At 42.5% G+C, this 71,890-nt stretch overlaps 3 protein-coding genes across 3 annotated transcripts in view; 2 read left to right on the forward strand and 1 right to left on the reverse strand.

Annotated features, from left to right (window-relative positions):
• PRRG2 (proline rich and Gla domain 2) overlaps nt 1-1,344 on the forward strand; it is a gene marked incomplete at its 3' end in the record, with an annotated part of 26,102 nt that extends 24,758 nt beyond the window's left edge. Inside the window, exons 5-6 of the mRNA XM_083376798.1 lie at nt 129-255; nt 1,197-1,344. Coding sequence (XP_083232924.1) covers nt 129-255; nt 1,197-1,344 — 275 coding nt within the window. The remainder of the gene's footprint in view (nt 1-128; nt 256-1,196) is intronic.
• A 17,326-nt stretch (nt 1,345-18,670) lies between these two features.
• On the forward strand, nt 18,671-56,773 carry PRR12 (proline rich 12). Its single transcript, XM_083377858.1, has 14 exons — nt 18,671-18,929; nt 28,010-28,122; nt 29,066-29,227; nt 31,203-34,693; nt 37,797-38,400; nt 39,502-39,860; nt 40,847-40,963; nt 41,421-41,554; nt 42,165-42,625; nt 43,903-44,028; nt 45,202-45,299; nt 47,090-47,218; nt 51,322-51,417; nt 53,079-56,773. The coding sequence occupies exons 1-14, from the start codon at nt 18,844-18,846 to the stop codon at nt 53,217-53,219; spliced, it is 6,117 nt and encodes a 2,038-aa protein (XP_083233984.1). The 5' UTR covers nt 18,671-18,843; the 3' UTR covers nt 53,220-56,773.
• Nucleotides 56,774-66,725: 9,952 nt separating this feature from the next.
• The window catches only part of RRAS (RAS related), an 11,334-nt gene continuing 6,169 nt past the window's right edge, over nt 66,726-71,890 (reverse strand). Inside the window, exons 5-6 of the mRNA XM_083376098.1 lie at nt 69,785-69,903; nt 66,726-68,055 (exon numbers count right to left, since the gene is read on the reverse strand). Coding sequence (XP_083232224.1) covers nt 67,968-68,055; nt 69,785-69,903 — 207 coding nt within the window. The 3' untranslated portion in view covers nt 66,726-67,967. The remainder of the gene's footprint in view (nt 68,056-69,784; nt 69,904-71,890) is intronic.

Consider the following 71,890-nt stretch of genomic DNA (forward strand, 5'->3'; position numbering starts at 1 on the left):
TCCAGGTTCATTCCAATACCTTGTGATCCAGACCTTGTTCCCCAGTTCCAAGAGTCAAGACCTAATATAGCATGGATGTTAGAGTTAGGATCTCCTGTTGTTTTAAGCCTGTCTACCTGTTTTCATAGGAAATCCTGGAATAGATGTGGCAGGCCTGGTGGCTGGCCTAATTGCAGCTTTGGTGTCTATTGTCATGTTTATAATTGTGGCCATGTATTGTATCAAATATCGTGCTAAAGAGAGAAATCGATCCAGGTATGTGTCAAGATCCACAGTGAGATGTTTTGTGCCCAGCTATGTAGGGAGGGACGCGGTGGCTCAGTGGGTTAGGACGCTGAGCTTGTCAATCAGATGGTTGGCAGTTTGGCAGGTTGAATCCCAAGTGCTGCATAACAGAGTGAGCGCCTGTTACCCGTCCCAGCTTCTGCCAACCTAGCAGTTCAAAAGCACGTAAAAATGCAAGTAGAAAAATAGGGACCACTACGGTGGGAAGGTAACAGCGTTCCGTGCACCTTTGGCATCTAGTCATGCCAGCCACATGACCACGGAGACATCCTCGGACAAGCGCTGGCTCTTCGGCTTTGAAACGGAGATGAGCACCGGCCCCTAGAGTCGGAAACGACTAGCACGCATGTGCGGGGGAACCTTTACCTTTACCTTTATGTAATAAAGGGAGTGAAAAGGGGAAATAATTCTAGCACTTTGTCACCAAGAAAACATGAGGTCAAAAGCATTCAATTCAAGATTAACAGTTGCATCAGTGAAAAAACCAACATATTATGGGGATTTATATTAGCCTTCTGCAAACTGCTAACTTCTAGAGGAATTAAATTAAAAATCTGATAATTTTTAGCTGTGTGCATATTTTCCAAAGTCTTTTTGAAGTTGATGTTTTTACACAGTTCTTAAAAATACATTGCTGAACTACACTTTCCATTATCCCTATTCTGCATACATCTTTCATGGGTATTATGTGAAATGATTTTTTTGAAATTGATAGTTTTTTCAACTTTTTTCCTGTAATGTGATTTATTGGACTAAAGTTCCCTTAATTTCCAAACACCCTGTCAAAAAGCCTTTCAAAAAGCTGATGAAAAGTTTGCTAATTTTTTGTTTTGATTAAGTGAGGCTTACAGAGAAAAAGCCTGTGCATTGTTTTAGCTTTTTTGACTCCTGTCTCCATTTCCTTTTTGAAGAACACAGGAAAATTTGAATTCAGGGATTCCCCTTGCCAACTTTGATGATGAGCCCAAGCCGGAATCTGCACCTGGGCTTCCTTCGTATGAGCAAGCAATGGCAGCTCCAGGAGTACACGACGCGCCACCCCCACCGTACAACAGGTAGAATTATCATTGGGATCCTACCTATCTCAAAATTTTAACATTATCTAGGGATTGGGAACTGGATATAGAGGGAGAGCAAGGTTTGTGAATCAGGCTGCCTAAAGAGAATGTGAAATGAAGATCAAGATCCTATCCTTCCCTGGAAAACTTTTTTCAACAAAGGAGCATTGGATCATGCAGAAAGCCTTATTCCCATGGAAAATCTGCGTGAACCTGCAACAGACCATTGTTCTCAAGAGGAAAGGCAGTACTGGAGTTGACAGGAAGTTCAGAATCACCAACAGAGCTCATGTTAGCCACCAATGTGGGGGTGGGAAACTGCAGACGTTGAACTTCCAGGAATCTTCATCCCTACCTCTGCTGGCTGGAGCTGATGGGAGTTGTAATTTAGCAGCATCAAAAATGCATGTGAATAGGGGTGAAGGCACAGGTTTTCTTTCCCTTCTCTGTCTGAACTGGCAGAAGAAAATGTTATATCATTCTCCTCAGGATAGATTAGATTCATTCACTCTACTTCAGTCAGAAAGAGAATAGTTTTAAAATTACCAATTCCCCCCCCCCCACTCCCAAGTCCAGGCAACGTGTGTGTAAAACCATCCGTCTCTTCTAGATTTCTGCTCATTAGCAATTCTGCTTTGATCCATTAACATGTAGCTTCTTGCTCCAGTTTCAGTTCTGCAGTATTTGTGAGTCATGGATTCTGTCCAGAGTCCCACAAACCTAAAGCACAGAAGAATTTGCTATTTTTCAGCACCAAAAAACTTTTCAGAATTTACCACCTAGGATCATTGGAGAAATCCATATACACTACTCAGAGCTCCTTGCAAGTAGAAAACAAATGTGATGTGATTAAAAGTGACATGAATGCCAGGCAGTTACCACAGTATGAAATGGCAGCACAAAATGTAACTTTCATCTTTCATTGGTTCTGGCTGCTAAACTGAAAGTTGAAAAAATTGTATGGCTGTGGATATACACAAGCATACACGAAAAGAACATTGTATTGCATATAATATTGCACAGGTTGACTCAGCCTTCCATCCTTCCGAGGACCCAGATTGTTGGGGGCAATTAAGCTGACTTTGTAATAATGCCGCTTGGGTGTGTGTGTGAAAGCCCTAATAAGCAGGCATATACATAGAATGAAAGCTACTGCTAAGCTTGTAAGCCGCCCTGAGTCTTCGGAGAAGGGCGGGATATAAATGGAATTAAAATAAAAAAATAAAAAATAAATATTGTAAATACTACATAACTTCAAGTAGTATTTGCTGCTACCACCAGTACCAGATCAGCTCAGGGTCAGCAACACTGGAGGCACTAGAGCCAGATAAGGAGTAGATGTAAAGCAAAATGAAGTTAACAGGAAGACCTTAGCACAATAGTAATCCACCCAGATATTCAATCTTTAATGGTCCTGAAATGAAGTGCAGAAGTGTTAAGCAGATTTAATTAGAGTAGTTCAATCTTTTCCAATCATGTGTCCTTCAAATGTGTTGCTCTATAACCTTTAGAACTTCCATGCAGCATACATGTTGTGGTAAGTACAATATAAATAGTAGTTATGAAGAAGAAGGGAATAATTAATAATTCTTAATTCTTAAATTTGGATCTTTCTCTCCAGGAACATGACTACTGTTGAAATCTGATATATATGAGGCTGGCACTATATTAAGAATATGCTGTAGCAGAGTACTGCCGGTATTGAAAGGGAGCCAATGATCCCTGTAGGCTAGTTCAACATGCCTGACATTGATTGATGACTTTATTGCAGTCAAAGGGTATATCTTGCTCAAAAGGAACAGATGAGTGAAAAAGAAAGGGAGAGAGAAGTTGTGTATGTACCACTTCTGAAGCCTCCAGATAAATCCATGAATCTGAGATTGGAAGCTATGATGAAAGCCTGTAGATGATGGTAGGAAGAGACAAGTTCTATCAAGGTAGCAATACAGAACAGGCTGCCAAGCCAACAGAAAGCACACATTATATTTTTCTGAAACAGTTACAAAACTTTCACAGAGACAGTTATTGTATTAATACGGAATTTTGAACATCCTCAACATCTGGAAGCCTGCTAACTCTGGAATATCTCAGTAAAATCCTGACTTCCTGGTCTCTCTGCCTCTCAGAAAATAAAAGGACGGGGGCAGGGGGGAAGAAACTTACACCCTCAATTTAGTTCTGATCAGTGGGGAATGTTGATGAAGAGACAGTGTTACAAACATTGGGAAGGATGATGGCTATGTTGTAATTTTGGAATTTGTGGTAGGAATGGATGTGTATAGTTGGATATGTACTTGACCTTTAGGAATGACAATCTTAAAAAAACTCAAAAAAAAGTTGCAAAGGAAATAGAGTTCAGCAAGAATTGGAATATCATTGAAGGTGAATTGTAAATTGTTCCACTGAGAAGGAAAAATGGAATCTGGCTTCACAAGTTCATTGAAGAGTGAGAGCTTATTTTATTTTATTTTATTTTATTTTATTTTATTTTATTTTATTTTATTTTATTTTATTTTATTTATTTTATTATTTTATTTTATTTTATTTTATTTTATTATTTTATTTTATTTTATTTTATTTATTTTATTTTATTTTATTATTTTATTTATTTTATTTTATTTTATTTTATTTTATTATTTTATTTTATTTTATTTTATTGTATTTTATTGTATTTTGTTTTATTTTATTTATTTTATTATTTTTTTTATTTTTTTACAAAAGATTATAGAGGTGATTGCTCCAAGAAGTTAGTTATCACAACCTGTAAGGATGAGATAGAAAAGTAAGGTTCAGAATGAAATAAGGCTTGTGAAGGATACTAAAAGCACCAGAAAGAGCTTTTTGTTTATATTTGGATTAAGAAGAAAACAGAAGGAAGGTCCAGAGAGGCCAGCTCCTTATGAAAGGTCAGGTGATAATGGAGATGATGCAAAAAGAAAGTATTAATCTTGACTCTACTTTCATCCATAAAGAGTTGTGACAAAGCTGGAATGGGAAGCTGACACCACAGGATATAATCAGATTACAAATCCATTCATGAAAGGCTGCAAATGTGGGCAAATACCTACAAGTGAGATACATATATCCAACCAATTGAAATAAATGTAAAGTGTAATTGTAGATAAACAAAAGTAAAAGGGCAAGGATTGAATGAAACATTGGCTTGGCCAAGGATTTAGATGTGTCAGTAGGTCATAAGATTAAGATGAGCCAGCTGTATGATACAGCTGTTAAAAACAGCATGAACAATTTCATGCTATTTAGCACTGGCTGAACTTTATCTAGTATTGTGTTTAAACTTGGGTACCACATTTTTTGGAAGGTCATCAAGGAATTAGATCATACCCAGAGGATGGTGAGTCAGGTGGTAAAAATCCTGGAAGTCCTTCTGTGTAAAGATTTGTTGGAAGAACTGTGTTGAATCTTCAAATATTAAAATTAAATATGATAGCAATAGTCGATAGACTGTCATGAAGAAGATGAAACAGGCTTGTCCTCTGCTATTTCAGAAACAATCCCCAAACACTGCAGAACATTATAGGCAAGCAGAATTTGACTTAACATTTGCAAAACCTCTGCAGTGGTAAATACTATTCAGCAGTAGTTCAATGTGTCACTGGTGAGCTATTTCACTGGATTAATTCAAGTACGGGCTAAAACTGTCCAGATTTATTTCATATGCTTAGTAGAGCACTGGAGTAGCTGAAAATCCTTTATTTCTTTATACCAGAGGTGGGGAACGATGGCCCCCTTATGACTTGTGGACTTCAACTCATGGCTCAGGAATTCTGGTGGTTGAAGTTCACAAGTCATAAAAGGGCCATCATTCCCCACCCCTGCTTTATAACATGGAACCCCCTACTTAAATTGCTGGCATACTGTAGCATCTACAGTGGTTTATTTGCATTTTCTTGCAAGTAAATAAGGTTGTTGAGTTTCTCAACAATCCAATGAAGGTTAGCCCAGTGGAAACAGAACATATTTTCTCTTAAGGAGATACTATATGTTATAATAATTTGTGCTAAGTTTCATCCTTGGCTGCAAAGAAAAGAAGTGAAAAGTAGAACTTGTCCCTTAGTGTTAAAACTTGCATTTTAACACTACAATTTCCCATCATTCTTAATATAGAGGAGGATGGCAGTTCTTCCCAAAACATGATCTTAATCTTTCCCTTATTCACTTTCTCAGGAATATTTTAATCCAGCTAGTTTTTCTTCATTCACTTGTTTCCATGGATGAGTTTTTCTTCAATTACCATATCTTTCTTTTTCTTCAGGAATAGTATCAATTTGACTCGGCCAACCTGAGTTTTCAACAGCAGGATAAACATTCTTGAAATACCTATTGGTCTCCTTCATCTATACAAAAGACACCATGCACACTTCTGCATCATAGCCAAAGCAAGGACTTTGAAGCAGACAATTAATGCATACTGGATATGAATCTGCAGTATGAAGAGGCTGTATGTGAGAGTCAGGTGTGCAGAAAAGGATATTGCAGAATGTTTTGGTTGAAAAATTTAAATATAAAATTGCAAATGTGCATGTTAGATCTGTTATCACTAGATAATGTGAAAGTGAATTGCTAATTTGCACAGATTTCCTCCCATTTTTCCTCTTCCATTCATCTTATTATGAATGAGTTTTTGTAACTGTCTTTTCTATCAACATGTGATTTGCAAGGATTATATTGAGGATAAATGAAAATTGCTTTTATTTGAAGATAACAATGATTGATTGTGATAGACTAATTCATATAATAGGAACTCTAAGCTGGAGTAAGAAATCTTATAGCCCAAGATAGAGATTCAGTTTGGGGAAAGTGCTCTGGATTTTGCAGGCTCAAACATTTATTCAGGTGCAGAAAGAATAGGGATATTACAAGTTGTCTCCTGTAATTGGCATGCAGTATAAAAACAGGAATGGCTAGCTTAGAATATTCATTGGTAAAAATGCATTTTGCCCCTGCTAGTTCCAAAGAATAGTATTTGTTACGGCCACTGACTAAATTCATGATCCAGAGAATGTACTTTTCCAGTTCTAAGAAGAGAATATACAAGAAGCTGACTTATATCAGATCAGGTTATTTGACCATCTGGTCCAGTGTTATTGCTTGACTCACATCTGCTGTCCAGAAGCCTTAGCAGTGAAAGGCTTCTCCCATCACATCTGTCTGATCCATTTAAAATTTGGTCTGGATTAAGTTTGATTTTATTTTTATACAAAGTGGGTTCCCATCTCCAAGCTCTGTTCCCCTCCTAACCTAAAGACAGACACGCCCACCCATGCTTCCAAACTGGTCCTGAGAATCTTATTAGGGAAGGCAGATTAGCAATGCAAATTGGACAGTAGCACAGGTATTTCGAGACAGGTAAGAAATTTAGCCAGAGATCGAGAACAAATAAAGTAAAATCAACCACAGAAAATAGTGGCACCTCCTCAGTGATGGTGAAAGAGTGAGAACAAAACATGCTTATAAAAACTTTTAAGAGCTATATTGCAAAGCTGTCTGTGGCACAAGATGAGAATGAAGTGAGAATGATGGTGTGGTTGGACAAAACACATTTATAAGCACAGATGTTAAATTCTGTCCTGCCTTTCCACTTACTTGTCATGAAATATGTTTGCTTGGCTTTGAGCACAATAGAGAGAACTCTTCATCATAGTTATAAGGAAGGGGCAGTAGTTTGCTGAGTGTTGCTAAACAATAATGTGGCCTATTAAATGAATAGTCTGTAAATCTTTTAACATGATTTCTATGGAAAATAAAATTTTAAAAGCTATTTTTTCATACGTCTGTGATGTGTAGCCGGTTTTTTGCAGGCATTGAGCGAGACGGAAGGTTCAAAACAGCACCAGACTTCATTGAAGGTCAAACATAACAGAAGCAACAAGGGAGCTGCTGCGCAGCTATCTATATGGTTGGCCAATAGGCAGCGACCAATAGGTTTGAAGCAGAGGTTTCCCACCCAAAGACCTACTTAGCTGGCTGGAGACAACCAGTCTTGGCTGGCTAGCAACTGTTACAAGCATACACGTGAACTAGCACTTAGCAGTTGAATTCAAGCAATTAGCAAGCAGTGCAACATAAGCAAACACACATATAAGAAAAGGCCAATACATTACACCCCTTCCCCCTGGACGGAACACACATTCATTTAGTTACAAAATCTTGAAGATATTTGGGGGGGGTCTTCGGGCTCATTCAGAGTGTCAGGGGGTTGCCGGAATCCCCCGGTCTACTGGTTCGTCTGCCGTACTGGGTAGACCCAGCCTTTGTGGTTCGGTGGAGTTAAAACAACTCGAGTCCCTTTGGCCGGCCTGTCCCGGTCGGCCCAGCCCAAAGTCTAATGGTGCCGCTAACTCGGCATGGCTGCTGGTGGGCGTCAGGTGACTTCCCAGCCCCTGCGGTCCGGTCAGGGGGAGTGCTTTTACAGACCCATCCCTGTTCTCTTCCACGGAAAAAGTCTCAGAGTGTCTGAACTGCTCTGCTGTAGACTCCAGGTTTGATTCCCCTGGACGTTCTGAGCCAATGACTGCTCCATTAGTCGCTGGCACAACTGGTCTACATGTCAGTGAATGACTCACCCATCTTCCAGGACCACCTTGTAGGAGAGTGGTCCTGACACTTTAACAACTTCTGCTGCCACCCACAACTGCCCTTGCCCGTAGTTCCGAGTCCAAACCCGGTCCCTCACCTGTAATTGCCTCAGTGTCTTTGGGCATGCCATGTTGGAGGCCACTCTGTTGGGGTGCAGTCTGTCCAATTTTGTTATTAGTCTCTTGCCCCAATGCAGTTCTGCGGGGCTCTTGCCTGTAGCCATACAAGGCGTTGTATGCTGGCATAACAACAAAGTCAGTCAGCCTTTGGTGCCAGTCCCCTGTGGTAATGCATTTAAGGAACTCTTTGGTTGTGTAAACCATCCGTTCTGCTTGCCCGTTTGACGACAGGAGAAAAGGAGCTGATGTGGCATGCCTAATGAGATTGGCCCTGAGAAAGGCCTGGAATTCTGATGCGGTGAACTGGGCTCCATTGTCGGAGACTAAGACGTCCGGAAGCCCATGCATTGCAAACAGTGACTGCAACACCTGGATGGTCCTTGCAGTAGTCATATTGGGAACTGGAACCACCTCCAACCACTTAGAGTGGCTATCGACCACTATTAAAAACAACTGTCCCTGAAAGGGCTCAACAAAATCTATGTGGATTCTTGACCACGGTGTGTGCGTTTCCTCCCATTGGTGGACAGGGTCCTGTGGCATCTCTGGTCTGGACTGTTGACACGTGTAACACCCATGTACTTGGGCCTTAATAGCTTTATCTAGCCCTGGCCACCAGAGGTAGCTCCTCGCCAGTGCCTTCATCCAGATGATGCCTGGATGGCCTTCGTGCAGAGACTGGAGAACTCTGGGCCTGAGTAAACTGGGGACTACGACCCTGCTACCCCAAAGGATGCACCCCTTGTGAGCTGAAAGCTCATTTTTCCGACTGAAAAAACTCTGGAGCTTAGGGGCCCTGCTATTTTCCAGCCATCCTGTGTGAATCCAAGCCAACACGCAACTTAGGATTTTGTTGGCTGCTGTTTCTGCAGCGACATCTCCTGCATGTAGGGGAAACTCTGGCAAGTCTTGAATTGCTAAAATGCGTGCAGCTGGAGCCGGATCGGGCTCCACATACGGCAAGGGCAATCTATTAAGGCCATCTGCATGGTCCATTTCTTTGCCGGGTTTGTGAACCAGCCTTTAGTCATAGGCTGAAAGGAAGCTAGATCACCTCAACATTCGTGGCAACAGAATTTGAGGTGTCTGCTTGTCCGTTGTGAACAAGCCTAGCAAGGGCTTGTGGTCAGTAAAGACTATGAACTGCCTCCCATATAAATAGTCATGGAACTTCTTAACCCCAGCCACGATGGCCAAGGCCTCTTTGTCAATTTGCACATAATTGCGCTCCGCTGAGGACAAGGTCCTCAAGTAATAGGCAATGGGTGACTGTTTCCCATCCGCCGACAAGTGATTCAGCACAGCTCCAACCTTGTATGGAGATGCATCACACACGATGCAAACTGGCAGCTTTTCGTTAAAGTGTGTGAGCACCGAGTTCGAGGACAACAATGCCTTGATTGCCTGAAAACTCCTTTCGTGGAGCTTGGTCCACTGCCATGGGGAATTTTTGTCTAAGAGCCAGTGTAGCATCTCTGCCTCTGCAGCCTTGTTGTGGAGGAATGAATGATAACAATTCAGGAGGCCCAAGAAGGCTTGAAGCTCTCCCTTGGACATAGGGCTTGGTGCCAACTGAATCGCTTTCAACTTTGACTCTGCAGTGTGGATGCCCTTGGTGTCAATTTAAAAACCAAGGAATTCTGTGGACGGAACCCCAATCTTACATTTGTCTCTCCTTAATCTAAGTCCCGCGGTGTGGAACCGCTGAAGGACAGCTCTAAGCCACTCAGCCAGAACTTCTGTGGACTCCCCGGCGATGAGTACATCATCAAAGTAGGGGCAGACCCCCAGAATGCCCTTGAGCGTGCACTCCATGATCCCCTGAAAAATCCCTAGGGCTACACCTACCCCGAACTGAAGGCACTTTACCTTGAAGGCCCCCCTGTGCGTAACAATTGTTTGGGCAGCTGCCGTGGCCTCGTCCACCAGCAGCTGTTGGTAGGCCTGCTCTAAATCTAATTTAGTGAACATGCGACCTCCTTGCAACAACGCCAGAATATCACTGATGACTGGGACGGGGTACGCGTGCTGCTGTAGTGCCCGGTTAATGGTACACTTGTAGTCAGCACATATTTGTACCTCTCCATTGACTTTGAGTGCCATTACAATAGGGCTCTCCCACTCCCCACTGTCGACGAGCTGCAAAACCTCAACAAGCTTGTCCAGCTCTGCATCAATTTTATGCTTTAACGCAAATGGCACATGGTGGGGCTTGACCCGAATTGGCGCAACTGGGGATTAAGTTTAAAAGCTATCGGAGGACCCTTGTACTCTCCCAAACTTGGGCCGAAAACATCTGCGAGTTCCTTGCAGACAGAAGATAAATCTGTTGTTTGAGTCCAGTGAACACCAGTGACCTGGATGCCAAATGCACCAAATCAATCGAGCCCTATGAGGCTCATATGTTGGCCATCTACCACAATAACATCTAGCAGGCCTGAAAACCCCTTGAACTTCAATGCAAGTGTGGCCTCGCCCTTGACCGCCACTCTGGAATTCCGGAAGTCAGTAAGTAAGTAGGATATTAGATGGTCGTAGTTTGACCCATCTGTTACTACGGCTTCAAATGTGCTGAAAATTTCCTATGGAGATGATGGACACAGCGGTGCCTGTGTCCAGTTCCATTTTATATGGAACTCCTTGAAGTTCGACCTGCAATCGCAACTTCTGTTTAAGAGGTTGGTGGGCACCAGTGCAAAAAATGCTCTGGCGGCTGGAGCAGAAACCTACTCGGTGTTGCCCCAGGGCCCCAGTACCTCTCCTGAAAGTCTCGTCCAGCTGGCGGTCCCTCTGGCGACTTCGACAGACGGCGGCAATGCGGCCTGGTTTTCCACACACCCAGCACGTGGCTGTCCTGAAATGGCAATCCACGCGTTGATGGTGGCCTCCGCAGCCCAAACACCTTGGGACCTATAAAGCCCTAAATGGCTTGGGTCCAGATTATTTGAGGGAACACCTGCTGCCGGCATCAACTCTCCATTGTCCTGTGTGCTCCTGCAGGGAGGGCCTTCTTAGGGTACCGCCGGTGAAGGACTGCCGGCGGGTGACTCCCAGAGAGAGGGCCTTCTCTATGGGTGTGCCTGCCCTTTGGAACCAACTTCCTATGGAATTTAGGATTGCCCCTGACCTTTGTTCGTTCTGCCGGGACCTTAAAACTTGGCTCTTTGGACTGTCTGGCCTAGACTGAGGGGTTTTTAATTGGGTTTTAAAGTTTTAATTTTTGGGCTTAAATTTAATTACTTGTTTTAAATTTATTTTAAGTTTTGTATTGTATGGTTTTAATTGCCCTGTAAACCGCCCTGAGTCCTATGGGAATAGGGCGGTATAGAAGTCAAAATACCGTAATAAATAAAATAAATAAATAAACAGAACTGCCTTGTCAGCCGGCCTCGTTTCTCTTTCGTGATGCCACTGAATCTTGTCAACTTTGTGATCAGAGTCGGTGTCTTCCACTCATTCAGTGTCCTTGTGGTGGACAGTTTCTGTAAATGGCACGCTTTTGGAGGGCCGCAATGCCTTCACGGCCCCTCCGGTGGCTTCATCTGCCATAACCTCCTTTAAGGCTTCTTGAAGTGAGAGAGTCTCCTTCACAAAGAGTTTTTGTTGGAGCTCTCTGTTCCTGAGTCCACAGACTAAGCGATCTCTTAGTTGCTCCTCTAGGTCGGAGAAATTGCAGAGTTGCGAAACTTGATGAAGCACTGCAATGAATTCTGTCACTGACTTGCCGGCTTGTTGTTCACATTGTTCAAAGGCGTGCCTCCATGCTATCACTGATAGCTTAGGCTCAAAATGGTGCAGTTTCTTCTTGAGGTCAGCATACATGACAGTTTCTAGAAGCGCTGGGGTGACCAAATTCTCAGCGATATCAAAGGTGGCTTGGCCGCACATGCAGAGGAGGGTCGTGCCCTTCAGCCCTTCTTTGCTGACTTGATTCGCACACAAGTAGTTCTCCACATTCTCCAAATGTAGGACAACCATCTCTCTGGGTGCGTCACGTTGAAGTCTTCCAGCTTTCCGACCTTCGCCATGGTGCGTAGTCTTTGTGGCTCATGTCTCGCGTTGCCTTGTGCTGCTGGCTTCTGCGTAGGCCCTGGGACTGATCCTCAGGACGGGGTGGTCTCCAGCGTGGCTTGCTAGGCAGGCCGAGGGGTGGGGGAATGCTGTTCCCTACCAGGCTCTGTGCTGGTCTAACCTCCTAGTGACTTCAGGCTCTTATGATGAAGCAGCACATCCCACCTTCGTCACCAGAGTTGTATAGCCGGTTCTTTGCAGGCATTGAGTGAGACAGAAGGTTCAAAACAGCAACAGGCTTATTGAAGGTCAAACAACAGAAGCAACCATTACAAGCAGGGCTTTTTTTCTCATAGAACGCTCAGAACGGAATTCCGGCACCTTTTTTGGCGTGACATGTGTGAGTTCCGGTACCTTTTTCTTTTACAAAAAAAGCACTGATTACAAGTATACACGTGAACTAGCACTTAGCAGTTGAATTCAAGCAATTAGCAAGCAGTGTAACATAAGCACACACTTACACATATAAGTAAAGGCCAATAAATTAGTCTGAGTGCCCTTCTCATCAGAAGACATTGTGGTTCAGGATTTGCTTTGAACCAATGTCATGTATTCATCTGAAAATAATAGCCACAGGATTCCACATGATACTAAATTGCCAAGATTCAACAGGCGTACTGCTCTAGCAATTGCCCGATTTGCTAATCATCTATGTAAAGGGGGCAGCGAAGGTATCTGGTTTTAGTCTTTCAATTTCTTTCCACAAAACATTATTTTGTGAATTTAGATTATGATCTTAGCAGCTGTTATTATGGAATTTTCATCCCAAAGTGTGGATTTCTGAAGTACGTGTACAGGAAACTCCGACCACTTACTATTTAGTCACATTTTTGCTTTGGCTTGTTTACTAATGGAGCATAGTCCCCACCCCCTCATCCTTTTAAGCAGTGTTTCACAATCTCAGCAACTTTAAGATGTGCAGCCTTAAATATGCTGGCTGTGGAATTCTGGGAGTTGAAGTCCACTTAATGTTGCTGAGTTTGAGAAACACTGCTTTTAAGCATTATTCCTGTACTTCCATTTTCAGGAATGGACGTAAATGAAAACTTATCTTAGGGTATTACTGGTTTTCTAGTTTATTGTATTATACGTCTCATATTTAAACATTTAGCTTCAACAGCCAATTTAGCGTAGTGATGAAGGTGCTGGCCTAGAAACTAGGAGGCTGTGAATACTCATCTGACTTAGGAATGACTGAGGCCAGTCACTCACTCTCAACCCAATGTACCTCACAGGGTTGTCATGGGAAAAATAGGTGTATTATGTATTCTCATTATCTTGGATTACTTATAAAGTAATAAAGGCGATCAGAAGGTCGGCAGTTTGGCGGGTCGAATCCCGAGTGCCGCGTAGCAGAGTGAGCGCCTGTTACTCGTCCCAGCTTCTGCCAACCTAGCAGTTCGAAAGCACGTAAAAATGCAAGTAGAAAAATAGGGACCACTACGGTGGGAAGGTAACAGCGTTCCGTGCGCCTTTGGCGTCTAGTCATGCCGGCCACATGACCACGGAGACGTCCTCGGACAAGCGCTGGCTCTTCGGCTTTGAAACGGAGATGAGCACCGGCCCCTAGAGTCGGAAACGACTAGCACGCATGTGCAGGGGAACCTTTACCTTTTTTAACCATATAGGTAAATAAATAAATTCTAATAACTGACTTGTCACATAAATATGGCACTTGTATTTATTTTATTTATTTATTTAAAGCATGTATATAGCTGCCCATCTTATATTGAACTCTAGGTGGCTCCCAATCACAACTAACAATTTTTATTGTTTGGCACATAAATATATGCTGCTAGTGTATTAAAATCCCCACTTCCTAATATCTGTATATAAACACACACAAAAATTCTACATATACACGTTTGACCTTGTGAGCACATCACTTAACTTTGTGCTGAAATATAGATCTCCTCCAGGTTTGTCCAACAAAGAGGTTTTGCTTTATTTTAATTCTGTTTTTCTTTTTTCGGTCTTATGGTACTAATGATCATTTCAGCTGTATGGATTACTTCAGTGTAACAAATGCCCCTTTTCATTACTCCAGCAACTGGGATGTCTTTTATCACAGGCCAAATCTGAACTCTGATTTGCCAGGGAGAATTATAGGTATTTCGCTATGTTTCTGAATGAATCCCAAATATTTCACAGGCATGAAAGAAGGAGGAAAGTGAAGTGGGAAGGAGTGATGAAGAACAAGCGCTGTGCATGGGATTTTAAGGATGTGGCAATATGGCCATTGCCAGCAGCAACTGTAAGTAACTGATGGTGTTAGCAAAGTGGCAGTGCTCACCTCACCAAATTAAAAAAAGCAGTAAAAAGTATTGTTATGCCAAACCCCTTGTTGAAATAGTGGAAAATATGTGATATACCCAATGCGGTTGGCAGAAACCAGTTCTTTTCTGCTTTATACTGATTAATGAAGCACAGAATTAGTGCTCTTCTGAAAATACTATTCTTGTTCTTTAATCCCAGATCTAGAGATCTTTCAAAAGAACATTAAGTAAAGGTAAAGGTTCCCCCGCACGTGTGCTAGTCGTTTCCGACTCTAGGGGCTGGTGCTCATCTCCGTTTCAAAGCCGAAGAGCCAGCGCTTGTCCAAGGACGTCTCCGTGGTCATGTGGCCGGCATGACTAGAGGCCAAAGGCGCACAGAACGCTGTTACCTTCCCACTGTATTGGTCCCTATTTTTCTACTTGCATTTTTACGTGCTTTCGAACTGCTAGGTGGGCAGAAGCTCGGACGAGTAACAGGCACTCACTCTGCTACGCGGCACTCGGGATTCGACCCACCAAACTGCCGATCTTCTGATCGACAAGCTCAGCGTCCTAATCCACTCAGCCACCACGTCCCTTAAAAGAACATTAAACCTATGTATATAAGGAAAATTCTGACAAGGGCTTTAGTAAATGCTGCTCAGACATTATGCGGACAGATACATCTTCTGAAGCCAAGTATAACAACCACATTGCATAATGCTTAAAGGGGGTTGAAGCAGCTTGAATGTCCAATAAGAGTTTGGTAAATCTCAACTCTAATCCATTATTATCAGCCACAAAAGTGAAATGTGCTAAATTGTGCTCACAAGAATTTTGGAAGAAGGATAACATTACTCTAAAAATGGAATGCCTAAATATGATGTAAAGCTGATCGGAGCTCTGGGCTGAAGGAGACAAAGGCACAAGGATAGTTACTGAGGCATGTTGATGTCATAGATGAGGGGATAAGAACAGCCCTTAGATTCAAACTTGCTTGATGGGGGTATATTTATTAGAAATCAGAAATATGGAAAATTATACTGTTTCAATTATTAGCAACCTTTATACTAATATATTCAATATTTTTAGAGTATTCTGATCGTCCGTGTTTCTGTTTGTTTTGCTAATACATACACTTTGGCCACCTAATGAGAAGGAAGGACTCACTGGAGAAGAGCCTAATGCTGGGAAAGATTGAGGGCAAGAGAAGAAAGGGACGACAGAGAATGAGGTGGCTGGATGGAGTCACTGAGGCAGCTTAAATGGACTCCAGAAGATGGTAGAGGACAGGAAGGTCTGGAGGAACGATGTCCATGGGGTCGCGATGGGTCAGTCACGACTTTGCAGCTAACAACAACAACTGGAGGAAAGAAACAACACTCAAACATTGGGCTAAGCCATTTTATGGTTTGCTTGTGGCTTATCTTGACACATGAAGCTAGCCAATGTGTAAGAAAACCTTCCATCTCCAATAACTAGCAACTTTAGACATACTTATTTCCTGGAGGATTAAGGGAAAGAATTTCCTATAGTTCATTTTTACTTTGAATGGGCATTAGTTAGTAATGTTATATTAAAACACAGGCCATGCAGTAGTAGATAGGGGAATACCATCCTCAAGACCTTTTCCAGAAGAGGATTCGTGGTTTCCTTGGTGAGTAAAATATTTAAAGGAATCTAACATGATAACAAGATTTTCAAGTTTCAGATGAAAAACTAAACTTAGAAGCACAGCATCCCTTGTTATTTCACTGACCACTGCAGTCTAAAAAGCACATTTCATACTGGTGATCTGGCAAGAAGCAAAAAGTACATGAATTTGAACCCAGAAGATATGTTCCTTGTTTGATATTATCAAAAAGAGCTATAGAAAATGCTACAACACTGGCAGAAGGAAAATCTCCTAAACCACATCTAATCTCTCTGCTAAAAAGCTTGAGTGTTGAAATGTCCACGCACAACCACTCCGTACACCATGCTCTTGGCATCCGGTGTGAACCCACTTCTTAAAGGGTACAGGTAGTCCTCGACGTATGATCATAAATGAGCCCAAAATTTCTATTGCTAAGTGAGACATTTGTTAAGTGAGTTTTGCCCCATTTTGCAACCTTCTTCTCACAGCTGTTAAATGATTCACTGCAGCTGTTAATAACACAGTTGTTAAATGAATCAGGCTTCTCCATTGACTTTGCTCATGAGAAGGTCACAAAAGATGATCACATGAGTCTGTTGCCAAGCATCTGAATTTTGAACACATGACCATAGAGATGCTGCAATGGCCGTGTGAAAAATGGTCATAAGTGACTTTTTCTATGCCGTTGTAACTTTGAATAGTTACTAAATGAACTGCTGTAGGTTTGTATTTATAGGTGGTGTGGCCAATCCAGAATCTTCATATTGCTTGCCAATCAAAAGAATTGATATTGTACAATGCTAATTCCTGCCTGAAGGGGGCTCTGAACACACACAATCTGAGCTAGCACAAAAGAGTAATCTAAATACTAAACCATGAGGTGTGATCTGTGGATGCTTCTACATTAATTGTACAATTCTCTCTAATTAGTGTAGAGCTAATAAGCATAGATGAAATGACTCCTTGTAGTTGCAGTATAGGTGATCCAGAACCCTTTTTTCCTTGAGCACTTTTATCTGAGGCCTAAATTCAAAGAATAATCATTTATTCTTTGGTCCAGTCAAAAAAACCTGACAAACTATTTAACGTCTCTGCTAAAAGATAAGTCTGGCAAACTTCAGTTGTTTTATTGGTTAAAATCTTTTAAATGACTTCTAGACTGAAACTGTAGCCCATAGTTTTTTAATGCCCAGACCTTAAAAATCAACTCCCCTTCAGAAGGAGGTGGATTCATGAAATTTGCTCAATCTGTATTAAGTCCCATGGTCTGATTTTGTTAATTTGGAAATAAAATTCAGATGGTGGTAAGCCAGAAGCCAGAGTTGTATTAAAAAGCCATAGGACATGGACATTGTACTTATATTATGGCTGTGCTAAGCCTAAATGCACTTTATGTGTGGCTTGTTGAATTGTGCAACTCTAGCAATTGTGGCTTATCACTCATAATTTATGGCTTAATGTGATATGCCCTGAGCAATGCATGATTTAGTCTAACACAGAGACCTTGAATATATTTCAGTGTGAGTATATACACATTATTGTTGTTGTTGTTAACAAAATATCTTCTAAACAAAAAGGATGCATGTTTAGTATTCAAGCTGTCCACAGGGATATGGACTATGAAATCACCCACCACCTCCTAAACAAATGCATGCCTAGTGAACAAGCACCCAGCAAATGCCAGTGTACCAATTTCCCATGCAATTGAACACCTGTGCAGAAGACAAGTAAAAAGTAAAGTTATGCCAAGACAAATGCTTTCCATCTCTTCTGCAGCAAGGATATTCTAAATGTTAAAATATACAGATTCCTTCCTTAGCTATCATGGCTTAGCCAATATTTCGAGGCTCGGGAATACCCTGGGGGGAAAAACATGATGTTTATTCACAGTTTGGATCGCAAAATAGCTTCCACAATAGACATTCTGCCAACGATGCTCAGTAATACCGTATCTGTCCACCTCTATATTAGTTCGCCCATTTACACGTGAAAAATGAAGGAGTAATCTCACGCATCACTGCTCAACAAAAGTTCCCACCAGCTTCTGTACCCTTTCCTCCATCGCCTTCTCCGCTCCTCTGTTCCCGTTTCTTCCACCTTGTTCTTCCTCTCTCCATCTCTTTCTCTTTCCCTTTTCCTTCCCAGCCATCCTTTCTCCTTTCGTCCTGCCGGGTTGACTTGGTCTCATTCCTGCCACCCTACCTCTCCGCGCGTGCCTTTGTCTTTTTCCCCTCTTTTTCCCCACTCCTTCCGTCCTTCCATCCATCCATCCTTCGCTTCCTCTTCGCTTGCTTGCCTTTCTTCCCCTCTCCTTACTCCATTTCCTACATCTTTCTCTGCTACTGCATTTCTCTTTCTACTTTCCTTTCCTTCCTTCCGCCGTCCCTCCGCTTGCCCACCATCCCTCTATCCCTCCATCGCTCACTCGCTCCCCCTTCTCCTCCTCCTCCTCCTCCTCCTCTCCCCAGCACGGGATTGTGGGAGGAAGCGGAGCGGAGCGCAGACAGACGCCCAGCGAACATGGCTGCACCATGAGCCGCCTCCCAGAGGCTCGCCACCGCCGCCGCTGCCTCCTCCTCCTCCAGCCGCCCGAGCGCTAGCGCCAGCCCGCGGCTTGAGCCGAGGCCGAGTGGGGGAGTGCAGCGGCCGAGGGGGGGAGGAGGAGGAGGAGGAGGGACACCCCTCCCCGATCTCCTCCCCGATCGCCCCCCCCTCGACCGACGCCGCGGGGGGAGGAGCAGGAGCTCCCCGACTAGTCGAGGAACCGACCGACGGACCGCGGCCGGCCCCAGGCGCTCGCTCCCCGGCGCCCACTCCCCATGGATAGGAACTACCCCAGCGCCGGCTTCGGGGATCCGCTGGGCGCCGGCCCGGGATGGAGCTACGAGCGCTCGGCCAAGGCCAGGTCAGGCCGCCGGGGGTGGTGAAGGGGAGGGAAAGGGATCTCTTCCCCCTTTCCCGGGCAGTGCCGGAGAGACCGGTCTTGGCGGGGATAAAGCACGGCAACATCTCTCCTTCCAGCCCTTCCTCTGCTTCTGCATAGGCCTCTTTCCCTGGGCCTGGAAGTGGGATCGAGGGAGGAGAGTGGAGGGCAGAACCCGGGCAACCTTTCGGGGGAAAGGAATGCCGGCGGGACTTGGCTCCTTTGCCAGCGGCATGGCACTGGGGTGCAGTCTTGGGGGCGTCCCTCTCCTGGAAGGGTCGTCTTTTGCAGAGGAGGAGGGTGGGAGAGGAGGAGGCGGCCCGTGCAGGCTTCTCCATGGTGGGATGGGGGACCCACTGACGTGTGCAACCCCATTTGGCGCTGGTAGAGGCAAGGTAGTAGCGACATGGGATAGAAATTGGTGTACAAAGGATAGGGGAGGAAGAAAAGGTGGTTGATGCTCAGTTCTCCTCATGCACAGCAACCCGGTAAGCCCTGCTGGGAGAAAGTGCTCTGATTCCCTACAGGTGAAGGGTGAGTGAGAGTCACAGTGTGATGCCTTTGTGGTTCCTCTTTTTCTACCCCTAGTGGGGTATTCATTAGTGAGATGCTCCGTGGAGGACATCTCTCCTGCCCTGTTTAGGGCATGAAGGACATTTCATTTCATTGCCTATCTCTATATGAAACAAAGCAATAAGCTTTGGCCTCCATGGTTTGGGGAAGGAACATTAATCTGGGAGGGGGGGAAAATCAGCATTATTTTGGAAGACTAATATCCCTTCCTTGTACCTAAGGAGATTAGACATTTGGAGAATCTCTCTAATTTTGGAAATATGGGAGGCATCTGCTTTATCTATACGTATTCTCCTGTATGTTCCAACATGCATCTATCTCTCCCAATATATGGCAGTAGGTAAGGGTAGCTAAAAATTTTTGGTAGCAAGTCTTCAAATTGCTGAGTATTTAAATAAAGGCTTTCTTGCTAAATGTGAAAAGGAAATTGTTGACTTTGGGAACTCTGGGTATTCCCATTCTTTATGTGTGTGTATCAGGTAAAATGCAGATGAGCAGCTGCAGGCCTGTAACTCTCTTTATGTTTCCTGTAAACTGGGACACTTGGTTATAGTGATTTGTATGGTTTATGCCAGTAAGGACATATTTTGCAGAAGAGAGTTGCAGAAGGTAAGAGTTGGTCCCCAAAATCCAATAGGCTTAACAAGGGAGAGATTGAGACTGATGTAAAATTCTAAACTTTTCTGGCTGGAATCTTCTTTCCATGTATAATAAATGAGATATTTTTTAAAGTTTCCACAAGATTACAAATCTGGTCTCCCTATTCATATAGAAATGTGAGAGGTCAAGTTCTTCTGACCAGACATGAATTTTTCATATTTTTTGTTTGCTAGACACAATTTTTGTTGTAGTAGTAGTAGTTTTTCCAAAGAGCAACTTAGTAGCTATTTACTTGAGTAAGGACCCCATACATTCATCTGAATCTCTGCTTTGATATGCTCATCCTTGCCTCCACTGTAGATGACCCAAGAATTTGGAATTTTATTAACTCTAGTTCGCTTTCTGAATAAGTCTTAAATACTCTGTATCACATTTTAAAATTCCACGAGAATGTTTCTTAATGTACAACTCATCTGTTTTTCCAGTAGCTATAGTATTTCAACATATTTCTAATTTGTATCTTCACCTAAATCTTGATAGGTGAGGGAATGCAGTGATACCACCTTATATGAGTCTATGTTTTATGTTTGAAAGAGATTATTATGAATATATCTTGTTCTCTATTCTAGGTCAGCCTTCCCTGCTATGGTGTTCAGCCTTCCCTTCAGGTGTTTTGGACCACAAATGGAGATTATAATAGTTGCCATCCAATACATCTGGAGGGTGCCAGGTCAGGGACAGCTATCCTAAGCACAATGTCAAACAAACTGATTCTTTCCCCCAAGGCTGTATGCATTGTGTTGATGTTGTGATGTGTTGTGTTATTTTTGATAAGAAAGGAGTAACAAATTTTGATTTAAATGTGGCAATAGCCACAGGAATATATTGACCGCAATACCAGGCATCTGCCATGCATTTATTGTTATTTTAGCATCCATACAGCAATATGATGCCGATAATTTATGGGATGGGTGAGAGGACTAAAGTACTAGTAGTATTGCTAGGCTAACACTGTGCACAGATGGGTTTGCACATGAACATTTAAATGAGTTTGTGGCACCAGTGGAATGCATAGTACAGCATTTATGTGTTGAGATCAGTACACTCAGAACTGCTAGCCACTCAGCCAATAAATGAGTAGATTGTGAATTCTAGATGTTGTGATTCCTCTGTATCTGAAAGGTGACATGATGAGATAGTCTGGAATAATGACAAAAACTGGCATTTTACAAAAGGGAAAGCTGGGTCCTAGCTCTGTTGGAAACAGCGTGAGGTCTAGTGTCTTAGTTTACAGAGCTTTGAGGATCAAACCCCTCGGTTTTTCTGGGAAATGAAGCTGGAGTCAAAACAAGTGAGGTCTTAGATTACAGATGAGCTAGTATAAAGACTCTGGGCTTTCGAGTAGAGTTCAACCACACTAATCTTTGTATTGCACATTAATTAAAATGTGCATCTATCTAAAATGAGAATTGTAGCAAAACCATCCTAACACATTGCTCTTCTATATGCATAAACATATCTGTATAACAAAGAAATCTTGGTCTATAACTCTGTGATTGCTACAGTTCTTCTCTGGAGGAAAAAGCCTCCCAGTTTCTAAGCATTTGATTTCTCAACTATTCTCTTTAAAGCAACCTCTTCCTCCTTTTTTTCGTACTTGTGGGACAAGGTTTATCTAACAGTGATCCATCAGTCAGTTCGGCTACATTTGTATATTTTGAACAATTGTATTTGCAATTCAGGGAAGGCATAGAAAAAGTTTGAGGCTTTGGGGCCTAGTGTGTATTAAAATACAGGTAGTCCTTAACGTCCGACCACACATGAACCCAAAATTTATGTTGCTTAGTGAGACAGTTGTTAAGTAAGTTTTGTCCCATTGTACAACTTTTCTTGATACAATTGTTAAGTGAATCATTGTAGTTGTTAAGTTAGTAACCCAGTTGTTAAATGAATCTGGCTTTGCCTGTCAGAAGGTTGCAAAAGGTGATCACATGATCCTGGGACACAGCAACCATCATAAATATGAATCAGTTGCCAAGCATCCAAATTTTGATCACTTAAACACGGCAATGCTGCAATGGTCATAAATCATAAGTCACGACCAAAAATGGTCAAGTCATTTTTTTCAGTGCAGTTGTAACTTTGAATGGCCACTAAACGAACTGTTGTAAGTTGAGGACGACCTGTACACACTTTCATTATCCAGCTTGTAGTTCTGTGAGTATCTTACCTTTGCTGGCTCCCTTTAAAAGCTATGGACTGGGGTGATTTTCTTGAATTTGATCCAGATGCCTTTCTTCCTTTTGAAAATAAAGGTATATGTTGGATGCAGTGCATTCTGTACTGACTGTATTGCAAGTCTTATGTTAAAAAAGTACATCAGAGCATGTGCAGAATATATATTTTGACAAGTCTTTGCTCCTCTTCTGCTTCCATACAGCAAAGCCTCATCAGTCTAAAGTTGACAGTTAGGTCAAAGGGCACAGCTTTCAGGGAGTTTTGAGGACTGATCTTTTTCTCTGTACTTCTGAGTAAAAGGTAAGTTGGTTCTATGATTAGGTCAATGAATGTTTTAGGTAGCCTTGGAAATAAGTGTCATTACTCCATGACATTTGTGTTCACCCCCCTGCCCTAAAATTTACTAATTTAAATACTCAGGGCCTTAGAGAAAAGATGAATATTTTCCTTCCTTTCACTTTATGAATGCTTTTCGCTGTGAGCACTAAAAGTACACCTTAAGCATCAGTTAACAAGGGCCTTGGTGGAGCAGTGGGCTAATGCCTCCCTAAGTAACACCAGCTGCCTGCAGTTATTGCAGGTTCGAGTCCCACCTGGCTCAAGGTTGACTCAGCCTTCCATCCTTCCGAGGTAGGTAAAATGAGGACCCAGATTGTTGGGGGCAATAAGCTGACTTTGTAATAATGCTGCTGGGGGGGGGGGGCAAAAGTCCTAATAAGCAGGCATATACATAGAATGAAGGCTATTGCTAAGCACATTTGATTTGTGCTTTAGATTCTAAGCCGCCCTGAGTCTTTGGAGAAGGGAAGGATATAAATGGGATTAAAAAAAACAACAATGGAGCAGCCGTTAGCAAGCTTAATTTGAAAAGTCACAGAATGAGCTGGTGTGAGAAAAAACTGAGAAGGCTACTATTAAAGTATATTGTTGTTGTTTTTTTTAAATTAATTTGGCCTCTTCAGTTTAACTTGGTTCTCATTCATGTCTTATGTTTTTTCTAATCTTTTACTTGGCCTTTAAGGGGTCATGCTTTCCTTCCCAGATTTCCTGAAAATCCTTAGGATATAGAGTTATTGATGTTGCATGCATGCTTTACCGGCGTGTATATTATGTATAGATGTTGGATCCACAAAAGTAAATATTTCTTCCCTTAAAAGTCGTAGTATACTATGATATCACATACGCATACATATTACAGATCTTTCTGCTACTGTGTTCTAATGTAGGGGTCGTCAAACTTGGCAACTTTAAGACTTGTGGACTTCAACTCCCAGAATTCCTCAGCCAGGAGTTGAAGTCCACAAGTTTTAAAGTTGCCGAGGTTGAGGACCCCTGCTCTAATGAGTCACATATACTATCTAAGATTGTACTGGTTGGTCTTTTGCTGGGATTTTTGTAATTAGCACGTTAAAAAAAAACAAATACTGAGATTATTCAAATATTGACTCAAAAATAACAAATTGTACAGATTTATTTTGCATATTTTATATATTGCGAATTGCTTCAAAAAATAAAGAGAAACGGTAATGAGCTAGACAAGTAATTCAACTGCTTCTTCAACGTTGATTCTCAAGCTATTGTCGTTAACTGCTGGAATTTTACTAGGAACTGATGCATCTCTTCACATCAGTAAGGACCCCCTATGTTTCTGTGTTCTGCATCCACTATGAATTATGTTCGTATGGCAGCCCAAGCAACTGGACTAAAGCCGAAGCACCCCTAGCTTATAACTTTGCAGGTTTGAAAGTCTAGAAATCTCATTGATGGGCTGCCTTGTGTGGTAGATCATACTTTGAACAGCAGTTGTACTTTGCAATGCTATGTGCTTTTTTCCCCCCTGCCCTCATCCATCCCTCTGCAGCTTGCAGTCCTTATTCCATCTGCTTCTTGCATCTGTTATCTGCTTATTGGTAGTACTTTGAATACTGTATAGTTTGGCATAGGCCAGGGGTAGGCAACCTCGGCTCTTTTATGATTCATGGACTTCAACTCCCAGAATTCCTGAGCCAGCTATGCTGAGCTATGCTGGCTCAGGAATTCTGGGAGTTGAAGTCCATGAGTCATAAAAGAGCCGAGGTTGCCTACCCCTGGCATAGGCTTTATTCTGTTAGCAGTTGTGGGAACTTGATGCATTCATTTATGCAGACTGTTGCATCAAGGAAAATAGTATAGCTGTCCATAGCGGACAGAATGTAATGTAGAAAGCATATTTCTTTAAGAAAGGGCCTATGCATTTATTCCGAATCCTCATGGCATCAAAAATTATTTGAATAAGGCTCATAAAATATTTTGCCAAACTCCTGGAATGTTTCCATGGTACTTTTCTTCCTCCATTCCTACTTTCCTCTGTTTTTTTTTCCAGAACTAGGGGGAAAATTGCAAAACGTCAAACTTCTTTTGTTTTATATTACTGCTACATATTGCTGCTAATTTTTGTGGATGCACAGTTCTGCAAGGAATTGATTGCATACCTTCAAAAACTACTGCCCACATCTTTTAAACCCTCAATGGTCACCATTCATATATGGGAAGCAAGCATAACAGAAAGATTTATTTCAAGAGTGGAAGAAGCCAGGTTATTGTTTTAGGCCAAGGTACCCTACGAAAGGGATAGAGAAGGGTATCCTCAAGTAGCTTTTTCATTTTAAAGAAATTGCAGGGATTAGAATATGTAATTAGTTAAATGCTTGCTGTTCTGTTCACTTTTTCATATTAATATGCTTTTGAGTCAGCCTAGAAGAGGCACTCAACTGCATTAATAGTTTCTTAGTTTGGAATAGCTAATGCTTTTGGGGGGACATAGTGCTTAGATGTGTTTATTGTGATGTTGTTAAAATTTATAGGCCTCTCCACCATGGTAGTAAGCTGTGCCTGTCATTTTCATCTCCAGGTTAACCTGAGAGTTAAGCACTGGTGCTTGTGTTTGTGAGGGGTAGGAGAAGAATCTGATCTCACAATTAAACTAGAATGTAATTTGTGTGGATTTAACTTAGTATGGTTGTGTGATAATACATTTTGTGGTTTGCAATTCATGATTTATTGCTTAGGAATATGTGTGAACCAGATTCTGGTTAAAAAATGCTATAGTTTAGTGTTACGTATGAATCTGTTCTCTGTGTGTAGGATCCAAGGCTCTTTTTCCAATTTGATTTACTACAGATGTGTTAAATTACAGCTCCCATCATCTCCAACTAGTGGGGACCATAGGTATAAAAGTTGCAAAAGATGGCAGGAATTGTAGCCAGGGCACAACAGGAAGAGATTTGATTCACACGTCTGGGTTGAGTGTTATGAAACTGATAAAAAAAATGGAGGTTCCCCCCCCCACACACACACACTCTGTTCAAGAACAATTGTGATTTATTTCATTAAACATGTCTGTGAAGGTAAATATAACAATTACAAAACCACGTAACATATTAAAAACTGAAATAAAACCCTGTTTTTCCTTCTGTACAACCCTGGATACAGAATACATTACAATATTTTGTAATAGAATGTCAGGTATTGAAATAAGCATCTGCATTGTTTGCTATTTGCTACCAAATGTTCAGGTGCTTGCTTTGTCTCTTTGTTAACCTAGGTTTTTCCTCTTGAGAAATAATGGGAAAAAGAAAGTTTTCCAGTGGATGCCAACGCTGATGTGCTCCAGCCATTTCTTGCTCCAACCATTTCTTGCTCCATTCTTTCTCCTTCTGCCTTACATTCCAATATTGATCCAGTGCATTCAAGCAAGGGAGGAACTGAGATCTCACTGTATGAATGAAAATATCTCTTTATTTCCTGTTTACTGTAACCCTTTGCAGAATGGCCCTTTCCAGTTTGCTGTGCTGCAGTCCACTGTCTCACCACAGTGACGCTACAGGCAGCAACCTGTGTTCGGAGAGCGGCTTGTTCAGCTGGCCTCCATCAGCACTCATTCTGCTTTTGTAACTTTCTCTGCTCTGTGTAAGCTTTTGGTTTTTATTTTTGTGCTTTTAATTTCCTGCAGGTAGTTGCATTCCTGAGACAGGCACGCTTACTTTTAGCAAGTCATCTGCTCTCTTCCTCTCTACAGGGAGGTGCACCACCCCATGCTGCTTCTTCTGTCCCAGGGCTCTTCCTGCATTTCTTGCATGGCACGTGCATAATTGTGGCACATGCCTCAACACAGAGAATAAGTAACGGTGTCTGGTTGGTTTGGTGCTGGAAGGATGGGAGTGGTAGCACTGCATATAATTATATATATACAGATAGCTCCCAAAGAGAGCCTATAAGCAAAGAGCTTAGCCTGATGTGTAGGATTGAAACCATTTATATAGATATTTTTTTGCAGAGCTGGGGGAAACGACCTCCTGTTTTAAAGAAATATATTTAAAAAGAGAGACCCATATAAAATCACCTGAACCTGTAAAAAATACTATCCAAATGGATGGCTATGTAGGCTTAACTGCAGCTGCAGTCCTCTGCTCTAGCCTTCCCTGACTTGAGAAGGGAAATATAGTTGGAAATTGTGGAAGTTGTATTCTCGCCTCGTAATGGAGGGCACCATGTTGGAGAAGGCTAATACATTTGCATACGCAGACAAGAGTACCGAACTCAGTGGGGCATATTTGAGTAGACTGTGCCATGGATTTTGGGACTGGTATGCATGTGTTTTCATAAGTGGTGTCCCAGGCTTTTCAGGATCAGGGCATGAAACTTCTAGGGACTGAAAAGCAGAAGATATCGGTATCTTGATGTAAGGAAGAAAATTTCAGGCCTCCTGAGTGCACCATTTTCTATCGGGGTTGCATAATTGATTTAGAAATTAAGTTTGTGTCTTGTTTTAATAACGCAAAATATTTTGGAAATATTTTGGGAGTTTATTCAAGGGAATGTTTGACTGGCAGAATGGCAGGTTATGTACAAAAGTCAAAGCAGATCTGAGCTGATTGAATTGCAGTTAAAGACAGGAAAATGTTGGGGGTGCCTGGGACTCAGAAGCAGAGTAAACTTAAGGATGTTTTTCTCTCAGCTGTGTTTGGCCGCTGGGCTAGGCAATTGGGTCTCCCCGCACAAGGGCAATAGGAGAAGGAATGATACAGGTCAGATACTGAGGCTTTGGGAAACCAAGGCCTGGGAACCATATTTCCTATCATGCATCATTGTTTATTACGCATTCCAGTCTTCTTTCCTGCACAAGTGAATTCCTGTCCAGGACAGGTTTTTGTGAGCATCGAAAACAGGGAAAGAAAGTTGCACCATACGTTTATGGGCTTCTGATTTCCCCATAATAATCATCAGCCTGCAGTCTGTCTTAGTCAGAAACATGATCTTGTTCATCTTGAAAACAAAAGGTATTGATCAGCTCAGTGTTACACTTATGAAGTGATGCTTACAATTGCTTAAGGTGTAAAGAGGATATAGATGAACAGGGAATCTGAACTTTAGAAGTACACAAGTATTAGATACTCCTTTGCACTCAAAATCAATACTTCCCAAATGATTGCTTCTCGTTGTTCCCCCTTTTTCCTCTTGGTTCAGTTCACAGATCTGCAGGAAAACTAGTCCGCTTTTGCTGATTTTTGAAGGAACTCTTTTAGTGTATTCCGTTGAGATATTGAATGTGGCATATATTACAAGTCCCAGTTCTCTTGCCATGTCTGAAGCCTTGTTTCTCTCTCATTCAGCTTGGTGTATGGCGGATCCCGAAGCTCACATCCAGACACAGATATTTTACACCGCCAAGCATATGCCACTCCCCATCCTCTGCAGGGCTATGCCACAAACCATCACCCAGCAGGTATGGTAGCTGTCTTGCCATTTCTCTTGAAGCCTTAGCAATAAATGTTTTTTAAGTATCCTTCTCTTTCTTCTCTCTCCTGCTCATTTTTTCATATGTTCCCTCTGTGCTGATCTGGATAGACTGAAGTTATTTTGCTTTACTTTCAGCTTCCTTTTATTTATTTTACCTTTTCTATCCCTTTTTTATTCCAAGAGTAATCTCTGCATTACCAAGCTAATATTTAAAATACGCTTAACATAGGTTTTCTTAACTAGAACATAGGTTGGACTGTCAGCCAGAAGAACAGTGGCATAGGGAAAATTAAGGAAGGTTGTTGACCTGTTCTTTCATGCTTTAGTTTTGCTGTTCTCTACCCTAGGGCCACTGTTTTGGCATTTTCTGCTGTTTAGTTCTGTTTCAAACTAGTCTACCTTCGAATGAAATGCTCAGACTCAGACTGCTCTGGCAGCTGGTATTGATTAACCAAAACTGTACCCCATGTTTAAGACATGAAAAGATACACGCTGCTCAGATAGGGAACCTTTGGTCCTAAGTTCCTCAGCTTCTCTAAGATCCAGGCTTGGCTTTTCTGTCACACAGCCCCAGGTCCCCCCAGTTCCTCGTATGTTCTTCAGTTCAGCTTGCTTGATTCTTCTCTCTTCTTTACCAGATGTTTGTTGGGTCAATAGTTTCTCATTCTCCCCCCCCCCCCAATGTGCCTGGCTTTTGACTGATTGCAACTCTCCCTTCTGCACTAAAATAAGTATTCTATAGTTGCTGTGCCTTTTGATGTCTAATGTTTGCCTTGTCTCTCTGTGGTTCCTCTGACAGGCATTGTAGGTTCCCTTGCTTGCCTCCTGTGATGAACCTCTTCCTGTTTTGCTGTATCTATCATCTCCTTTTCACTGATTCTCGGCACTTCACATCCTTTATTTCTTCTTTCTTTCATTTCCTCCTTTAGGTCTTTCTGGCTTATTCGAGACTGGGCTCCATCATGCCAGCAGTGCCACCCCCGATGCCTCTGTCATGAACCTCATTTCAGCTCTAGAGTCACGGGCACCACAGCCAGGCCCTTCTGCTTCCTCCTTGCTCTCCCAGTTTCGCACTCCATCCTGGCAAACAGGTAAATGTCTCTGGCGTTCTGTCAGCATCAGGGAAAGAACTCTGGATATCTTGTCTTTGGAGGCAAAGTTGGGCAGACTTTTATAGGAAACTTTATTATAAAGAGCCTTGGTGGAGCAGTGGGCTAATGCCTCCTTAAGTAACACCAGCTGCCTGCAATTAGTGCAGGTTCGCATCCCACCAGGCTCAAGGTTGACTCATCCTTCCATCGTTCCGAGGTAGGTAAAATGAGGACCCAGATTGTTGGGGGCAATAAGCTGACTTTGTAATAATTTTATTTATTTTTATTTTATTTTTATTCCATTTATATCCCGCCCTACTCCGAAGACTCAGGGCGGCTTACAAGCTTAGCAGTAGCCTTCATTCTATGTATATGCCTGCTTATTAGGGCTTTCACACACACACCCCAAGCGGCATTATTACAAAGTCAGCTTAATTGCCCCCAAAAATCTGGGTCCTCATTTTACCTACCTCGGAAGGATGGAAGGATGAGTCAACCTTGCCACTTGGGGGGGGGCGAAAGCCCTAATAAGCAGGCATATACATAGAATGAAGGTTATTGCTAAGCACATTGATTTGTGCTTTAGTTTGTAAGCCGCCCTGAGTCTTCAGAGAAGGGCGGGATATAAATGGGATTAAAATAAATAAATAAAAACTTTATGGCAGATATCTGATGTCTACATGTAATATGTTTGGGGGCAGTAGCCTATCCTTCTAGCACTTTCTTAATACTTCTCTCAAGTTGCTTCATACATCACTTTATAAATCACTTACAATACACCATATCGTAATTGAAGCAAGGTTTACAATAAGTAAGCCAATGAATGAACTGAGTGAAACAGGCTTGAGTGCTCTCGCTCGGCATTATTAAACCGTTTGCTTAGTTCGCATAATGCATTGAATATTTCGATAGTGAGATGGGCGGCATACAAATTTAATAAATAACAAAGCATAAAATAATCAAACATTGGGTTCACGTAACTTGCTAAAAATGTAAGATTAAAACTCGCCTTAGTTAGCGTTCATCTGCTGGGTCTTTAAATTCGTTATTTAAATGTGCTTGGCAAACCCAGGCAATAAGTCAGATTCTCAGTCCTCCCAGCTTGGAAGGGCAATCTGTTTCCCTCTTTATGGTTAGTTTCCTTATTCCCAGGCAGTATAGCAGAAAGAAGTTTTATAGAACTTGCACTCCAAAGTAACTGAAAGGTGGCTGATTTTTTTTTAAAAATTCCATTTATATCCCGCCCTTCTCCGAAGACCCAGGGTGGCTTACAAGCTTAGCAGTAGCCTTCATTCTATGTATATGCCTGCTTATTAGGGCTTTCACACACACCCCCAAGTGGCATTATTACAAACTCAGCTTAATTGCCCCCAACAATCTGGGTCCTCACTTTACCTACCTCGAAAGGACGGAAGGCTGAGTCAACCTTGACTAAACTAGCCCTATTGAGCTGGCTACCAAGGTCTTAGAACAGCTCAGAATTAAATTTAGAATCTTCTGCTTGAAAAGTTGTGCTTTTACACTAAGATATAGCCTGATCTTAATTGCTCTAGCTAGACGTTAGCCTTGGGGGATGAGGGCACATGTTTATAATGACATGACACTAGGAAATACGCTTTATCCACTCTTTGGCATGCAGTGGGTGAATTTCATAGAATGATAGACAAGGCTAAAATGGGATTAGGTAGCTTGTGATTCAGGATGTTGCGGGAATTCAGCCATCAACTTCCTATGTTGTGTAAACCTGATTATTACATGAAGCCGTAATATGATTTATTTCTTTGATTGTAACACGTGGGACAAAATTAGTTAACTTGTGGTTATATTAAGTGTGTTGTGCGTCCTCATTACTGCCCACTCTGAGTAGTACTGTCCAGTAAAGTACTGGGAGTTTGAGATTGCCTTTGGGGATAAGCTTTTTATTTGGTACATCATATCAAAGCCCCTAAACAGATATTCCATTTTTTCTTTACAGCCATGCACACTCCAGCGCCCGCTGAGCTTTTCATCTCAGGGGCCCTCCCAGGCTCTGGCACCTTCCCTTCCTCATCAGCGCTCTCTGCTTACCAGCATCCAGCCTCTTTCAGCGGGCGCAGCTTCCCAGTCACATCATCCCTGACACTCCAGGATGCTACTTTCAGCCCAACGTCCAATGGTTTGCTGTCTCCCCATGATCCTCTACTTCACATCAAATCTTCTCAGCCCAGCGTTCCTTCGTCCCTCAGCTTTGACCGGCTGGGCAGTGCGGTATTGGGTACGGGCTTGCCCTCTCAGAGCTCAGCGTATCGTAGTGCTCAAGAATCAGCTTCCCGCCACCTCCCCTCCCAGTTCAACCTTTTGTCATCCTCACTGGGACCATCTGACCAGACGTCCCAGCTCTACAACACCTCAGTCTTCTCCAGTTCTCCTGCCTCCTCCATTGAGCGGGCCATTCCCCGGCAAGATAGCGTGATCAAACATTACCAGAGGCCTTCCAGTGCCCAGCCGCAGCTGCCCGCTGCCCATTCTCTCCAGCATTATCTAAGCTGCGGGGGCAGCTACCAGCAGATGCCCCACCGCTCCAGCCTTTCCTGCAGTCCCCTTGGTGAGCAGTCCCCTGCCAGCAGCGAAGGATCTCAGCAGCAGAAGACCCCCCAGACCACGCGGCAAGAACCCTCTCAAAGCTACCGTCCCATTATTCAGTCTCCAGGCTATTCTGGTACCACCTCTTCTTCAAAATCCAAGAGTTACTCAGCCTCCCGCCAACCACCCCGTTCTACAGCCACGCCCAAGTGCCAAAGCAACTACAGTTCATCCACGCCCAAGCCCAGCTCTGTCATTGCAAGCCAGTCACAGGCCTATTCACCTGGTCAGCCTCAGAGTCTCCTTTCCATGAGCCAAACACAGAGTTACTCTGTCAGCCAGCCACAAAATCTCTCTTCAGTTAGCCAGGCCTCACAAGGCTTCAGCAGCAACCAGGCCCAGGATCTCACAAGTGTGAGTAAAGCTCAGAGTTATTCCAACAGTGGACAAGCTCAGCCAGGCCAAGCTGGGCAAGGAGGACAAGGACTGCAGACATGTCAAAATCAGACTTACTCTCCTGAGCAGCTGCAAGGCTTGTCATCTGTTGGGTACAGTGTTCAGGCTGAGCCCCATGTTTCTGTCAGCCAGACACCAAGCTATGTACCAGCTCATTCTCAAGGGATGCCCACAGCTAGCCCATCGCTGAGTTACAGCACCGGCCATTCTCCAGCTATGCCAGGGCACAGCCAGTCTATCGGCTACTCTCATGGGCAGAACCTTCCAGATTCAAGTCCTTCCCAAATCATCCGGCCTCTCCAGTCCCCTACCACTAACCGGCCCCAAAGTGTGGCATCACCTGGCCAGTCCCAGAAATATCTCACTTCTGTACTGTCTCCTTCATTCATGCAGACGGCTCACACACAAAGCTACCAGGGTTCCCAGGGTGGGTTAGAGAGAGCATCATCTTACAATAAAGCCAAGGCAGACTCGGACCTGCTGTCATCTGAGAGAACTGAAGATGAAGAGTTTTTAATCCAGCACTTGCTGCAGTCGCAGAGCCCACCAAGGGTGCCCACAGAAGGCATGGTAGAGTGTGAGGAGAGGGCAGGGAAAGGGATGGGCTATGAGTTGAGCAAGACTGAAGAGCGTTACCATTTGCAGAGTGTGATTCGGACCAACTCTAATCTGGACAACCAAGGCCTGGAGATGTCCTTGCAAAGCTTAAAGGACAAAAAGAAAGGAGAGAGGTCCAAAGAGTATCCCCACACGCGCTCCACTCCTGAGTCTTTGGCCACCTCTGTGGTCCATTACAGCCATCAAACTGGCTCTATAGACTCTTACGGGCAAGACATGAAGAAGTCGGTGGAGCAGCACCTCCAGAGTGGCCATATGGATACAAGCAGTAAGGAAATATCTCAGGCCCATTCTTATTTGCAGAAGACTCCTGAGCACGCCTCCCAGCCTCATCCCATGGAGTCCCATGGATTAATGGCGGGCCAGCAGGGTGCAACCCTAATGTTGGATTCCCCTCCTGATTTGCCCCCTCTTTCCCTTTCTCAGCAGCAGCAGCAGCAGCAGCAGCAATCCCAGCTGCTCCAGTCGGTGCTCACTCACACCCAAAGCCAGATGCACTCTCGTGGGAAGGTTCGCACTCCACTGGATGTCCATCTTATGGAGCCTCAACGCATGCATCAAGCTGAAGCGCCCTCGCCACAGCTTCAGATGCAGGCATTGGAAGCCCACCTCCACCAGGCCCGTGTTCATTCTCAGAGCATGGAAGCACAGCTTCTTGAGCCGCAGCAGTCCCCTCAGCTCCAAGGCCAGTTGCAACCAGAAAGGATGCAGTCTGAAGGCATGGAAGTGATGTCCCAAGGCAGCCTTTCCCAGTCCCAAGAGATCCAGGACTTCTTAGAGCCTGAGCTGAGCTTGGAATCCCACCTGGGACAGAGTGGGGCAGTGCAGAGTCAACAGCATCTGCTTCCTGATTCCACTTTGGATCCAGACTCTACTCAACAAGTTCCTCAAGGCCAACTTGAGGGCAAGGACCAGTTTGAGAGCTCCAGTCCTCAAGGAGCCAAGCAACGGTTTGTCCCCCTCACCTCCATCTGTTTCCCAGACTCTTTGTTACAAGATGAAGACCGTAGCTTCTTCCCTGGCATGGAGGACATGTTCGGCCCCCCTCCCTGTGCGGGGGATGAGTTCCCTAAGTCAGATGATGGCACACAGGGCATGGAAAGGGGTGAAGGAATGAAAGGAGGAGGCTATGATATGATGCCTGGTGGACAAGGCTACCAGAGTTACTGCCAATCGGAAAGTGGGGATGGGCAGCACTTGGGGTTAGACACAGTGTCAGTGAAACACGAGTTGCCTTCTACAGTCAATACAGAACAACTGGGACTGATTCAGTCTGGCCAACATGGGACAGCTCCTGTTTCAGAATCCAAGTCAGGCCTGACCTCACCGATCTTCTGCTCTTCCAAGCCCAAGAAGCTGCTGAAGACTTCCTCCTTCCACTTGCTGAAAAAACGGGAACCATCTTTCCAACCTCCCAAAAAGAACTATGCCCAGGAGTATGAATTTGAAGATGATGAGGACAAGGAGGATGTCCCAGCTGACATCCGTCTCAATAGCCGCCGCCTGCCTGATCTGCTGCCTGACCTCATTTCCAGCTGCCGGACAAACCGGACCAGCCTTAGCCCCATGGGCGACATAGACTTTTGCCCACCAAACAGCAGCCTCATGGAGGGGCCCAAGCGGCGAGGCCGCAAGCCTACCAAACCTAAGCGGGAGGGCCCACCCCGCCCCCGTGGGAGGCCCCGCATCCGGCCCCTGACTGAACCACCCCACGGTGTGGCTCATGATGGCACCAAGAAGCCCCGTGGCCGGGGAAGAGGGAGGGGCAAGAAAGCCGGAGAGGAGGGGATTGAGCCAGGCACAGGCTTGGAATCCCTCAAACCGCTCAAGGTAAGCTCTCTCAGGAAGAGAGAGATGCTTGTCAGGTAGCAATGCCTAGGGGTAAGAAAGGAAATTTTGGAAAGAGCACAGGATTAGAATGAACATTGGCTTAATAAAGAGATTTCAATGGAGAATGCAGTGGTGAGGCAATGCAGGAAACTCATGGTTGTCCATCTACATCACTCTCCCAGACCAACTCTGTATTGATAAGTCTCAAGTATGAGTTTCTCCCATTACTTGTATCTGAGTCTTTGTCTCTGGAGATAATAGGGATTTAATCCAAGTTTTTGTTTGTAGAGGTTGTGCTCTGCAGCAGAATTACAGCGTCTGCCTAAAAAAAGGGGGGGGGAGGTAGATATTTTAGTTTTCTGAGGTTATCTGTGGTGATGCATTAGTGAAGTTGGGGGTTATTTGTACATGACCACGGTGGTATAATAATAGCTCAGGACTTTGTTTCCTTTGGAACTGAATTAGTATAGATAGTTTTCACAGAGATATCCTATTGATGTTTGTACAGATAATCCTCACTTAATGACCAGATGCTTAGTGAGCATTGGAAATTATAATGGATTCCCTCTCTCGGCTACTTATGACCTGGTTCTGGAGTTCCAGAACAGGCACACATCTATCAATTACATGACCAAATTTTGGGTGCTTGGCAATTGTTTCTCTCTTATAGCCTGTTAACAGTGTTCCACAGTCACATGACCACAATTTAACAATTTTTTTATCAGTTTCCAGCTTTTTTGGCTGATTTCTAGCAATAGGAATACATAAATTTAACACAGTTGTAAAATCGAGTCTGGTCATGTGAGTGCCCTGAGTTAACAATTGTCATGACTTACAATGGAAATCCTGGGCTCTATTAATTTTGTAAGTTGAGGACTATCTGTATTTCTAATAACATTGGCACAAAACCTGGTATTTTGAATAAGAGAGGGGCAATAATCGTGATGCAGTTTAGGTTTGATGTTTCAGTTGAGGGCATATCTGGGATAGAGTCATTTTGCTGATAGAGGTAGTCTTCACCTTATGATCACAGCTGACCCCCAAATTTCTATTGCTAAGCAAGACAGTTGTTAAATGAATTTTGCCCCATTTTATGTTTCTTACCACAGTTGTTAAGCCAATCACTATAGTGGTTAAGTTGCTAAAGTTAGTAACATGGTTATTAAGTGAATCTGATTTCCTCATTGACTTTGTTTGCAAAAGGTCTCAAAGAGTGATCACAAGGCACCAGGATGCTGCAACTGTCATAAACGTGAATCGGTTGCCAAGCATCTGAATTTTGGTTATATGACCATGGAGATGCTTCACCCCAGGTCATATGAAAAATGGTCATAAGTCACTTTTTTTCAGTGCTGTTGTAACTTCAGACAGCCGCTAAACGAACTGGTGTAAATCGAGAGCTACCTGTACAAATTTGCACTGCTAAACATTTGTTTGTAAATTAGTAGTATATTTTGTTCAGTATTTGGGTTCACTAATTTCCACCCTGCTCCTTATTATTGCAAAGATAGGTAAGTGTGAGTTAAGGGTATTGGCACCCTGAACAAGACTACCACGATTTCACAAAATTTTTTAATAGAGACTAAGCATAACTTTTGCCAACTTCTGTTCTGTTCTGAACAGGTTTCCCCCCTCACCCCACCCAACAGCTTTGTTTAATGTTGGCAGCAGCTATGCTTCAGTAAGCACCAAGATACCACCCTGACAGATCAGTGCTATGGAATAACGTTATATTGAAGACATTATGCACAACTGTAATGGCAATCTTAAACACCTGCTGGAGACTTGCTGTGATTCATTGAGTTGGGGAGGCAAATAGATGCCAGCAATAGATTGTGTGATGGCACCAGGATTCCAGTAGATGGTCTGCAACTTTATGTGGTTCATACCCAGCTGGGTTGTTTGAATCTTGCCACAATTTCCTGGTTCGTGTCTTTTCTTCCTGCTATCTTATTGCTGTCATTTCTTGAGAGATGTGATAACAGTGAAGAATGGCGTGGTGGCCTAGAGGTGAAGATGTTTGGTTCCAATTCACAAGGTTGAGAGTTCAATCATAGGCAGCGTTAGATGTTTCTCTCCTAGGGCACAAAGAAAAAATATCTGCATGGCATCAGGAAGGCATTTGGCCAATAAATGTTTAGCTCTATCCAGGGTAGCCCCAACTCTACCCTTGAATTAAGGGAATACAGGGTCGATAAAAAGGGAGTTTTAATGTAGCAAACATTCTTAATACTTTTTCCTCCTCCTATTTTCCCCACAACCCTGTGAGGTGGTTTGGGCTGAGAGAGAGAGAGTAATTTGCCCAAAGTCATTCAGCCAGCAAACTAGTCAGTAATTTATTTTGATTCCTGAACATCTAGGTTCCCTAGCTGTGCTTTAATGTAAAAAAAAAGAGAAGTATATCTTAGATGCCTCTGCTTCTCTAAAATTATAATGTTAATGGGGTTCATGTTTTATTCATGAAAACATTTATCCTCTGCTTTTCTATGAACCATCCATAAAGCAGTGTGCAGTATATACACACACACACACTCACCAGCTCAGGTCTAAGGCTGGCAGTTGAGACCAGCCCATCCACTCAAAACACACCCCCACCCAATCAGAACACACCCACCATTCAAAACACACTCCCACCCAATCAGAACACACCTAATCCCCCACCCAATCAGAGCACACCTCCACCCACAGAACACACCCCCTCTGGCAGTTTAAAAAAGAGGAACAAACAGTCACTACCACATGCTTCTCCCAGAAGAAGGAAGCTGAAGCCACCAGCCTGAGGATGACGGATGGGATTCCGTCGAAACGTTGCTCCTACAACCTTCAATTCTACGCGAGAAAAAACCTGAATGACCAAAGATCCATATATATGTGTGTGTGTGTGTGTGTGTGTGTGTGTATAATATATATTGCACTTCATTTGCATATTCCTGGATTTGATTGAAAGTCCACAGGAAAGCTGGTGATAGTGAAAAAAACAAATCTTAAGGAAAAAAGGTCCTTTTAGGTCAAGATCACCAGGGCAGCATATGGGACCACTAGGGCAGGAAATTGCTCTCCATCTTCTCCCTTTCCTCAATTCCTGTCCCTTCTTTTTCCGCAGATCAAACTGCCAGTCCCCAAAGGCTTGGAGGGATCTCAACTGGAAGCCCCCATCCCATCTCACCAGCCCACCCAAGAGAGCAACTTGGATAGCAACCAAACAAGAGAGAAGATCAAACAGAAGATCAAGGAGGTGGAAGAGAAGCAGCCTGAGATGAAGTCAGGGTTCATGGCCTCCTTCCTGGACTTCCTAAAGTCAGGCAAGCGACAGACGCTGCCTTCCTCTGCCATGTCCTCAGCAGTGACAGTTGGGGCCTCCAGTGCAGCAGCCCCTGTGGTCTCTTCTGCAGGCAGCCCATCCAAGTCTCACCCCGGTTCAGCTACATCCTCCTCCTCCCAGCCCCCACCTCCCTTTAGCATGGCACCCCCAATGCTACCTGGTGGCTTGGATGGACCTGAAGGAGATGCAGCTGGGCTTGTCATGAGTTGTACCAGCCCTTGCAAACGGCTTGACGAGGAGCTGAAACGTAACCTGGAGACGTTGCCCTCATTCTCATCAGATGAGGAAGATTCTGTTAGCAAGAACCAAGACCTGCAGAAAAGCATCTCCTCCGCCATCTCAGCGCTCTATGATCCCACTGACCGTAAAGATGGAGAACCCAGTGGTGAGTGCCATCGCCAGCTGTCCTCATCATGGCGTCCCTTATTTTTTGTGACTTCTGTTTCTTATCACTACGTGATAGTCTTTGCGATGTGGTGTTTCCAGTATTGGCAGCATTTCTAGGGGTTTGGCTGACATCGTACAATCACTACGACATCATGTGCAGAGATTGATTTTATTTACTCACAAGACTTATAAAGCTGCCTACTCTCATGCAGTCTAGGCAATTCACAACAATATTTTTTTTAATAATTGTTTACTTTATTCAGAAAGTTAAAGTAAAATACAAACTCCAAAAAAAGGAAGAAAAATTACAAAAATAAAACAAAGATAAACACAACATTAAAAAAGAAAGAAATTTTTTCCCATACCAAACAGATATACAGACACATGTATAGTAGATCGACATAATGACAAACTGGAATTAAATGAATCTGGACTAGATGGCATGCAACTCTAATGCATTCAGCTTATTTGCTTCTATTTAGTCTTCTCTATATGCAAACAAGTAAATACAAGTAAACAAATAAATACAAGCAAGATTAATTTGCTTGAAGGTCCACCTGGGGTTATGGTGAAATGCTCCTAAATAAGCTGGAGTTCATAAGCCTATTTTGCAGTGGCTTATTTAAATTTATGCAAGGTACATAAAGCTGGTATCTATATAATTTGCTTATTCACTACATTAAGGTGAGGAAAAGAACTGGAGCAAATAAGCTGAGTAGATTAATTTTTGGTTTATTTACATTTATGATTTATTAGGTGAAGACTCCTAGCTTATTGTTTTACGTAAGAAGCATCTATATTTAATTGCACTTGGCAGCATTGTTAAAATCTAATTAAATACTTGAGCAAATTAAAAATTAAATGAATTAAATGTAGGCATGGATGCCTGAAAAGTTGAAGGCATACTAATATGTGTTATTATTGTGAGGTTGGTTCCTTCATTCTAAGCAGCATATGGTTGCCCTCTACAGTATGTGTTGGTGAACAGTAATCGAAAGAATGTATCCTCAAATGAAAAGGGGGTTCCAGAGCCAAAAGAATGAATTTCCTTGCTGGATGACCCCTCCTGTTCTCTACTTTGTTTTTTCCCCCCTTGCAGATGTGCCACCGGTGGAGGTGAAAGCCCCTAGCCCCACTCCTTCGGTGGAGGCAGATGTCCAGCCGGAGCAACCACCTCCACCCATCTCCCCAGTCCCCTCACTCAAGGAGCCTCCCCCGGTGCTTGAAGAGCTACCACCACTACCACCACCACCACCATTACCATTACCACTACCACCACAGGCATCTCCTGAACCCGAAGACCCTGAGGACACACGGCCTCTTCACCTTGCTAAGAAGCAGGAGACTGCAGCCATTTGTGGAGAGACAGATGAAGAGGAGGTGGAGAGTGGTGGGGAGGGGATCTTTCGAGAGCGGGATGAGTTTGTCATACGTGTTGAGGATGTTCAGGCTCTCAGGGTATGTAATGAATTTTGAGCATTGACATGGGCGTATATATTAAAGGTACACTTCAGACACTAATGTTGAAAACTATTGTACTCTTAAGCAGAACTAGATGGCTTGATGCCCTCTTGTGTGTTTTTGACTCGTTCCGTGCGCCTTTGGCGTCTAGTCATGCCGGCCACATGACCACGGAGACGTCCTCGGACAAGCGCTGGCTCTTCGGCTTTGAAACGGAGATGAGCACCGGCCCCTAGAGTCAGAAGCGAGTAGCACGCATGTGCGGGGGAACCTTTACCTTTTTTTTATTGCTAGCTGCAGCTTGTGCCAAGGATTGTGGGAATTATAATTCAGAATACTTGGAGCATTCGAGTTGAGAGTTTGGAGTGGGGTTTTTTTATTTTTTTTATTTTGCAAACTGGATTTTTTTTTTCAAACTCAAACATGTTGCAGCTCAAAATTTGAGAAGAATTTCTCAACATTTAAAATTTGAAATTAAAAACATTGAAGAAAACTGCAGAAAATATTTAAGGGAGAGAGAATTGTGTAATTAAAATAGAGCAGTTGTAAATGATAGTCTTTGGAGTTCAAACTGAATTTAATTCCACTTACTTCCCATTGAGATCAGGATTAAAAAAATAACCACAGGTGAAATATAATTAAGTTCACTGTGTCCTACAAATGATTAGTTTAGCTCTAGATGCAAGTTAAAAACTCCATTTATTTCCCCAAAATGTTACTTCCCTTTTAAAACTGTATTAGGTGGTTGATGACAACTATTATAACTTCTCCATATATGGACATATGAAGAATCAGGTTAACTCATCACTAATAGCCTCATACAGAAGGATAAATTATGAAGAAATGCAATAATTCTGGAAGCTTTTTGTTGTTCTTTGATGCAGTTCTCTTCTGCTAGGGAATATTGGCCAGAAGACAGTAGTTGAGCTTACTAGCTGTTTAATACTTGACATCATTGTAACTACTCCTTTGTCCTTTTGTAGCTTGCACTTCAGACTGGACGGGAACCGCCTCCAATTTGGCGAGTACAGAAAGCTTTGCTTCAGAAGTTTACACCTGAAATCAAGGATGGGCAGCGTCAGTTCTGTGCAACCAGCAATGTGAGTGTCCACTCTCTCTGCTTAAGTAGCATCATATCCCAGACAAGCCAGAGCTTCAGAGATGAGAGAATCTTACCAACGTGATAATAAATGAAATCAGTAAATTAAAACCAAGTTTCAAGCCCTGTTTTCATTCTTCCTTTTGCTCGCCCTCTCTTTCTCAGAATACTTCTACCATGATGGTCAAGCCAAATACAGAAGTACTTCTGGGTTTTTTTGGCCTGTTAATAAAAGAAAAACTGTTCCCCCACCACTCACCCAGTTTTCTTCTTGGGATAGTCAAGTTGAGCAATTAGCTTGATCTATTATTGTGTTGGGCAAAGGACTGCAATTTAAGTTCCACTTGTTCCCTCATTACTTCCAGAAGAAAAGTTACAAGTGGGATGGTCTCCCCTCCCCTTTCTTTTCTTTATTCAATTCTTTATTTAATTCTTTATTTTCCTGCTTCATCCCTCAGTATCTGGGCTATTTTGGTGATGCCAAGAACCGTTACCAACGACTCTATGTTAAATTCTTGGAGAATATCAACAAGAAAGATTATGTCCGGGTCTGTTCCAAGAAACCCTGGCACCGGCCTCTCCAAGCTGTCAGGTAAAGGATTAGGAAGGTGGGCACATGTAAGGGAATCCAGTTCCAGCTAAGGATATCTCTGTGTGTGTGTGTGTGTGTGTGTGTGTGTGTGTGTGTGTGTGTGTGTGCTCTCTCTCTCTCTCTCTCTCTCTCTCTCTCTCTCTCTCTCTCTCTCTCTGTGTGTGAGAGAGAGAGAGAGAGAGAGAGAGAGAGACTTCCATACAAGAAACTTTTCTCATATTTTCTCTGTTTTTTAATTCTCAGTTATATTACCTTGCACCTGATTGGTTCCATTTTCCCTCTTCCAGCTTAACGGGTAAAGGGCTCAGCCTCTCTTCCCCCCCCCGCCCCCCGTTCTGTTTAATCTTAGAGCAGCTTGTAAGTTTAAAGGGGTGGGACTTCCCTTACCGGTTCATGCTTTTCTGGAGCACCCTTGGCGCACCCATCATCGCCTCTGATCCATCTTGAACAGTGAATTAGATTAGACTGCCTGAACTTTTGCTATGCTTTATGTAAAGATTCCCAGGGCCTCACTCTTTCATTGATTTACACTATTACTTTCTTTGCACTCAAACTCTACTGCTGCAATAAACCTGACCTCTAAAGTCAGCGCTCTGTTTTTCTGATGCAGGAGACAAAGCCAGCCCAAAGCTTCTACCCCCAAGGTTCCAGTGACAGCCAAAGTTGAAAAACCCGAGAAGCTGGAAGCCCCGGAGAGAGTTGAGAAACCCGAAAAGCTTATTAAGGCTGAGAAGCTCCCCAAGGCTGCTGAAAAAATGGACAAGACAGAGAAGCCTTCCAAAGCGGAGAAAGGACCTAAGCCGGAAAAGGCCCCCAAGGTGGAGAAGACTGAAAAGCCCACCAAAGCAGAGAAATTGGCCAAGGCGGAGAAGCCTCCCAGAGTTGAAAAAGTGGAGCCTCCTGTGCCCGTGCAGGCAAAAGCTGCCCCAGCTGGTGGAGCTTCTAAACCCAAGTCAAAGCCAGCCAAGGTGAAAGCTGAACCACCCCCCAAGAAGAGGAAAAAATGGCTTAAGGAAGCAGCAGCATCTTCTTCAGACTCAGATTCCAGCCCTGACCAGCAGAGTGAGGAGGGTGAGTAGAAGGGGGTGGGGGGGGAGAAACTCCCACCACTTTGGTGAGTGTCAGGACCAAGCGGTTAAGAAAGGACACCAAGAACCTCTCTAGTCCTGGGAAGGCGAGAAGTGTGGCAGAGCTACATCACACATAGCACCAGAGTTTCTTAACCTTGGCGGCTTTAAGTTGTGTGGACATGAACTCCAGGTGTTGGTTGGGAGTTCAAGTTCTCACATCTTAAAAGTTGCCACAGTTGAGAAACACTGCATTACACTGTTAGGTGTTTCATGGTAGTTTGGTGTGGTGTCTGAACCCATCTCTGGAGTCCATTGAACAGATCATAGCCAAGCACACTGTGACTCACTGTCGTGTGTGTAGATCAAGGAGAAATTGTGAATTTACAAAGGTAGGGAATCTGGAGCCGAATTTGATCCAGCCCGTGAGAAGAGAAGAAAAGAAAAGAATCTTGAGAGTGGTGATTCACACATTTCTTGAAAGACCGTTGGTTCTCTGGGAGCCTGAGAAAGGGATCTCATCCTTAACCATAAAAGTTGGACTGAGATAAATTATGAAAGGCTGACAATAGGGAGTAGAAAGAAGGGTTAGCCCTGTCTATAGAAGTGAAGGATTATAGGAACCTCTAGAGCAGACATGTCAAATACAAGGCCCGGGGGCTGGATCTGGCCCGTGAAGTGGTTTCATGCGGCCCACGAAGCCATCCTGGAAACAGTGAGGGAACGGCCCCCACTGCCTTGGCCCTGGCCCAGAGACCCTCCTTCTGCCAGAGACCCTCAGATCTGTCCCACTCCTGCCCAGGTCCCCATAGGCACCCTTGATGCGAACGATGTAGAGCTGGCCACGCCCACCCAGTAGGCCATACGCACTCTAGCCACACCCACCCAGTAGGCCACACCCACCCAGGCCACACCCACCCGGCCCCCTGAGGGCAACCGCAATGCTGATGTGGCCCTCAATGAAATTGAGTTTGACACCCCTGCTCTAGAGGATCTTTCCTTCTCCTATTTTTGGTTGTACTGCACATATAATCCCGTGCTTCTCAGCCTTGGCCGCTTTAATATATGCAGACTTCCCCTCCCAGAATTGCCCATTCTGGCTGGAGAATTCTGAAAGAGTTGAAGTCAACACATTCAAAGTTGTCATACTAGAGGGAAACTATGTGATATAATTTTACAGCATTCTCCATTTGTTTGCTTGTTAGCCTATTTTGAATCCTTTTGAAAAGCAGGGCTACAGATGCCTACCATAATAAAATAGTACTCTTATTTCCCATTTAGACCGTGTGCCCACAGGCCGCATTCTCAATACACGAGCCATGAAGGAGATGTACCGCAGTTACGTGGAAATGCTGGTCAGCACTGCCCTTGATCCAGACATGATCCAAGCTCTTGAAGATACAAACGGTGCGCATTCTTGTGTAGAGGTGCTTAGATGGGCTCATGGGCCAGTTTGAAAAGCCACTGGCTTTTCTTTCCACTAGCTATTCGATATAGGGCAGGGGTAGGCAAGCTCGGTTCTTTTATGACTCATGGACTTCAACTCCCAGAATTCTTGAGCCAGCTATGCTGAGCTATGCTGACTCAGGAATTCTGGGAGTTGAAGTCCATGAGTCATAAAAGAGCCGAGCTTGCCTACCCCTGATATAGATCATTCCATAGGAACCATGTAGACCTTCACTTTGTTCTGACCACTAATTTTTTTCTTGATTGTGGCTAGCCTTCTGGAAATATAAAAGCTTTTTGTTCCCTAGCTATTCTTGCTTATGAAATTCCTGGGGCCAGAATCAGCTGAATATATACAGGCTTGTTGTATTTTGCCATTGTAAGAACTATAAATATGCTATTTTTTAAAAAAAACAAGTATAAACATCTCCTTTTTAAAATGTCTGATTTGCAAAATGTCGTATAACAGCCCAGTTTTGATCGCTTGTCACTAGAGAACAACACTGGATGTTTCATTGTACTTCTTTGTAGCAGTCATATTAGACAAAGATATGAAGAGCTAGTTGAAGGAGGTTTTTGTAATCAGATTTTGTAATCCCACAGCCATGTAAAACTAAATAAAAAGTAAATAATAAAGGATAACTAATTGTAATTGGCAGATGCCAAGAGCCCTGTGTTTAACCATTTTTCAAAATGCTCTGGTGTTTGTTCCTTGCTTTGCATGTGCAAATTTTTAGGCTACTCCAGGCAAAGCAGAAATGAGTTTTAACAGTGCTTCAGTTTTGTCTGCCAAAGCCTAATAAATTTCCCTCCTCCAAATAGTGCTTCTCTAAATTGTTTTCTTAGGGCTAGAGTAGTCCTTAAGCAAGCACTTATTCATAACACATGGCATTTTGAAAAATCTGGTCCTGTCTAAAAATGCCAACCTCTTCAAAAATGAAATGTGGCATTTGAAACCTTGTTACGTTCCTTTCACTTGCTTGTCTAGAACTCAGTCCATTGCATCTGGGTTTCCTTAGTGCAGGACACTGGCTACCCATGTCCTACATTGCAGGTTTCCTGTCCCTGCCCATCCTGGAAGCTTTTTTTTTTTTTTGGTGACCTTTGCCATCTGTTTTGACAATCCTATCCCAGATGAACTTTATCTCCCGCCCATGAGGAAAATTGATGGGATTTTGAACGATCATAAGAAAAAGGTGCTGAAGAGAGTGTCCCTGAATCCATCATTACAGGTATGGAAAGAGGGCAAGTAGAATCTGCTATTCCCCAAAGACTGTTTTTGGGAAAAGGATATTTATTTTAAGTATTTCTTTTGTCTTGTTGCCAAAATTTGGCTCACGTATTTCTTTCGCATTTGCTTTCACAATAACAATGGGAGAGGGGAGAGGCCTTGAAGACCAAAATGTTTGTCACCTATTCAGGAAGGTTAAGAATCCAACCCCTTGACTATCAGCCCAGACGGACTGTTAAATCCTGTCCCATATACTATAATTATGAAAACCATGCTTAAAATGAGACTCCATGCAGCCTTGGATATTTCAGTTTTTCTAGCCATGTAAATGGCTCTGCAGTGTGACCATCAGTTCATGAATCGGCAGCTTTTTCAGGTGGGGTTGATATTAATCATGTATGTTGGCAGGAATCCCAGATATTTACATTGGCATTTTTTAAAGAAATGGAAGTGAAAACTCGCTTAGTTCCTTCGTTGCTCAAGATTTCAGTAATCCTATCCCACAAAATCTCAATACTGAAATTTATCTCATGAATTTTAGCATATTTGAGGGTGAGTGTATTTTATTTTGAAGATCTATCCATGGTATTTAGAATTACTTTGCTGGCCAGTTCTTTAATATTTTTTACTTATAGTGTACTCTTAGCTGCAGAGATTTTCACAAAATGTCACCATAAACAGAAGAGATAGATTATTTTGTCTTTTGTGTGTGTTAGCAATATGCTGTGAAAGTTATCTTTAACTTTCCTTGCATCATATTGGGAGGGCAGTTTATACATGTAGTCCTCATTTAGCAGCTGTTGCAGTTACGACAGTTACGAAAAAGTAACTTTACAACCAGTCATCACATTTATGACCTTTACAAGTCTGTAAAGCAAAGAAGGAAAGCTGAAATAATCTCATAATCATAGGTTTCACTTAGCAATCACTAAAGGGCAATTTTTCTATATTTTAAGATGGAGGTTTGCTATCCTGAGCTGACATAAGAAAAGCCATTTCTCCCCATTCTGCTTAAAACAGTTTGTGAAACAAGAAAACAAGTAAAATCTTCTAATACAGAAGAAAAACTGAGGTTTCTTTGGTATCACATTGCCCAGGCTATGGACATTCAGTGCATGATTTTCAGAACTATTGGTGGCTGTTTGAATAGTTCAATTTTTGTAGTCAATGAGCATTCTGATTAATAACGATGCTCTTGTCCGTTTCAAGCAAATTCCTACTTTATAAAGTGGTAGTTCTCCCTTTTCCTAAACTCCCTTTTTCCTCTAATCTGTTATCGCTGAAGTCTTTCCAATGGCTGAGCCAAATTCTGTTATTTAAGGATGCCCCCATTTCTTTATATATATTTAAATATATGATTTATCTAATTCCTAAAATCTTGGGGTTTTGTAACAATAAGGTAAAGGTAAAGGTTCCCCCGCACATGCGTGCTAGTCGTTTCCGACTCTAGGGGCTGGTGCTCATCTCCATTTCAAAGCCGAAGAGCCAGCACTTGTCCGAGGACGTCTCCGTGGTCATGTGGCCGGCATGACTAGACGCCAAAGGCGCACGGAACGCTGTTACCTTCCCACCGTAGTGGTCCCTATTTTTCTACTTGCATTTTTACGTGCTTTCGAACTGCTAGGTTGGCAGAAGCTGGGACAAGTAACAGTCGACCTGCCAAACTGCCAATCTTCTGATCGATAAGCTCAGCGTCCTAACCCACTGAGCAGAAAATGGAAATAAATAATCTGAGCTGAAGGTTGTGAAGACGCTGCTTCTTCTCATACATTTACTTTCTTGCCCATTCAGGAGGCACTCCACATGTTCCCCCAACTCCATGCCGAGACATGCGATACCACAGTTACGTTGCGCCCAGGTGGTGAACCTTACAACCGCAAGACACTCAACAAACTGAAGAAGAATGTATCCAAACCGCAGGTAAATGTTGCAGATGACGATAGTAGCCAGGTTCTGGTAAACTTACTCATTGATTACTTTTATCTTTCTTGTCCAGCAGAGAGCTCAAGATAAGAATAGTTGTGCCCCTACTCATCTTCTTTACACTCACAAATTACAAGAATGAACAATAGATCCATAGGGCATTAATGAGAATTTCATGACTGAGGAGTGATTTGAATGTGGTTACTGTCAGCTTTGTATGGCGGTCCACAACGAAAAATACCCAGGCGTATCTGCATTTGACACCAACTTGTTTAGCTTCACCTGTCTTCTGTTAAATTTAGGCAATCAGCTTTTTTTCTGATGCTTGAATACCAAGAAACAAAAAAATATGCTGAAAGTGCTTCATTCAAAAAAAGAGATTATCTCTTCTAGCAGTTTGCACGAGGGGGGAGGGGGGGGATGGAACATTGTCACAGGAGAGTGATATAAGTGCTGATGACTATTCCGAGCATTGTTTCCTGAGCTTGTCCTAAGAAGGAAAGCTGGAACTATTGAAAACAATCTTGTCTAATGCCTAAGCCCAACAGATGGCCCATGATATCAAAAGCCACTAAGAGAATAGTTAAGAATTAACTTCACACCACACTTAGCTCCTGGGGTAAATCATCATCATCGTCATTCTAGCCATTGTCTGTCCACTGCAGGATGAAAGCCTGTTCTGCATGTTTTCAATCAGTGCGGTCTTGAGTTTTCTTTGCCAATTGGCCCCGCAATACTTGCTGATGTCATCGATCCATCTTGTTTTGTGGATACTTGTTATCAAGTGGGATCCATTCTATGACTGCCTAGTCAACCTGCCGTCAGTTCTTCTTGCTATGTGACCAGCCCATTTCCATTGCAAATCTTTTACTCTTTTCATGGCATCGTATATTTTTGTTTGTTCTCTAATCCGTGTGGAGGTCTTTCTGTCTTATCTTGTGATGCCAAGCATGTATCTTTCCATGGCTCTTTGTGCCACTCGTAGCTTTTGTATTGATTGTGTCCATGTTTTGCTGGCATATGTTACAACAGGTAGCACACACTGATTGAAAAACTTCTCTTCGGGCATAAGGGGAGGTTGTTCTCGAAAATTATGCTTAGCTTGCCGAATGCCTGGCAACCATGGTATCAAAAGCCACTAAGAGAACAATTAAGAATTAACTTCCCCCCACACTTAGTTCCTGGGGTAAATCATTTCCCTAGATAACTTACAAGGGCCTCAGTTCTTCTATATCCTAACTGAAAACTTGATTGAAAGTAGGTACAAGAGACATGAGGAAATTGAGTTATTTTTTAAAACATATTTTAGAAACTGAATGATTGTATGCCATCAAATTGTTTTCAACTCCTGATGATCTTCCCCATGACGACTATCCCTAAGTTGTTTTCTCAAGTCCCCCGACAACGCACTCCACATCACTGTAGCTGAGTCCATCCACCTTGGTGATGGTCCTCCCCTTCTCTTTCCTTCCTTCCTTTCCCAGCATTAGAGCCTTTCCCAGAAAGCTGGGTCTTCGCATAATGCAGACATGTCAAACACAAGACCCGGGGCCCAGATCCAGCCCGCGAAGTGGTTTCATGTGGCCCGCGAAGCCATCCTGGAAACAGTGAGGGAACGGCCCCCACTGCCTTGGCACTGGCCCAGAGACCCGCAGATCTGTCCCACTCCTGCCCAGGCCCCCATAGGCACCCTTGATGCGAACGAGGTAGTGCTGGCCACGCCCACCCAGTAGGCCATACACACTCTGGCCACGCCCACCCAGGAGGCCACGCCCACCCTGGCCATACCCACCCGGCTCTCTAAGGGCAACCGCAATGCTGATGCGGCCCTCAATAAAATTGAGTTTGACACCCCTGGCATAATGCGTCTGAAGCAGGATAATTTGAGCTTGATCATTTGAATGAGAAATCAGGGTTGATCACATCAGTTTTGTTTTCTTGGCTGTCCACAATATTCTCAGGAGTCTTTTCTGACACCAAAGTTTAAAAGTATCAATATTCTTCCTCCTAGATTCACAGCTTTAGAAGATCATATAGGAGCCGTGACCAGGGGGGCCTTCGCCCAGGTTCACCTGGTGCGCCAGTTGCGGCCCTATCTAGACCGGGATGCCTTGCATACAGTCACTCATGCGCTCGTGACCTCTCGGTTAGACTACTGCAACGCTCTGTACATGGGGCTGCCCTTGAGGACCACTCGGAGGCTCCAACTGGTGCAGAATGCAGCCGCGCGAGTTGTGTTGGGGGTCTCCCGATACTCCCATGTTACACCTCTGCTCCACGAGCTGCATTGGCTTCCGGTTGCCTTCCGGGTGAGATTCAAGGTGCTGGTAATGACCTATAAAGCCCTACATGGCATGGGCCCGGAGTACCTAAGGGAGCACCTGCGGCCGGCGTCAACCTCCCTCCGCCCAGTGCGCTCCCACAGAGAGGGCCTCCTCAGGGTGCCTCCGTTCGGAGAATGCCGACTGGTGGCCCCCAGGGGGAGGGCGTTCTCTGTGGGCGCGCCTGACCTTTGGAACCGTTTACCGGTTGAGCTCCGGATGGCTCCCGACCTGCGCTCCTTCCGACGTGACCTAAAAACCTATCTGTTTGAACAAGCCGGCCTGGTCTGATGGGTTTGGGGTTTTAATTACTGTTTTTAAGTAATGTATTTGTTGTATTTGGGCACTATGGTTTAATCTGTTTTTAATTTTTGTATTCTGTATTTGGTATTTATTGCCCTGTACACCGCCTTGAGTCCTTCAGGAGAAGGGCGGTATACAAATTAAAGTAAATAAAAAATAAATAAATAAACATTTTTTTAAGTCCAACTTTTGCTACTATGGGGTATCACAGGACTTGCCCAATTCTGTCCTTTATTGGGTCACTGCTGCATTTGAATATGTTTTCCAAGACCTTCATTGGTGCTCTACCAAGTACCAGTCTGTGTTGTATTTCTTGATTGTTTTATTCTTTACTGTCAATGATCAATCCTAAAAGGCAAACGGTATCCACCATTTTGATATTTTCATTGTCAGTTCTGAGGTTGATTGATCTACTTGTTTTTATTAGTTTCATCTTCTTTATATTTAATTTTAATCCCATTTCTTTTACTGTCCTCTTTCACTATTCTCACTGGGACTTGCAGATCTTTTGTACTTGGGCTAACAGGGCAGTGTCCTTAGCATAGTGCAAGTTACTGACGTTTCCTCCTCCAGTTTTAAAACGGCGCTCATCTACTTCCAGTCCCCTTAATATATACTCAGCATGAAGGTTATATAAATAAGGAGAGAGTATGCAACCTTGTCAAATTCCTTTATCAACTTGGAGCCAGTCTGTTTCACCATGTTCTGTCTACACTGTTGAGACGCCTCTCTCTTGCCCTGTTGGAATCTCCATTCCAACTCTCTGCACCTTCCTATCTCCCTTCCATCACTGTCCTTTTGACCAACCTGGAACCCATTGCCACCGCTACCCTTGCTGCTCCCCGCCAGCGCCAGCTGACCTTTACTCTCTTTTTCCTCCACTGTTGTCAATGTTGCTGATGGACCTTTCATTGGCTTCCACAACGCCATGAGACCTTGGGCATGCCTCGTTAGCAGTGGAAGGAAGGAGGCTGAGGATAGTGTGGGGTGGCAGGGATGTGCGATGGCGGAATGCAGGCAACCCAAAGGGCAGAGATGGGGGGGGGGGAGAGAGAGATAGGGAAAAGTTGAAACATTCTAAACATTGTAAAATTAACTTTACAATGGCATTTTCATTGCTCCCTCTGTATCTGGCATTCTGAAACAGCATTGTCCGTTAAAGATCTGATTCTGTGGCTTCATTCATCTACCTCATTCACCTGCATAAAAAGGCCAGGCCCATTGATTGCCCTATCAAACTTCCAGGTATTGAGATGGGAATGGGTCCGTGCCACAGGCAGCAAAGGATTTTTAACTTTGTTATTTTAACAAAAGCTGAAAAGAGAAGATGAGGGCAGATAAAAACTAGGTTTTTTTAAAAATGAATCATTGAAACAAAATACTGAATAAGAGACCTTAGAAATTCAGAGCTATGTCAAGTTGCTGAGAAGTGTGACATGGTGGTTTCCCTTCACTCTTTGTCCTTATTGCTGACAGGAATTCAATGTGGAAGTGGAGAAATCCTTTTTCTATACTCTCTACCATTCCCTTCACCACTACAAATACCACACCTTTCTGCGTTGTAAAGACGAGGTAAGTAAAGCCCTAAGTAAATCCCATTTGGGTTTGCAAGTTGTTTGTTAGATTTATATCCTGTCTTTTCATTCAGGAGCTCAAGGCAAGCATGCATAGGACTGCTTCCTCCCATTTTTTCCCACAACAACTCTGGGAGGTAGGTTTTGCTGAGGAAGCGTGCATGACCAAAAGTATGATTTGGTGACTTTGTCCAATGCTAGTGGTGTTCAAGTGATACTCCAGATGTTTTGTGATTGTACCCAGGATTCCTATTACTATTGAGACTATATTTGCTCTCTTTTGCCACAGTTGTTGTTCTTCTGATTGAAGGTCCTGATATTTTGTGATTTTCTCCAGTTTTTTTCTCTCCTATTCTGTTGTCTCCAGAATAGGTACTACAACATCCACTATCAAGACTATTTTGTCTTTCTTATCAATGGGCGTTCAGTCTGGGATATTAGTGGCTGGTGTTTATCTGTGTTGATTTCTGATGTCCCAGAGCACTTAGCGTCTTCATTTTATTATTATGGTTCATCTCATAGTAAAGCAGAATAATAATAATAAATAATAATAATAATAATAATAATAATAATAATAATAAGAAGAAGAAGAAGAAGAAGAAGAAGAAGAAGAAGAAGAAGAAGAAGAAGAAGAAGAAGAAGAAGAAGAAGAAGAAGGAGGAGGAGGAGGAGGAAGGGATTTTGGAGGTCATCTAGTCCAACCCCCTGCTAAGGCAGGAAACCCTATACCATTTCAGACAAATGGCTGTCCAGTCTGTTCTTAAAAACCTCCAGTGTTGGAGCATTCACCACTTCTGGAGGCAGGTTGTTCCACTGGCTAATTGCTCTAATTGTCAGGAAGTTTCTCCTTAGTTCTAGGTTGCTTCTCTCCTTGACTAGTTTCCATCCGTTGCTTCTTGTCCTGCTTTCAGGTGCTTTGGAGAATAGCTTGGCTCCCTCTTCTTTGTGGCAGCCCCTGAGATATTGGAAGACTGCTATCATGTCACCCCTCACTCTTCTCTTCGTTAAACTACACATACCCAATTCCAGCAACCGTTCCCTATATGTTTAAAAGGAATTTGACATTTTTACCCATTTGTTGCAACCTTCTCAAGGGCTTGGGGTGAGCACACGTTGTTTAATGGTGTTAAAAGTCTCATGGCAGAAACTAAGCTATTTCAAGTAAAGCTGCCTTTTACAATTGATTGTTGTTGATTTTGTTAAGGCTCATAGTGGTCAGTGTCACCTAATTTTAACTGACTCAGTGGTTCACAACAATAAAATAAAATAGAAAAAAGGACTAAAACAAATACAAACAAAATTATAATCACAATATGGGTGTTCCTAAATGAAGAAATCTTCCTCTACGTCTGTATCACTAATATGTAGAAGTAGTGTTATATATAAGCTGCAGTTTGTGAAGATCATTAAACTTACAAATTGTAGTGTTATATTTAAAAAGTCTCAGTCTTTAGTGTTATTTTTATTAGTCTTGGTACCAAAGACAGACTAATCAATTCTGGCTCTTTCTAGAAAGCTACAAGCAGTTTCTGCATATTAGGGATGGAGTTGTAGAGGAAAATTCCTTCATTTAAGAAAATCCCTACTGTGGTTGCTTTTTTAAGCTATTTTTTGTACTTGGTGGCTATTTTTTTTAACCTTTTCGTCTCTCTTTTCTAGACAACAGCCATTGAGGGTCAAGATGAAGACTTGGGCCAGGAGGAGGTGGTGCAGCAGTGCATGCGCAACCAGCCATGGTTGGAGAAACTGTTTGACTCCTTCAGCGAGTTGCTGACTCAGGCACAAAGCAAATGCGCGTGACACCATCACCAGAACTACGCCCCAGGAAGGCCCACCTAACGCCTGCCCCTCTGCAGAGCCAGAGCAGGAAGTGGGGAGAGGAAAGTCGAGGGGTATCATTACAGGCAACGAGTTCAGATTCAGCTCACACCATCACCACCACCACCACCACCACCCCTTCTCCTTGGGAGTTTCTCTTTTTCCTTAAACAGGACATGGAACAAGCCTCGGCGGTGGTGGTGGAGGTTTGCTGTGGCAGACAGGACATGTCGAGGAGGTTTCTCATCAAACAATTGGATGGTTGGAACACCCCTTTCCCTTTTGCCCTGGCTGTACAGAGAAATATTATTTATATATAAATGTATAAATATCTAATTGAACAGCCTTGTCCCCTGCTCAGGGGGGCGGGGGTTGACAATAGGGGAACTCATTGGAAAGGCATAGGAATGGCGGCGTGGTGTGATTTAGAGCCGAAAGGCTATTCGGTGTCTCACCATGGAGTGAGTTGACAGTAGTGAGATTGGTGAAAAGAGAAGGACCAGGTTCTCCTGGGGTTCTACCCTCCATCTCTTCCATCAAGAACTTTACTTCTCCTTAGGGAGAGTTGAGAATTGGGCACGGGGAGGTGGTGCACTGGCCACCCTTTATACGCTGTCTAGCTTCTTTTATCCATAGTCTGATCAGGAAGTATGACCCCTGTTCTCCAACAACTCTAATCCCATCTCTGCCAAATAACCTGTTTGGAGTGAAGGGAAGCCATCCATCCATCCGTACACTAATAGCGATCACTTCTATTTTTGCTTCTAATAGGAATATTTATTGCCAAGCTCCTTTTTCCCAATCATAATTGGTAGCACCAGTTTTCTCTCTTTCTGGAGAAACCTCCCTTCCTCTCCCTCCCTCCCTCCCGTTGTGTTTTCATGGGGCAATTGCTGCTGGAGGATTAACCTTTTTCTGCCATTGAATTGAGAATTCTGTCTCATTTGGGTATGTGGAACTTTCCCTATACTTTCTGAATAGAGAGCAGTATATAGGCAGGGGAGAGCCTTATGACATCCATAGCAACCTGCCAAGACTGTAGCAAGGCTTCTGAAATTTCCCTCCCCTCCCCCAGATTTCACAATTAGCCCCCCCCCCCCGCCCTTGAATCATGGGAGGAATGTATAAAGGACTTTAGATAAGTCCCTTCCCCAGTGCTAGATCTGCACTTCTATGGGAGAGGGATAATTCCCCCCCCCATTCTCCCCATATTATAGTGTCTGACAAGGCAGAATTCTGCTCCCCCTCCCTACACCTGTATATACTGTATAGGATAAAAAAGTCTATGTATCATATTGTATTTGACTAACTTGAACCTAATGATGCGCAGGAGTTTCTCTCTCTCCTTTTATCTGTAGCTGTGATGTTCTTGGTTTCAACTGAAACTTTCATTAGAGGATTGTTAATTTTTTTTATCATTGTTGTTGATACTGAGGGGGGAAGGGAGATTTTGTGTCCCTCACCCCAATCTGCCTCCTAAACAAAGCTCCCTCTGCAACCCTAAACTGAAATGATAAAATAAAAACTCTTAATGAGCCAGAGGATGAAGATCTTGTCTTAATTGCCCTTTCTTCAACTCCCAAGTGGGCTCCATCCCTCCACCAGCTATCCATTATATTCTGTGTGTCCCCCTCACACTGCAGGTAATTTTTCAAATTACAGTTACTCCTCAACTTATGACCACAGTTGAGCTAAAAAATGTTTGTTGCTAAAGAGGGCAGTCGTTAAATGAATTGTGCCCCCATTTCTGTTGCTAAGTAAGGCAGTCGTTAAATGAGTTGTGTCCCCCCTTTTTTGCCGCAGTCATTGAAGTTGTTAAGTGAATCATTGGTTGTTAGGCAAATCTGACTTCCCCCTTTGACTTGCTTGTTGGAAGCCAGCTGGGAAGGTTACAAATGGTGATCGTATTGCCTCCCTGGGACAATGCAGTTGTCATAAAGGCATGCCAGTCGCCAGGCACCTCAATTTTGATCACATAACCGTGGAGATCCTGCAACCGTCATAAGTGAAAAACTACCATGTCATTTTTTTCAGTGCCGTGGTAACTTTGAACAGTCACTAAATGAAGAGCTGTAAATCAAGGACTACGTGTACATCAAACACACACTTTGGCCAACCATTATCATTCCTCACCCCAGACCTTTCTCTAACCTCCCAAAGCAATCCCTTTACTTGAATGTAGATCTTCCTATGTCAGATTCCCATCTTCCTGCTAAAGTCTACCTCATTCTCCCTCCATTGCTGTTTCTCCCTCTTTCACACCTAGAGTCACTGTTTGAGGTGGGCAGCTGTATAAATTGAATGAATAAATTTGACTTCCTCCACCCCCCCCATCAAGTCATCCTTTATTCCTAACCAATGTCTAGAGCTGCGTTCCTCCTTCATCACTATACATTCCTCCATTTGAATTGTCTTTCTGTTCTTAGAAGAACTTTGATCTTTTCAAAATTTGCTATTTCTTTCTCCCTACCCAAACCAACAGGAGTTACAGAAGATGCCCCAGTATTTTATTTTATTTTTCCAATTTTGGGTAGCAAGGAGGGAGGTGTGAAAAGGTACTTCAGGTATAGTGGGCAAATAAATTCCATCTCAGTATTGGTGTACTCATCATAAAGACGTACTTCAAACAAATCTCTCCCCGAGTCAGCAAACACAGAAATGTATTAAGATCTGTTTGGTTGCTTAGGTCCGTCTCCCCAGTATATGTACTTAAATACTGTTGGGTCTCATTTTGACTCCTTCTCCCCTCCTTATTTATTGTGGATGAAAAGGCAACGTTGGCAAGTGTGTATGTAAGTGTGCATGGTTGAGGGGGGAGACGGAATCTGGTAAATGAGTCCTAAGTAAAGAGAATGGTTTTAAAGGTGAGAATGGCCTGGTTTGATATTTTGAAGCTTGCAATTTAGATTTTTTTTAAAAATCCGATAAACCAGATTACTGGTAGCTGTTGGCCTTAGAAGTGTTGGATTGTGACAGAGAGCTGAGTGTGGAAATGGGGTTAGCTGAACATGGATTTGGGGAAAATGAGAGAACGGAGTTGGGGGAATCTTTCATAGTACAGGGTTAATTTTAGAGGGACCTGGAGCCTTGGCACTTCATGGGACACTTGCACCATCAATTCCATGCAAAACCTTGCTAAACCATCGCTCCCAGTTGGAGGGGCAGAGGAGCCAAACATGAGCTCTCAGGATTGGAGAGGCCCAGCTCTGAGTTGATCAAGGACAAATGCAACACTCATACACACGTGTACAGCTCAATTTCCTGTGACAAAAAGAGACTTTCCTCCTCCGCCACCTACCCTTATATTTGGATCTTGAAAGGCCCCCTTTTTTTACAACGTGTATTTCTGTGTATCTTGTTCGCGCCTCAAGGGTATTGTTCTGAGATATGGGATTTGTGTTCTGTATTATTGGATGTTCCTATATATTTTTATTGTTTATTATTAGTGTCTGAGACATTTTTTTCTCAATATGTAAAACTCACATTGTATACTGTGTACACAACAAAATGACAAAAAAACACTTTTCTTTGCAAAAATCAAATGCCTGAAGCAGAGTTTTGTTCATTTGGTTGAGATTGGGGTGGCCGTGGGAAAAAGGGCGGCAGTATGCTCTAAAATAATGATGAGGAAACCTGCCTAAGCATGATACACTGGCTCTTGGTCTCAACATCTGGATGGTCTCATCTATATTCTGAAGTTTACACAATCCCTTGCTTAATGTTTTCCTCCCCTGCAATCTATTAGAAACACTATTCCTGGTACTACTTTTTATTCACTGGACCTTCTTTCAGATAGAAGATTATCCATACTTCCACCCCAGAGGTGCACCTGCCGTGCAAAATAGCAGTGCCGTTTTAGTTACAAACTAGAAAACCCCTATGTGGGGCAGAGGTAGTCTTTCCAATAATGTTAACCAAACATCGTAAAATCTTTTCTTTGGTCGTCTTGTATTGGTACTATTCTGTTTTTTTTATTGGTCAATTTCAAAGGCACCTCTCACCTGCCTACCCTGCTAGAAGATTCTATTGCCAGCGGTAGCTTCATAGATATTTTGTATTCATGTAGTCCTCGATGTATAACTGGTTGCTTAATGACCATTTTATCCATTTGGCAGCCAGCTCACTTTTACAGCCTTTTGCAGTTGCAAAAGTAATTTGTGACTTTTTTAAAATCGTTTTCTGGCATTTCCAGTTTTACATAAAAAAGTGATTCACTTAACAATCGGGGTATTTACTGAACAACTGCAGCAAAAAACATTGAAGAATTAGGTCTAGTCACATGGTGCCTTGCCACAGTTAACTGTTTTTTTCTCTCAATATGTAAAACTCACATTGTGTACTTTGTATACAAGTTAAGTCAAAACTACCCTATGTAACTTCTATACAGCTCCACTAGAAAGATGCCAATTACTCATTGCCTAAAAAAAACTCAAGATTTGTAAAGATTGTGCAGAATTTAGAAACTTGTTTCAGGTTGTAGAAAGCACTTTTTTTCTGGGAGAAATTACAGTTTTATAATTATATCTCCAGGGCTATCATAAATCACTAAACACTTAATATTGAACTTCCAGACTTGATTAGTAAAGAACACATTTAATTCTCCATGTTAATTCATATTGAGTCATTACAAATACTTTTTAATATAGTGTAAACTTTATATCAGTGATGGTGAACCTTTTAGAGACCGAGTGCCCAAACTGCAACCCAAAACTCACATTTATCGCAAAGCCACATCAGCATTGTGGTGCCCTGGAGGGGGGGGGGCAGAAAGGCGCTTCTGAAGGCCGCCTCTGGCACGCAAAAACCGGGGGGCACAAAAATGGGCCACTGTGCTGCAAGGCACAAAAACGGCCACTGCCACACCGCAGGGTGCAGATACAAGGTGCTGCACCACAGAAGAATGGGGCAGGGCTAGTGAGTATCACGCAGGCACTAGCCCCCACCCCATTTGCAGTGCGTGTGCTCGCAGCCCCGTGCGCGCATGTATGCATGTAAAATACTTCCCCCTCCCTTTTCTTCCAGTCCATCAATCAACAGTGGTTGGTGACCTCTGCTCTACCACTTCTGCATGAGCTTTCTAGTCGGCTGCTTCGCTTCCTATGTGCTGGGCAGGGCTTCTGCTCCGGGCGGCGGGTGGTGGCCTGATGGACTGCTGCTGTTGGCGGCAGTGGCACACATGCCAACATAGAGGACTCAGTGCCGCCTCTGGCACGCATGCCATAAGTTCGCCACGACTGCTTTATATTTTCAAAATTTTCCCCCACCCAAGCTTTCTGCATATAAAAGTGCATATTGTTTTTCATTTCATGCATAGACATATTAAATGTCTCACTAACAGGCAATTCAAAATTATAAAATTTATAGCATTCTCCATATATCTAAACATACACATACATGTAGTGTAAGATACAGAAGTATGCATTTTTTTAAAAAGGTAAGGTAAACGTAAAGGTTCCCCCACACTTGTGTGCTAGTCGTTTCCAACTCTAGGGGCTGGTGCTCATCTCCGTTTCAAAGCTGAAGAGCCAGCGCTTGTCTGAGGACGTCTCCGTGGTCATGTGGCCGGCATGACTAGACGCCAAAGGCACATGGAACACTGTTACCTTCCCACCGTAGTGGTCCCTATTTTTCTACTTGCATTTTTACGTGCTTTCGAACTGCTAGGTTGGCAGAAGCTGGGACGAGTAACAGGCGCTCACTCTGCTACGCGGCACTCGGGATTTGACCCGCCAAACTGCCGACCATCTGATCGACAAGCTCAGCGTCCTAACCCACTGAGCCAACATGTCCCTTTTAAAAAAAGGTTTCTCTTCCCATTTTTTTTAAGATGGGGAAGTTTGTTCTGAAGAGTTTGTCAAAATATCGCATAAAGGCTGATGCGTATGAGGAATGGCAACCTTCCATTGGCCGTAAGCCTCACTAGGAAGTTGGACCAAAAGGAACAGCAATACAAAGGAAACAAGCACAGAAATGTTTCAAGATCACTTCCCCCCCTCCTCCCCATTCTTAAGAAAGACTCCTACTTTAGAGAAAATTAGCTCTTTGTAGAATTAACACGAGAAGATTGGACTTTTTTGCACTTTTTTCACAGAATAAGCTGTGATCAAGCAACTAAATCAGATTGTGGCTTAGTATATCAGCCTCCTTAGCCTAGTGTTGTTGAGCTTTTATATATGCTTGTTATGTACCACCACAGTAAAATTTCACACAAGTAATGGGAATGTTTCCCTTTTATTAAAATTATGGTTAAGTCATACATTCGCAAGCTATGGGCATTTTATCATTTAAACAGTTTTTAGTTTCACTGTTATGTCCTTGTACCTAAGTGCACATATATGTATGCATGTTGCTTTTGGTGTTATGTATGCATGCTCTTTTTGGCCTTAGAATAACACTATGTACCAGAAGTTCACAAACTTTCCCATGCTGTTTCGGAACCGTTGGCTTAACAGAAACAGCAAATTTATAAGGATACTCTGGGATATTTTAAATTACATTGACAGCCTGTCAGATGTTGCTGCTTCCCTTAGAAATTTAAAATATCCATAGTGCCTTGTGAATTTACTTTGGCACTGCACCACATTTTTGTTACTGTAGCCTTGTAAATTAATAAAGACGCTCTAGTCTATAAGGGCATATGCCACAATCAGTTTAATTAAGTAATTAAGGGGAAAACCCCCAAGGATTTACTATATGATCTTTGCTCAAGCGACTCTTTGGCATTTATACCTGGAAAGCCATGCTCTGCAGCATGGTAGAATAGAAAGCAAGAAACTTATACAAATAAAATTATTATTATTATTATTATTATTATTATTATTATTATTATTATTATTATTATTATTATTACTCTTGGCAGTTCAAACTTGCACATTCAATACAACCTCTCACTTTTTAAACTGCAGATCTTTATATTCTGGGAGCATCAGTAGATACGTAAGTGAAGGCTGTCTAGCTGGATAGCCTCCTCTAATTATGCATGTGGTGTTGCCTGCTGAGAATTTTATCTATAACTTATATATTGTCCAACGCCTAACACTTTCCCCTTCATTTTCCCCATATCTGTTTGGTAGGGTAAGGGTGACTGGGAGGTAGTAACTGGCCCGGCAAGCTTCTATACCCATGATCAAAGAGATCCAGATTGACCATGTTAATCATTTCCCCACCCTAATATCATCTGAGAATTGTAATCTTAACACATCTGAGGTCTGGGGAAGGTGATGGATGATGGAAGTATTAGATAATGATAGATGGAAATATTGAAAAGCATGCAAGAGGGTAAGGATCCACTGGCAAAAATCATCCAATTAGACATGCATGTAACTGCAGTACTGATACTTCAATAACGATGGTATACTTCAACATGACAGTATATCTGGAGATGTTGGGAAACCCTACTAAGAAGAAAATTTACTAATGCAAGGGGTTGCTAATTTTTTAAAAAAGTTCTTGACATCGTTTCCCCTTACAAGCACATTATACAAGTGGGGGAAGAAAGAATGAATTTAACAGGACTTCCGGTGGCGTCGCGGCGCCGAAGACAGCCTTCCCGGGCTGCCCGCGGCTCAGCTGTTTGTTTTTTCGCCCGTAACAGCGCCGAACAGCTGTTCGGGCGAAATTGAAGCCCCCTCCTCGGGAGAAGAGGAGGGGGTGAGGCCCCAGGTAGGGGTAGAGCTCTCCGAGGCCGCCTGAGCTTGGAGCTTGGGCAGCTGAAGGATTGAACTCCCCCGTAGCCTGGGTTGCTCCCAGCTGGCCGGCGTGTCTGCTCTGAATTTTTTGGAGCAGAGCCAGGCGTCTGCGAACCATCCCTGCCTGAAGAAAGGACTATGATTTAAAGGAGCAGGCAGAGCGGTACAAGAGATAAAGGTGAAGAGGCTTATTTTAATATACTCTCTAACTACTTGAACTTTTTAAACGCTAAGTGAAAGTGCGTCATATTTGAGGATTAAAAGATGGCGGCGAAACCTCCCCCTAAAACTCTTCGGAGCGGTGGATCCTCGCCAGTGCAACAATCATCTTTACAGGCGTTGCACCCTTCTGAAGCGCTGACAGCGAAGGAGTTTCGAGATGCTGTGGATAAACTTTTGGACTCAATTAATCAATCAATGGCTGATAAATTTGCGCAGATGGAGGAGAAATTGGAGAAACTGGAGGAGAGAATGGAAGAGAGGATGGAACAGAAGCTCAGCGTGATGAAGGTAGACATTTTGTCTTCAGTGCATAAAGTGGCGGAATGTGTGGAAGAATTAGATGAAAAGATGGATGATTTGGATCAAAGGAATGCTATATTAGAAGTCAAAGTAAGAGAGAATGAAAATGTAAGAGATAAACTGGAGAAGGACTTAAGTTTAGCCCAATTTTACCAGATGCAGTTTGCTGTCAGAATCAGAGGTTTAAAAGAGGATACTAAAGAAGACTTGAAGCAGCTGATCTCTGAGGCTTTTGAAGAAGTATTAAACCTGCCAGCATCTGAAATAAGAGCAGCTATGGATAAAGTGTTTCGGGTGAATTCATGGATTGCCAGACAGAGGAAGTTGCCTAGAGATGTGGTGGTTTATTTTGCAAAAAGAGAGATCAGAGATCAAATTATACAAGCTGCCTATGATGTTAAAGTGGTGATTGCTGAACAAGAAGTTTTGGTTTTAAAAGAAATTCCTCCAAGGATTTTAAGGGGAAGGAAGGATTATACATTCCTCGTGCATGAGCTCAAGCAAAGAGATATAAGGTTCAGATGGGAGATTCCTCAGGGGCTGATGGTGATGCATGAAGGTAAAAGGTACCGGTTGATTACTGTGAAGCAAGCGCGTGATTTTTACAACAATGTCTTAAAAGCAACTCCATTAACGCTCCTGGAAGCTGGGAAAGGATCTGGAGAAGAAGAACAACAAGAGGAGGAAACGGAGGAAAGTGGAGCGGGAGGAGATCAAGTTACAACTTCTTTGGATGATCCTAGAGAGCAAAGAGTGACGCGTGCTGCTTTAAAACGAGCAAAGAAAATAATAGAACAAGATCAACAAAAGTCTTCAGTTTCTTCGCAACGTACATACAGTCAAGCTGTGGGAGGAGCACGGCCTAAAGAAGTTAGTCCTATCAAGGCTGTGGTCCATGGGCTTCTGGAGAATATTCATGGCAACTAAATTTTTAACTTGGAATGTTAATGGACTGAATTCACCGCAGAAGAGGAAGAAAGTTTTTCAATATTTAAAGCAATTTAAGATAGACGTTATATGTTTGCAAGAAACGCATATTAGAGTTTTGGACCAAAAGTATTTATTGAACGCGAGACTGGGTACGCATTTTGTTGCCTCTGCAGAGAATAAGAAAAATGGAGTAGTTGTTTATGTTAAAAGTGCTCTAACAGCAGATTTAATTGAAGCAGATAAGCATGGAAGATATGTTATGATTGAGCTGCTGTTAGAAGGTAAAAAGATGCTTCTAGTTGGACTATATGCACCTAACCAACAACAAGCTGATTTTTTTAGCTTACTTCATACAAAGCTTACCCAGTTGGATTATAAATCTTTTATTTTTATGGGAGATTGGAATGGTGTTCTGGATGTACACTTGGATAAAGCTGGAGCTTTTAAGCGTGTTCCAAGCCACGCCAGATTGCCTAAAACTTTTTTTGAATTGAAGGATGATTTGGAATTGCGAGATATCTGGCGTGAGAGGCACCTGCAGGAGAAGGATTATACTTTTTATTCTGACAGACACCAATCTTTCTCAAGGATTGATTTTATTTTGTTGACTAATGACTTCTTTTTGAGAACTAAAAAAGTGAAGATATGTGCAAGAACTATTTCAGACCACAGTCCAGTTTGGTTGGAGATTGATAAGGAGAAAAGAGATAGGCGCTCGTGGCGCCTAAATGAGAACTTGTTTAGAGATCAGAGAAATGTGGAAGAATGTAAACAGCGGATGAAGGATTTTTTCGAGATTAATATGAATAAGGGTACCTCTATGGATATGGTTTGGGATGCTAGTAAGGCCTATATGAGAGGGGTGTTGATATATATGAATAATAGACGTAGACGTGTAATGGAAACTAGAAGGAAAGAACTGGAGAAAGAAATAAAGGAAAAAGAAAGGGTTTTGATTTTGAATCCAGGGGACGTGAAGATTAAAGAGGCTATTAGGCTGTTAAGAGGACAATTTGATAAATTAATGGCAGACCAAGTGGCAACCAATCTGCGGTTTGCTAGGCATAATACTTTTTGCAACGCTAATAAACCAGGCAGATGGTTAGCCTATAGACTGAGGAAGAAACAAAGGGCCTCTAACATAGACAAGATTGAATATAAAGGAAGGGTTGTGTTTCAACAGAATCTAATTAAGGATGCTTTTGTGGATTTTTATTCGAAATTATATACCAAAGAGGAAATTGAGGTAAAAGACATTGATAAATATTTGGAGAATGCTAATATTCCGGTCCTTACGCAAGCACAAAGAGAGGGGATTAACCAACTGATCACAGAAGAAGAAATCCTTACAGCAATTAAGGATTTGAAGGTTGATAAGGCGCCCGGTACGGATGGCTTGTCTGCGGCCTTTTATAAAAATTTACAATTTGAGATGATAAAACCGTTAAAGGAACTGTTCCAGACAATCCAGAGGGGGGGAAAGGTGCCACCGTCTTGGAGAACAGCTTTTATCTCATTGATTCCGAAGGAAGATCAGGATGCTACTCAAGTTAAAAATTACAGACCGATTTCGCTTTTAAATACAGATTATAAGATATTTGCTAAGGTTTTGGCTAATAGACTGATGAGGGTTCTGCAACAGGTGATTCATGGGGATCAAACGGGGTTTATTAGTGGTAGGCAAATGAAAAATAATGTTAGACATATAGTTGATGTGTTAGAGTTTTTGGAAAGACACAACCAGATCTCTGCAGCGCTAATCTTTTTAGATGCTGAAAAGGCTTTTGATCAATTGAATTGGCAATTTCTGTTGAGAATGTTAGATAAAATGGATTTTGGGGAAAATTTCTTACAGCCGATTAGGGCATTATATCAAAAGCAAACTGCCCGAATCATAGTTAACAATAGCTTGACGGCAGTATGTAATATTGAGAAGGGTACAAGGCAAGGATGTCCGTTATCGCCCTTGCTATTTGTATTAACTTTAGAGATATTATTGAACAAGATTCGGAATTCGGAAAAAATTAAGGGGATACAAGTTGGAGATCAAGACTATAGATTGAGAGCATTTGCAGATGATCTGGTTGTTACAGTGACCCAGCCAGAGAATTCTGTTGTGGACCTGATAGAGATAATAACACAATATGGGAAGGTTTCTGGATTTAAAGTAAATATACAGAAAACTAAAATTTTGGCTAGAAACATGACAGTTTCACAGAAGGCCTTCTTGGAAGGATTAACTGGATTTGAGATTGTTAAAAGGGTTAAATATTTGGGGGTAATTTTGTCGCCCTCGAATACAAAGCTATATAAAAATAATTACGAAAAATTGTGGGGGAAAATTCAAAAAGAATTGGAGAGTTGGCAAAAATTGCAATTGACTTTGTTGGGACGGATTGCAGCAGTGAAAATGAATGTCCTGCCCAAATTTTTATTTTTATTTCAAATGATACCGATTCTTAAGAAAGATTCTAATTTGGAGGAATGGCAGCGTGGTATCAATAAATTTGTGTGGGCAGGGAAAAAGCCACGAGTTAAACTTAAGATTATGCAGGATATTCGTGAGAGAGGTGGCCTTAAATTGCCTAATTTTAAATTATATTATGAAGCTGCTGCATTAGTAGGAATAAGTGATTGGATTAATTTGACGCAATCGAGGTTATTAAATCTTGAGGGCCATGATTTGTTGTTTGGCTGGCATGCATATTTGTTGTATGATAAGAAGGTAGGTACCGTGTTTAGGACGCATATTCTAAGACAGGCATTGCTGAGAGTTTGGAAGAAGTATAGACATAAGCTAAGTTGTAAGATACCATTGTGGGCAATTCCAAAACACGCAATAGAAAATATACATGCTGGTTTCAAACACGATGAGACTACCTACAAGGAAATTTTAAGTTTAGAAAGGAATGTTTGGTGTTTGAAATCATATAGCTTCTTGCGAGAAGAGAAGGTTGTACAAACATGGTTTCAATATACTCAGCTACGGGCCAGGTGGAAAGAAGACCAGAAAATTGGATTTGCAACGATTGATGAAAATTTGATAAAGCAAATTAGAAATCAGGGACCTGCACACATTAAACGGATATATCTTGCATTGATTGAGATTGATTCAGAAACAGAGCTTGTTAAGGACTGTATGATAAAATGGGCCCAAAATATCCAGGAAGTTATTACAATGGACATGTGGGAGAAGATTTGGGTGAGGAATGTGAAATTTACTCAAGCTCAAAATCTAAGAGAGAATTTTTATAAGATGTTTTATAGATGGCATTTAGATCCTAAAAAACTTGCAAGTATGTACCCGAATTATCAGCCTAAGTGTTGGAGGTGCGGGGCTGAAGATGCAACATATTTTCACATATGGTGGACATGTAAAAAGGTTAAGGCCTTTTGGATTAAAATTTGGTGGAATATACAGAAGATTTTTAAAAGGAGGATAAAGTTTTGTCCGCAATTTTTTTTGTTGGGAATAATTGTTGATGCTACAGTGGTGGACTCTAAGTTGATGCTGAATTTAATTACGGCAGCAAGACTTTTGATAGGACAATATTGGAAGAAAGAGGAGCTGCCGACCATAGAAGAATGGACTTTAAAGGTTTCCGACCTGGCAGAGATGGCGAAGATATCGGCTTATCTGAAAGATCACTTGCAAGAACGTTATATTATGGAATGGAGAAAGTGGATTGAGTTTATCCAGAATAAGTATAGGGTTAAGAAGTTTTATCTAGCATTTGAATAAGTCTTCTTTCGTGTTTTTTCTTTTCTTTTCCAATTTTCTTTTTTATATATATTTAATAATGTTAAGTTTTGTTTGTTCTTATACAAGTTAGAGGGTGATGGATTTTAGAATTTATGGTTGTTAGTATATGGTTGCTTATGATTGCTTTTATATATATATACCTTGTATTTAGCTCTGGGAAGTCCGGGGGGGGGAGGAGGGTGGGGGGGAGGTACGGGGAGGGAAGAGGGAGGGGGGAAGGGGGGAGGTAAGGGAGGGAAGAGGGAGGGGGGAGCTGGGGAGGGGAGGGTCGGGGGGGATGGGGGTTTTTAATGGAAAATTGTATTGTAAAACTTTTCAATAAAAAGAATGAATTTAACAAAAGCTGGCCACGTCCTCAACAGAGCAGTTTTTGAACTGAGCATTTTACAAAACAGTCTGGCAGTGAAACTTGATTCTAGCATGCATTTAAGGTTTTGAACCTTCACCTTCTTAAAACGTAAGCTAGGGTGGCAGAATGTTTGAGAACCTACTATAGTAAAATAGCTCTGCAGGAAGCATCAGCATTTATTGATCTGATGGAAACAGCCAGTTCTTGTTTAGCAACTACTGCAGTTAATGACTGCTTACGAATATGGCAAATAGCAGTAGTCAATAATAATAATAAAAAAACATTTTCTGAACAATGTGCGCACGTATAACCAAATTTCTGCACTGACAACAATGCACACTGGAGAGTAATGCTTGCAGTGCTATACGAGACAACATTTTTCTGAATGAGATGGCAGCAACCAGTGATCTTTGCGGCATTTCTCTATGTCACATGGTTCATTTAGTCATCATTTTGCTCAGTGACCATCTCACTGCAACAAACTGGTTGCTAAACAATGCTTTATTTTGTAATTTGACCATACCCTCTCATAGTGACTGCTTTGTGACTAGGTGACTCGTACAATATGGCAACAATCTTCTCTTAAAATATCAAGAGTTGGCTAGCTTCCCCCTGTTCCCCCCAATATTGCAAATCTCCTTATTGTAAAGCATTGTTTTTCAAACTTGGCAACTTGAAGGCTTCGGCTGCTGGCTGGGGACTTCTTGCTGATTAATTCCAGGAGTTGAGATCCACACATTCTGGAAATTGAAGTCTAAACATCTTAAAGTTAAGTTTGAAAAACGCTGCTATAAAGTGTGCTTCTTTTTAGCCCTGCTCTAGGAACAAAAAAGTCAATATTGGCAACTTGCAGGACAGTGTAATTGTGTCTGCAACTGCTTCCCTGGCCGTTTGGCCCATGTGTGCCTTACATCTGTAAGCTGTATTAAAAAAAAATAGAAAAATTATAGTACCTTTTAAAATGTATTCGTACCATATCTTTGAACATGTAGATATCTATGTATGTGCAAAAAGCTTACCCTTAGCTGCAGTGAAATAAATGACCCTTTGCAGTTGATCCCTATTCATTAACTTATTCTATCAGTGAACTGCCAGTGAAATTTACAACCCTGTGCCCCTTTTATCTAAATGAATAAATTTTCTGCCCCTTGGCAAAAAGGGGCACCTTTAATGTGATTTCCATGGAAGAACAAAGGAGGGCAAATTAGCAAACAAAACTGAATGCATATCCCGTAGATTCAGGATACGTTGGAGGAGAAGAACTTGTCTAGTCCCTGCTTTGTTCTCAGTTTACAATCTCCTGTGCAACAAGAGAAAAATGGTAATATTTTGGTATAACTAAAAAATACACAGTGCCAGCCCTGATTGTAGTCAGAGAGATGGAAGAAGGAAAATCCTGCTCTGTCTTCTTGGTTGGAAGGAATCTGAGCAACTACTCTTCCTCTTCCAGGCTGTGTGGCTTGATGTGGGGTGGCAGTTTACAGAATGGAACAAGGACAGCTTCTGTGTTCCTTCTTTTTGGGGTGAAAGGCTGGGGCAGGGGGAGACTCCGATTCATGAAACCTCCTGCCATAGAAAGGGGGGAAAAATATGGAGTGAGCAAAGGAAGCAAGACATTAAACAGTGCATGCTGTATCATATTACTTTGTGGAAATGTTCTTACATAAGATAAGCACCACTTAAAAAAAACATTATTTATATCCCTGGAGGAAGCCAACTACTCAGGCGATCATATAGTCGGAAACAGTGTACTAATGTTTTGGGTGTCCAACAGATGACGACTATTCCTTTGGACTACACTGGGTGAGGTTCCAGGAAAGTGCTGGCTGGAATACAACCAAGATCACTCTCACCCCACTCACTACGCTGAATGGCCCTTTATTACAGGCCAGAGGGAAAGTTCAAATCTTCAGCTTGTGAGCTAGAGTTCATCTCCAGAAATGGTAGGTGTGACTCCTCAATAATTCATGCTGAATGACACAATTCTAAACACAGGTAGGCCTTGATTTACAACTGCAATTCAGTGTGTAATCAAGGTCATAAGTCATGCTGGTCATCACATGACCAACTCAAGTTTATGACTTTTTTTGCAATAGTCGTTAAGCAAATTACCATGGTTATTAAACAAGTCTATCATTAACAACGCAATGGTTATTAAGTGAATTCATAATTCACAATGAGTGTCTTTTGCTGGGAACTGTAAATGCCAGTTGCTAGCAAAAAATGGAACTAATAGCCACATGACCATGAGACACTGCAAATGGCCATAAATGCACACCAGCTGCCAAGCTCTTAAAATACAATCACATGAATCCAGGTGAAGGTGGCTTCAAATCTGAATATAAGTACCTTTTTTTTGGTCTGCTGTAACTCTAAACAACCACTAACTGACCAGTCATACATCGAGAAGGACCTGTAGTAAGACCCTACATGCTTTCAGGTTTCATTGCAGAAATCTCTATTGTTCACCCTCGTCAATGCAACCTTTAGTCTTTTGACCTTCAAACTCCATCTCCCTCCTTGTTTTGGAATCTTTACTGAGTAGCCATATCCACTTCCTAGGCCCAAAGTGGGATTTTGGACATAGTTGCCTGCTACAGCTGAAATGAGGCCACAGTCAGAAATACAAATTTTCAGACAGAAAGCTGCATCACGCAAGAAGGTTGATGGATCTGAATCTATAAAAATATATTGAATAGCTAATATTGGAAATCGTACATGCATCAGGTCACTTAACAGCGAGATTAATTTCATGTGGTCTTCAACCCGACATTTCAAAAGCCCTTATAAGCAAGCAAGCATCAAGCAAACAAACCAGGTTTCTGTTCCAATCAATCTCTTTCTGGCTGCTAAGTGGACAGTGAGAGACACGGAAAGAGTAAGAGAAGAGAATATTTTTAAAAAGGGAAAACTCTTTTTCTCTGTTAACCCCATTTCCCTAAGAGTTTAAGCTTCATCTCAGCTTCCCCAGGTTTGAAGAGGAGATTGAAAACCCATCTGTTTCACTCAGTTTCTAACTGATAAATTGATTTTGTTTTAGAAGTATCCCTTGTAATTTTGACTTGATTTTAACTGCATTGACTTTTTAAAAAATTAATTACTGTCAACTAACTTGAAAACAGTGTGAACAAAAAGTCAGAATTTGAACTTCCTAAAGAAAGAAAGTAACCAGCAAATATTTAATCAGAAAAAGCCTTTCTGAGGGATGCTGTCCTAGAAAAAGAGTTTTCTTCACTTTGGGGGAGTTCCAGTTCTTTCACAGCATTGGCTTCAACCTCAACTGCCTCCCTCTTACCTGATGGCTCGGACTAACTCGTGGAAAGACTCATCCACATTGAATCGGACCTTTGCAGAGGCTTCCATGTAGGGGATTCGGTTCTCCCGAGCAAAGTAAAGGGCCTCCTCTTCAGTTACCTGCCAATAAGGATAAATAAGACCTTAATACAGAAGTACATGAGAAACAGCAGTACGAGGAAGAAAAAATGATGATATCTATAGTATGAATTTTTAAGTCAACCTCAGAGTTTATTCACAGTCAAAATAGGTGTAACCATCATCAACTGCATGGCTCTAGTCCCTTATTTCTTTAGCTAACGCCAAATGTAAAGATGAGAAACAAAAGAAGAAATGGGTGTGGGGAGAGATAGAGGGATCCATTATGTCTTTTTGTCACCCTATTTTTCTAAATGCTTCTTTCCCTAAATCAAGATGGTTTTTCTCATTCTCTTGTACTTTTGGTATCCATTGTAGATAAATATATGACTTGAGAAGTGGAGGATTTGATAATGGCAGGAGGCTCCATAATCAGGATGTCAACAGGCTGACCAGGTCCAAGTACCAGGTTCTCTTAGGCAATTTCAGAGTATAAGCTCCACTCTTGCAGGCTTCAGAATCCTGGAGACTAGTGGACACTATATAGAGTAATATGTTTTTGGGACAAGACACTGACAACATTTGATACTTCTGTTCCTTGGGTTCAGAATCATGAAAAGAATTGTGAGGAGGTCCACTGCTGCCCTCTTGAAGACCAAAGAATATGCATGAATAATCTGGGTTTGAAACGACATTCACTAAAGTCAAGATCTTCATGGCTGAGCCAATATGTTGCCATCTTCTGAACCATAGCGATGATACATTTTCCTTTCCTTGATTATGTATAGAATTTTGTTTCCTTCATCAACTATCTTAATCCACTTCCTCCCTCTTTCCTGATATAAGCTTTGGTAGTCCTGCTATATTACACTATCCCATTTGTAACTCAGGAGTTCTCCTAGATTCATGACTCCTGCTTAAAGAGCAGGTAGCAGGTGTGACTTGGAAAAAGTTTTGCATTGTTCCAGTTTGTGTACCAGCTATGACCCTTCCTGGATCATGACTCCGTAGTTACTTAAGCCCTAGTCATCTCTCAACTGGACTACCGCAAAGTGCTTTACAATGGAGCTACCCCTGGAATCCATTTGGAAGTTTAATCTTTTTCAAATGTGGCAGCGAGGGACATCTTTGAGACCCCAAGAATGGCTCATATTAAGTCCTGCTAAGAGAAGCCCATCCCACTTGTGCCAGCAGACAGGGCCTATTGCGGACCCTGTTGGTCAAAGAACTCCAACTATTGGAATCGAGAAGAAGAACCTTCTCTGGCATTGCATCCCCCCTCCCTTTGGAGTGTCCTTCCCCCCAAGGTGAAATCTGCCTCCTTCTTCCTATTATTCCATAAGAGCCTGACGACTTGGCCCTGCTGGTTGGCCTGGGGCCCCAATGGGGGGAGAGGGCTACTAGATTGACAGCAAACCTCACTTCCTCCTTTGGTCCCTGCTTTCCCACCTGACCATCCTTTCTTCTCACTATATCTTCATTGTTTTCTTTTTTATTGCTTATGCTATTGTTCCATCACTTTACTACCGTTTTACCCTTCTTTTCACTTTTCTGTTTTTTTTTTATTGTAAGCTACCTAGAGTAGCCCCATGGCGAGACAGGCAGCAAATAAATTTAACAAATAATATTAGGAGGATATGCTGCCTTTTGGAAAAGGCTGGAATCCAGGCTAGTCATATTGCTTGTCATAACAAGAAACATATGCCAGCCTTGAATTTCTTCCCTTTAGGCTACTTTAGAGTATGCCCCTCATTTCTTCAGGCTGGTGTATATGATGAGTTTGATTAAATGAGAGATCCATCTCTCTCTCTCTCTCTCCATACTTTTAAATAAAGCTTTCAGGAATCACCACTTGAGGGAGCTCCTCACATTTTCTTTCTTTTTTAACATATTTATTTTCTTTTATCAATAAAAATAAAATACAAAAGAACATGCAACACTAACAATGTACAAAAAAGAAAAAGAAAAAAAATGGCAAATGTCAAATAGATCTAACATTTAACATTAAAAATCCATCCTGGCTTGATGC

The sequence above is a fragment of the Vipera ursinii genome (assembly GCF_947247035.1).
Source record: "Vipera ursinii genome assembly, chromosome: Z".
Taxonomy (NCBI): domain Eukaryota; kingdom Metazoa; phylum Chordata; class Lepidosauria; order Squamata; family Viperidae; genus Vipera; species Vipera ursinii.

What these genes read in the sequence shown, in the direction of transcription:
- PRR12 (XM_083377858.1), top strand. Translation starts at nt 18,844, where the DNA reads ATGGATAGGAACTACCCCAGCGCCGGCTTCGGGGATCCGCTGGGCGCC. An exon ending in AGGATGTTCAGGCTCTCAGG is followed by an intron (nt 39,861 to 40,846) that starts GTATGTAATGAA and finishes GTCCTTTTGTAG; the next exon opens with CTTGCACTTCAGACTGGACG. An exon ending in TTCTGCGTTGTAAAGACGAG is followed by an intron (nt 51,418 to 53,078) that starts GTAAGTAAAGCC and finishes TCTCTTTTCTAG; the next exon opens with ACAACAGCCATTGAGGGTCA.